This window comes from Ostrinia furnacalis, unplaced genomic scaffold, assembly GCF_004193835.3.
Source record: "Ostrinia furnacalis isolate ACB-3 unplaced genomic scaffold, ASM419383v2 OfSCF0058, whole genome shotgun sequence".
Taxonomy (NCBI): domain Eukaryota; kingdom Metazoa; phylum Arthropoda; class Insecta; order Lepidoptera; family Crambidae; genus Ostrinia; species Ostrinia furnacalis.
In genome coordinates, this window is record NW_021130297.1 from 952,212 (window position 1) to 1,014,245 (window position 62,034).

General features: G+C 37.8%; 4 protein-coding genes across 4 annotated transcripts in view; 2 read left to right on the forward strand and 2 right to left on the reverse strand.

Annotated features, from left to right (window-relative positions):
- Positions 1 to 226, forward strand: part of LOC114358663 (uncharacterized) — a 4,089-nt gene extending 3,863 nt beyond the window's left edge. The window contains exon 2 of the mRNA XM_028312715.1: positions 1 to 226. This exon is cut by the window's left edge and continues 61 nt beyond it. Within this exon, the coding sequence (XP_028168516.1) occupies positions 1 to 226 (226 nt within the window).
- Positions 227 to 2,487: 2,261 nt separating this feature from the next.
- On the reverse strand, positions 2,488 to 9,713 carry LOC114358748 (uncharacterized). The gene is made up of 7 exons (XM_028312824.1): positions 9,503 to 9,713; positions 8,784 to 9,107; positions 8,269 to 8,521; positions 7,523 to 7,644; positions 6,323 to 6,516; positions 5,024 to 5,118; positions 2,488 to 2,587 (listed from the first exon to the last, which is right to left on the reverse strand). The coding sequence occupies exons 1-7, from the start codon at positions 9,696 to 9,698 to the stop codon at positions 2,488 to 2,490; spliced, it is 1,284 nt and encodes a 427-aa protein (XP_028168625.1). The 5' UTR covers positions 9,699 to 9,713.
- Positions 9,714 to 24,345: 14,632 nt separating this feature from the next.
- Positions 24,346 to 28,782, forward strand: LOC114357672 (uncharacterized). Its single transcript, XM_028311441.1, has 2 exons — positions 24,346 to 24,592; positions 28,264 to 28,782. The coding sequence occupies exons 1-2, from the start codon at positions 24,481 to 24,483 to the stop codon at positions 28,695 to 28,697; spliced, it is 546 nt and encodes a 181-aa protein (XP_028167242.1). The 5' UTR covers positions 24,346 to 24,480; the 3' UTR covers positions 28,698 to 28,782.
- A 10,498-nt stretch (positions 28,783 to 39,280) lies between these two features.
- Positions 39,281 to 40,302, reverse strand: LOC114357532 (alpha-crystallin B chain). Its single transcript, XM_028311220.1, has one exon. The coding sequence runs from the start codon at positions 40,210 to 40,212 to the stop codon at positions 39,427 to 39,429; it is 786 nt and encodes a 261-aa protein (XP_028167021.1). The 5' UTR covers positions 40,213 to 40,302; the 3' UTR covers positions 39,281 to 39,426.
- Positions 40,303 to 62,034: the final 21,732 nt, after the last annotated feature.

Sequence of the window (62,034 nt, forward strand, 5' to 3'; positions counted from 1 at the left end):
CTTCTACGGGCTGTTCCAAAAACTCTTCTACGTCATGGGCCTGGTCCTCAAGTACTTCCTGAACCGGGCGAAGACCCCCAACCCGGTCTACGGAGCCCCCCAGGAGTACAACACTGTGGGGTACAGCTACGGACCTCCTGAACAAGAAACCTTTAACGATCATGAGAATCTGCCCAGCATAACTGAGCTGGGAGGATCTCTCAAGTGGCTGTTTGATAAGAATTAGTTAGGTTAAGTTATTTATTTATTAAATTATTTATTTATTTATATTCGTCAACTCTTTTTAACTTTTTCACCCTGGTGTTCTATGATTAAGTTGAGACATGCTTAGTTTTATAATAATGATCAAAGTGTAGTATTAAGTGATAGAAGAAAAACATATTTTCCATAATGCATTCCTGAGAAAAAAGGGTGTTACATAATATTTTCACGCACTTTTTTAATTGGCAATAGTCTGGTTTGCATTCAAGAGATATCGATTCCAAAGTCAAGGTCCTAGGGGAATGCCACAGGGAGTTTCGCTTTTTCATTGGATCAGAGACTCAATCTTTCCTGGATTACTCTCCTGGCCATTAAGGAGTAGCAATGCAAGAAAATTTTAGGATAACTGTGATAAATCACATTCTTACCAAGTATTTAAAATGTTCTACGGTCCTTGCTATAGTAAATAGAGCAATACTACACTCTCTACGAGCGTGTATGTCATTTGAATGTAATCCGCGTTCAGCGAACGGCTCGATTAGCCGCAACAATGCCGGCTAAAAGCTTGCTCGCGGCTAACGAGTGCTGCTGCCAGCTCTGTTGGAAAGGGCGGGACATTTTGTCAATTTGCTATCATCATCATCATCATCATTTCAGCCACAGGACGTCCACTGCTGAACATATGCCTCCCCCAATGACTTCCACATCGCACGGTCGGCCTGTGAGGCAAGTTTGCTATGGAAAACATTAACTTCGAACTTCTCATAATGTTCTTCTGATTAATTTCGTTGCGGGTCCGATGACAGCTTAACTTTCCTCCTCAAAGACCTTAACTGGTTGGGTTTTTATTGGCGGTCAAGCTGTAGATCCTGGCTACACTGGAGTTTCAGCGGTGGGAACGAGAGGTGGGAATAGTCCCGTATAGAAAATATACTGACAGCAGGATAATTCGAAGTGAAAATGATGCTGTAGGTAGTTAGTAATTTATTTTCTGCAACTAAGCTTCTATTAAATGTTTTGAAGCGCGTCCCAGTGTTTCTTTATCTCTACCACTGCTTCGAGACAACAGTTAGAGTAGTGCTGAGAAGAAGAAGCGCAAGAAACTTCGTCATATTTTCAACCGACTTCAAAAAAGGAGGAGGTTCTCAATTCGACCCGTATGTTTTTTTTTTTTTTTTTTTCTATGTTTGTTACGCGATAACTCCGCCAATTATGAACCGATTTGAACAAATCTTTTTTCGGCGTATAGGTAATACCTCAAGGGTGGTCCCATTTAAATTTAATAATAGAAAAAACAACCCCCAAGGGTGGAAAATTGGGGATGAACTTTTTTATACGCAATATCTCCGCCGATTATAAATCAATTTGAACGATTATTTTTTTGTTGAATAGGTATTATCAAAAGGGTGGTTTCATGCGAATTTGAAGAAAATATTTCACCCCCAAGGGTGGAAAATTAAGGATGAACTTTTTTATACGCAATACTTTTAATTTTTAGTTTTTTTGTGTTCACGCATTTGAAGTCGGTTTTATTTTTTTAAAAAGTTAATTATCATTACTGACTGATAATTCCAAAATTAAAAACGGCATCTGATTTTAATTTCAACTTCTCACACACGCTGCACTTATATTATTAGTTAATGAGAACCAAAATTGTGCATTGTGGAAAACCTTGGAGGAGGCCTTTGTCCAGCAGTGGACGTCATTTGGCTGAAACGAACGAACGAACGAACGAGAACCAAAATGCTACCAGGCGCTGTGACAAAATCGGATAATATGACCGCAAGCGCTGCACAGCGACCGACGAACCGTGCTGTCACTTTGTGGAAAACGCAGTTGGCTGGGCACTGCCCAGTGGGCAGCAAGCCGGCGAATTTTCATGCAATTTTATTGGATGACGACGCGACGACCCCTTTAACTGTGGTATTTTTTTCTTTATGGTTTTCTTTTGAACTTGAATATTTAGATGCTAAGTAAGGGCTTGTTCCCACGGAGACACGTTTTTTGCGGGAACTGTTTTTGCAAGATCCCGTGAACATCCCGTTTGAAGTGTCCTTTTTTGTAATTCAAATTTCAAACTGTGTACTTACTACGTGTGTTTATACGACAGTCTAGTTTTGCTGGATTCGGCATGACTGGAACCCACAAAACTGTATTGCCGTGGGAACGAGCCCTAAAAGGAGTTGGTCCATAATGTATGTTCCCAAAACTACCAAATATCAAATCAGAAATGGTCACTGCTAGATATTTGGTCACCCTACAACCCATCGGAAGCGGTGACAGCCGTCAGATTAGACCCAAATTGCCCGGGTCATAGTCACTCGTTTGTTGTCCGTCCCATTGACGCGGCGTTCCGGGCCATTCTGTAACGCTAAAGGACGCTGGCCTGTAATAACAAAGTGCAATATGGTTATTGTTGATGAAGGGAGCTGTCTGATCCGGAATCCGGTCGAAGGGACGGTTTAGGGAGCGCTTTGAAGATCAAAACAATAGTCCTGTACTGACTGACCTGTGTCATACTTAAATATTTGATGGCTGACGTCATTATAAGGGCATTTCTACGGGGACGACCGATCGACCTACTGGGGCGAAAAAAGTACCTTTAAAATTTAAGTACGGACTTGAAAAAAATCACACGTATTTATAGGACTCTTGACTTGATGGAGAGCATATTTAGAAGACCGCCAGGTTTTACATCCCGCCTTGAAAAAATCAGAAAGTTCAAAAACGGGCGAAATTTGGCCTAAAATGGAATGTCCGGTTTCCAGAATTTACTCGTTTTTGCTTCATAACTTTTGAAATAATAACTTCCCCATTATGAAACCCACATTNTCTGTTTTACGAAAATACACGCCTGCTTTATGTATAAGCATGGAACAGGTAATATTGAAAGCTTTTCGAATAAAGGTTTACATGATTCAAGAAAATGCGCTTTGCAAATAGCCCTTATACACTTTTTTTGTGCAATGAATACCCTAATAATAACAGCGTGCCGTAGCTAAGCAGCGACGATACACAGGGCCGGATCGTGAATTTGTGGGGCCCTGGGCTGAAACTTCTTATGACGTTGTCACGTAAAAATATCGTCCGTAAACCGACTTTACAGACAACTATTTTTTTTTTTTTTTCAAATTATGGCCTACTTTTTGCGGGATCTGGGGGCCCCTTGTAACCCCGGGGCCCTGGGCTGCAGCCCAATCAGCCCATAGGTAGATCCGGCCCTGACGATACATAGCCATGATACGCGGCTAAAGCGGTTTCAATGGATGAAATGTTACTAAGGCGTCTTAAAGCATATACAAATCTATCAATGTTCATACACATCGCCTATATGTGTGTTTTCCAATTACAATGATTGTCCAAAGTGAAGCCTAAGAATTTTACAGTATCTACTATCTCGACAGTACTACCATTATATGTGACTACCACATCCACTGGTTTGGCCTTGTGAGTAGAAAATTGCACAGCCTTAGTCTTCTGTACATTAACTTTAAGGTTATTTCTATCTAGCCACTTTATAACATTTTCTAGCGTTTTGTTGATTTCGTCGTTAAATCCGTTTCGGTCATAACATTTAATCACTACTGTGGTATCGTCGGCAAACATAAAACACCTGTGTTGCGTTACACATGGAAGGTCGTTAATGAACAATAAAAATAGAAGTGGGCCTAGAATGCTGCCTTGTGGTACTCCACAAGAATTAACACGATATTTCGACCAAAAGATACATCTTTTGGCTTCAATGACTTTGGCTATTTCAGTACATTGTTGTCTATTTGACAAATAGCTTTTTAGCCAAGTATATGCATTTCCTCTTATTCCGTATCTTTCTAATTTGTCTAGTAGTCTTTTATGCGGTACACAATCAAAGGCTTTACTCATATCAAGAAATAGTGTAACGAGTGGTATTTTATCATTAATACTTGACGATATTAATCGTATCAAATTATAACAAGCCATTGTAATAATAATAATAATAAATAATAATAAATAAATTTATTCAGTTAAACATTTGGATCTAACAAGGGGTGAACCCTGACACCGAAACTAGTAAAAAATACTGTATTTTCAGTGTCAGTNATATTAACAGAAAAATACGTATGAAATTAATAACGTTCATAATGCCTTACTGTTAAAAACCCCAAGGCTAAGAATTTCATAGGGGAAGTTAAACGCATTGGGCCCGCAATTTAATAAATGAGACGAAAATAGATACACTCAAGGTTCAGTCAGACAGTTGAAGTCTAGCAATGAGGGTTTTCGCGAATGAAAGATCCGCTAGATGGCGGGACGTGGATGTGGGGTCTGACTGGTGAATTTTGACATATCTGTAATGTCAAAAAATAATCATGCAGCATTTGGACCTCGCGTCTCCGTATTGCCATCTGGCGGATTTTTCATTCGCGAAAACCCTCATTAAGTATAATAAACGTTGTCCCGAAGTTATGGCAAGCTAAATTGAAACGTGTTGAAGTTCAAAGCTGCTAAATTAATGTAATCCCAAAGTAATGGCAGGCTATTTCGGATCTTGTAAATGAGCTTTGTAAAGGAAATAGCACATAGCTCGTAGAGACGATGGCCGTACGGGCAGAAAAGTTCTCGAGTGGCGACCACGGGCTGGAAGACGTAGCGTGGGCAGGCCTCCTACTAGGTGGACCGACGATCTGGTAAAGGTCGCGGGAAGAGCCTGGATGCGGGCAGCGCAGGACCGTGCATTGTGGAAAACCTTGGAGGAGGCCTTTGTCCAGCAGTGGACGTCATTTGGCTGAAACGAACGAACGAACGAAAGGAAAGGGCATACTAATGAAGAATTTGAACTTACGTTTCCTGTTGGGGCGCAGGAGCGGGCTCGGGCGCGGGCGCAGCGGGCGCAAGCGGCAGCGACTGCGGTCGTTTCAGGAATGACACGCGTTCCTCCTGTCGAGAAACACCTCGTTAGCGTCTTTTTTGAGTCATTTGGGGTGCTATTTTGAGCCTTATTACCTCGTCTTACGGACAAAAGAGTGATTGTCAATGCGCATCCTTTCTGTGTCATTTTCTCACATATATTTTCTATGGTTTACTTTATAGCTCAATTTGTAGTTGGTCTGTTTCAACCAAAACACGTCATTTGCTGGACGAAGAACTTTCACAAGGATTTGCGTTTCACTAGTGAACGATCCTAGTGGGAAGCCTGCTTACACCAAAACTTCTGGTTAGTGATCGCTATTCGTGTACCTAAACGTGAACGAACTAAAGTCGCTGACATAGCCCGACGGATTAGCAAGATTAAAGTGGCAATGGGCAGGGCACATAGTACGCAGAACTGACGGCCGATGGGGCAGCAAGGTTCTGGAGTGGAGGCCGCGTACCGGAAAACGCAGCGTGGGACGTCCACTCATAAGGTGGACCGACGACATCATAAAGGTAGCAGGAAGGCGCTGGACGCAGGCCGCTACCAACCGGGCAGCATGGAAAGCATTGGGGGAGGCCTATGTTCAGCAAAAGACTATTCCCACCTCTCGTTCCCACCACTGCAACTCCTGTGTAGCCAGGATCTACAGCTTGACCGCCACAAAAACCCAACCAATGAAGGTCAAGTTTGTCCCGGGGGAAAGTTAAACTGTCATTGGACCCGCAACGAAATTAATCAGAAGAACATAGGAGGAGTTCGAAATTAAGGTTCGACTTCCCTCCATTGCAAAGCGGATGACAGGTGACAAACAAAGGTTTAAAACCTTTAAGAAAAAGATTATGCACCACGGACAATAAATTAAATTAAGGGGGCCTATNGGCCTATCTTATGAGCAATGGACAATTTGACAACATTCTCCAATAATTCGAAATCACAACTTTTCTAAAAAGACACTTCATTCTGGTCTTAAAAACTTAATTAATTTTAAATTACCTGTTATTTACGATTATTGGTCGCATTGTAATTGAAAAAAGTAGTATAATTGAGTTGACAAAATAGTGACGTCACTTGCTTGTAGTGCCATAATTATAAAATCTATGGGAGAGTTTCGTTTTGACAGTTTTAAAAAGTACGTCAATTGATTGGTGGTGTCAACATGTCTATTAGCAACTAGGCCAATGTTCAGCAGTGGACGTCCTATGGCCTCGATGATGATGAGGCGTGTACCTGCGGCGTGCACACGCACGTGACGTCGGTCTGCGTGGCAGCGGGCGCGCGCGCGCAGGCCACGCAGCGCAGGATGTCCTGCATGCACGTCTGCAGCGACGCCACCTGCGACTGCAGCCGGCTGCACGTCTCCGTCAACTGCCGCACCGCTTCGGTGCTGTCGTCTGAGTCGCACGACCGGACTTTTTGGGTGTCTGCAGTCAATTAAAGTGAGCAATTGGACTTTATCTACTATATAAAAATAAGTCGGGTTTTCCTCCCTGACGCTATAACTTCAGTACGCACGAACCGATTTCCACGGTTTTGCATTCGTTGGAAAGGTCTCGGGCTCCGTGAGGTTTATAGCAAAGAAAATTCGGAAAAAGGGGGTAAAACGGGATCCACGCGTACGAAGTCGCGGGCGGCCGCTAGTTCATTTATAAAAACAAGTGACTTCACTTTTCACTAAAACATAATATAAGCGCCTCTTTTTTCCGTCCTCTATTTTATCCCCTTTGATATTAATTTTACCACAAAAGATAGACTGTATCCTTCTCCTATCCCTATACCAAACTGTATCAAAATCAGGCCCCTCTTTCCCACTGGGCACTTTGGTCACGTGCACAGGGCCCCGCGATCGAGAGGGCCCCCGCCTACTCAAAAGATTTTTTTCCAGATAATAAGGGCCCCCCTTGATCCTTAAGTGCCCAGGGCCCCTAGTAGGTTAAAGACGGCCCTGATCAAAATTAGTTCGGTAGTTAAAGCTATTACGAAACAAGAGGATACGTGTAATTATTAACAAGTTATAGACTAAAGCCTGGTCCGTGAGCACGTAGAATCCCGTCCAATGACCCCAAGCTACCCATCCTTATCGCTCGCGCGTAATTATATTGCTGTCGCGTCGCGTAAATATAGTGAGTGTGCGAGCGCGACAGCAACATAATTACGTGCGAGCGACAAGGATGGGCAGCTTGGAGTCATTGGACGGGATTCTACGTGCTCACGGACCAGGCTTTATATAACTTTCAAATTTCTATATTTGTTTGGGTCACATCTAACCTATCAATATGCGGTAACAGCTCTATGTGGTATGATATCATCGTACGATTACTACGACGAATTAGTCGCAGACTTGAGGGCAAAAATGAATCGAACGATTAAAACACGCACGTATGTGATACATACATACAAATAGAATGGCATGGTTAAAACAAAACGTACCTGCCGCTTGCAACGTTGAAACTTTCTTCCACAGCGCGTTGATGGCTTGCATCTGTAGCTGCTGAATCTTGCGCTCGCTTTCGAGGGCTGCCTTAGTTGCCTCCATGTCGCACGTTAACCTTCTACAGGAGAAAATAATGCATATTATTAACTCAAGTTAAACTCGCTAAAAAAATTGATAATAGATCTAGAAGTATGGTATATCCTCGTATACCTATAAACCCCCCTACTAATAGCGTGTCTGTATTGAGAATCCTGCTGCGGTATCTTCTAGAATTCTAGATGATGACGGCAGCTATTCACTCTGCGCTCATCTTCATTTTAAATCTTATGCTAAAGGAAATAAGTGTCTATATCTCTAATGACGTGTACTCACTGTATATGCTGCCTCGCTCTCGCAGCCTCGATAGCATGCAGGATCCTCAGCGTATCCTTATTAAGGTTCTTGCTGCGGTATCCGCGCCACATCTTCTGAATGGTGACAGCGGCCATGCATTCCGGGCTCATGTTCATTTTTAACCTTATGCTGAAGGGAACAAGTGTCTTTGTACTCACTGTATATGCTGTCTCGCTCTAGCAGCCTGGATGGCATGCAGGATCCTCAGCGTATCCTTGTTAAGGTTCCCGCTGCGGTATCCGCGCCACATCTTCTAGATGGTAACGGCGGCCATGCATTTTGCACTCATCTTCATTTTAAACCTTATGCTAAAGGGAACAAGTCTCTGTCTCCAATGATGTGTACTCACTGTATATGCTGTCTCGCTCTAGCAGCCTGGATGGCATGCAGGATCCTCAGTGTATCCTTGTTAAGGTTCCTGCTGCGGTATCCACGCCACATCTTCTGGATGGTGACAGCGGCCATGCATTCTGCGCTCATCTTCTTCTGTCGTCTCTGGTTGGACGCTAGTTTGATGATTTCCAACTTGTCTGGGTCTATCTGGTCCCCGCTCTCTTGTTTCGTCATGCCGTTCAGCTTTTTCTCTTCGGTTTTTATGTCACCTACAAACAAATGAGAACATTAAAAATAATGTTAGATGCTCGAATAATATTCTTTTCTGTTTAAATTAGTACTACTAGACATACGAGGTGCATCATGTCAGCTAGTAATATTGACATGTCACACGCACGTCAATCTTTTGACGGTTTGATATTTTCTACGATTTTGTTGTAGAAATGACGTCAACATTTTCCGTAATAATGATTGTGATAAGTATTATTATCATCATTCTATGTGCAAATCAAGTCAAGATCAGAATCTTACCTTTAGACAAACTCCCCTTCCGCTCGATTTTGGACTTTAACTTCGGGCTGGAAGTCGCACTTTTGGGCAGCTTCGGGGATCCTTTTATGTTCTTATTCGGCTGAACAATCTGTCTGTGCGGTTTCTCTTCTTGAATACTACTGTTGCTGGATTGAGACGATGTGTTAGAGATGCTATTGACTGAGTGGTTGGTCGGCTTTGGTATGGATCTTTGGATGTCGTAGATTGGGTCCTGATAGTCCGGACTCATGAGCGATTCCGGAACGGGAACCATCTTGGATGCTGCTTCTAGGGAATGATTCACTGGTTTTGCTGGCTGTAGTTCTGTAGTGAGAGAAATAACATATAATAATATAATTGTTACTAATTTTAGTCATCAGTAAAGAAATAGCGTATTTTTTTATTATGGTAAGGCAGCATCGCTAAGGTTTTTGTATCCGATTTTCGTCTGTATTTATTACTCACTGTAGTGACAAATACTTTACATGCTACTGCAAAGCCTACCATGGTAGGGCAAGCAATATTTGGGACTTGTATAAGTGTCCTGGAAAGGGCCTATGTACTGAATAAACTATTTGAATTTGAACTACATATTATTGCTGCTAGTGGGCGGGGCACATAGCTCGTAGAACTGATGACCTTAGGGGCAGAAAGCCTCGGGCTTAGGCTTTAATTTAGTAGTGGAAGTGTTTTGCTTTAAACCAACGACTTTGACTTACCTGGTGCCTTCTCCTTCTCTTTGCCATTGTCCCTCTTCTCTCCCCCATACATCAAGCCAGGCGAGTCGAAGCTCTGGCTCATAGCTGATGGTATAGGGATGTCTCCGGAGTATGAAGCTGACATCAGCTGCGGCGAAGCTGACTTGGGCAACGCGGCGTGGAAACTCGACGTCAGCCGATCCGGTGAACGGCCCATGTGCCGGGAGGATATACGGGCTGCAAAAAGGGTCCACTCTTCAGTTTAGGTACAGGTACAGATGATGGCACTTCAAGCTAACACTGGAATCTTATATCTAATGGATATAGGGGCGATTTTGCAATAAAATGTATATTTTGAGGTGCTGTCAGTCGAATGAATTGTCACGTTGTAAAAAATTACCACCCTGCCACTAAAAAAGAAGTTTTTTTTCGACTATAGAAAAAGTCGGCATTTAATATTAGAGCTGTAGGTTCTTGGCACTGAGCTAACTGAATGAGGGCTATCGTTTTAGCGCTCACCAGTTAGCGCCACTGTAGAGTAAGGTCCTGTCACTTGCTAGTAGCGAAGACAGTGGCACCAACTGGTGAGCGCTAAAGTGGTAGGAGGACTATCGCATTTGCACTCATCAAGATGGCGCCACTGTAGAGTAAGGTCCTGTCAATCGCCAGGGGTGCCAACTGTTAAGTATAAAAACGATAGCCCTCATTCCGCTTAATGGCGTGAGAATCACTATAATGTCTAGTGTCCGACCGAAACTAGTTTTACGACCGAAACCGAAACCGAAAACGAATTTCGGCAACGGTGTCTATTTCGGCCGAAACCGAAACCGAAACCGTCAATTCTAAGTTTGGGGAGCGATTTTTATATTTGGAGATTCATTTCTCAATTCCGTGATTCATTTTCTCAATTCGGTGCTCTCTCAATTCGATGCTTAACATTTCTCATAAACCACTTAACAATATTTAGTGACAATGCTATTTTTACATTCAGAATGGAGTAATATTTATTTTTTTGTATTGAAACTACTTAAAAAACTAAATATAAATTTTAGCACCGAATTGAGAAAAAATACACCGTACCACCGTAGAAATGCCCATAAGTTGCAGATTTTTTTAAATAATACAAAATCTTGTAAATTTTTGACATAAGGTGACGAAAAAGATTAGAAAAAGAGATGAGTAAATTTTCTTCCCTTGACAAAAGGTGATTTTTAGTTTCTACTTTTGAATGTTTTTAGCCACAAGGGATTAAGCTCTTGGCCTGCATCTCACTTGATGGAAAGTGATGATCAGGCCGAAGTTGGAAGCGAATTCACCCGGAATCCCCAACAACAACCTGGTTATCTTATTCATATCCATTTCAAGTGTAGGTAACTACGCCAAAAACGTATATTACCCAGTATTTCGTTTTTCAAAAAGCTGCATACAAAAGCGCGAGGCCTGATTGTCCGTAGGCTTCTAGTTTTCTCATTTCCTCAAAACCTCGTAACGTTGAGCTCAAAGATGCGATGTTGCTCAACTAACCGCGCTGATATTACCATTTGTAAACCACAGATGTTGCAATGCAAGAAAGATGCAGTAAGTCAAGTATATTTTTTTTTATAAAGCCTGAGTGAATTGAAATCACAGTGTAAGCCTAACTCGGTGGACCTATCCTGGTAAAGATCGCAGGAAGCACCTATATACGGGGAGTGGAGCAGGACCGATTTTCGTGTAAATCCTTGGGTGTTGCCTTGGTCCAGCAGTATCCAACATTAAGTTGAATCAAGAGAATTGGTGTGTGTTCCCGTGTTTATGGATCGGAAAAGTCAAAACGGTTATGCCTGCTGCCTTGATTACACAACTTGCTCATAATCTTGTAACGTTTTTGAAAAAGAGATTGAATGAGTTTATTGCGCTGTTTCTTTTTAGCACTGGCCTACTGCATTGTTATTCTGAAATAGTAATAGGCCGTAGAGTCGATGCAAAAATTTAATACGGTGCTGAGCTGATAAGAGTAATTTCAAGTAAGAATCTTATGCTTTTGTTGAGATGTCGGCCGTTTGGTGTAGTGGTTAAGAACGGACTACTATGCCGAGAGGTCCCGGGTTCGATTCCCGGTCGGGCAAAAATTGAAATGATGAATTTTAATTTCTGTGACGGGTCTGGGTGTTTCTATGTATAATATGTATGTATTTACAAAAAAAAAAAGTATTTAAGTATGTTTATATCCGTTGTCTAGTACCCATAGTACAAGCTTTGCTTAGTTTGGGACTAGCGGCGCAGTGTAAAAATATCCAAGGATATAAAAAAAAAAAAGATAGATAGAAGTAAGATAGAAGAAAGTTTGTTACTACATTGTTTGTACTGTGGTGCTCCTAATTACGCAAACAGCAAGGTGTTCGCGGCGAGCTCATCTGCATGCTAACGAGTGCTTGTTTATTTAACTAACAGCCAGCGAGACACTGATATTCGCAAGGAAAACCTCAGAGTACACTAAACTATGTTTTGCTAGGTAGAACTAGCTTTAGTACCTATTAGTTTGGACTAAAGCTTTCGCGTTGGTCGCGAAAAGAGCCTGGATGTGGGCAGCGCAGGACCGTGCATTGTGGAAAACCTTGTGGGAGGCCTTTGTCCAGCAGTGGACGTCGTTTGGCTGAAACGATCGAACGAACGATCACAAAAGTGATAGCATAATATAGTTGTGGGCCGTTTCACATCACCTTGAAAGTAATATGTCTTGGGTTTAGGTTTGATTTCCATTCGGTTGATAAGAACCAAGTGAAAAGTGGAAATATGTATTATACATAGGTTCTGAAGGGTTCTGGAATGATGGCCACGTATATTATAGCTGAAATGACGATGAAGGGAAATATACTTAGACAAGTACCTCTTATTACCTACTTCATAAATTTCTTTAACGGAAAATTGGTTCTAAAAACTTGTGACTGAAAATTATATTACAAATTTTTGAAGAAGTGGATAACCTTCTGAGGATTTATCAGTACCTAGGATTTTACAAGAATTCAAATTAACATCTTCATTAATTACGTATTTAATATCATCTAAGGTATAACAATGTTGTTATTACCGTCTTATATGAGTAATAATATAATCACGAACCAGACTGAACAGTGAACATTATTGGATTTCCAATTAGACGACGTAGCATAATATGTGCTTAGGAAGGAACATCTGGAAGGGCACCTCATGATACGCGACGAAGGCGCGACAAGTAGGTACTGCATAAGCGACGAACGCGCGACGAGTACTGCTTTGTGATTGTCACTTGTCTCAAACTCAGAGGTCCTTGGTTTGGTACCCAGTGGGAACAAAAATTCTGCTCAGTTAGGTAGTAGGGTTTCTACGGAGTCCACCTGGCTAGCTACCATCTTCCCTAAGGCAGTCGCCATAACATTAATTGCAGCATTGTTGTACTGTCGGCAGTAGGAGGTAAGATAGAGTTCCCATATGATTGAAGATACCTGATGAAGCTTGCTTCTACCTTCTATCATCACACCAGCGAGAAGCAGGCCAAGCGCTTCTTCGTTGTGGATGAAAACCAACTGGGATGTGAAAGTTTGCGCTAGCCGAATTGAATGGAGACATTCACCTACACTGCACTGTAGCGGCCATTTGCAAGGCACGGCATTGAAATTCATGCAGGATGCAATTCCGAAGCTTTTCATATAAGGAAATACTAGTTTACGTGAAAAAGACTATCGTAGGAAGAATTTTCCTGTGCCAATTTGTACCATAAGGGCCAGTTTGGGTAGGTTGTTCCAATAGACGTCGGCATTGTTCAAATTACTCAAACTGAGATGAAAGAGTAAAAATCTGATTTAGTAAAGAGTACCCTAAGGTAAGAATGCCGTGTAAGGGAGTAGCGTAGGTTACAGAGTAGAGTTTTTGTTGATTAGTACGTAAAAATCAACAAAAACTCAACTTTGTGTTAGGTATGAATGGTCTGTCTGTACCATCACAGTGACTTACAATACCACTTCATTTTTACCTATTCGGGACTATTCCCACCTCTCGTTCCCACCGCTGCAACTCCTGTGTAGCCAGGATCTACAGCTTGACTGCCATAAAAACCCAACCAATTATGGATTTTTTACCTATTAAGAACTTGCGTAATTTTACTGAATACGAGTACCCTCATAATGATTTAAACTTGTCAGATGTTTCTTGTAAAGACGCAAATTAATCATGTTCATTAGTTGCAAGGTTTCTTGATGGTAAAAAGGAAAATTTTCTCATTTTCAACCGACTTAAAAAAAGGAGGAGGTTATCAATTCGACCCGTATGTTTTTTTTTTCTATGTTTGTTACGCGATAACTCCGCCAATTATGAACCGATTTAAACAAATCTTTTTTCGGCGTATAGGTAATACCTAAAGGGTGGTCCCATTTAAATTTAATAATAGAAAAAACAACCCCCAAGGGTGGAAAATTGGGGATGAACTTTTTTATACGCAATATCTCCGCCGATTATAAATCAATTTGAACGATTATTTTTTTGTTGAATAGGTATTATCAAAAGGGTGGTTTCATGCGAATTTGAAGAAAATATTTCACCCCCAAAGGTGGAAAATTGGGGTTGAACTTTTTTATACGCAATATTTTTAATTTTTAGTTTTTTTTTGTGTTCACGCATTTGAAGTCGGTTTTATTTTTTTTAAAAGTTAATTAGTCATAGAACACTTCCAATAAACTTAAGCACTTAAACGAAAAATAAGCAAGTCTCGGTAGGGTATTATTAATAAGTTAAACTCGATCACTTACCGGCGCTGAGGCTAGATTACCTGGAGCGGGAAACAAAACTACTTGAAAGTGGAAACATACGGTGTTGTATTTGGTACGTGAACGCCGAGTTGTAAGTCACTCACGCTGTAGTAGATTGGTATATCTTTTATTTTCCCTTTTTATGCAGAACAATAGTCAGGTATTTGACTGCAATCTACAGCACCTGATGTTAAGTGAGATGGAGTCTAGTATGGCACGTAATTGCCCTGTAAGTGCTTATTCACTCTCGCCTTGAAAAGGCTCGGATTATAGTGTTGTAAGTACTTGAGATATTTATTGTACCGCGAGTGATATAGGTAAGTAGCGTTGTTAGAGATTCAATCTATAAGAACAATATACTAGATAAATTAATGACGGTTTCGATTTTATAAAGTTCATGATAGCAAGATTGTTAATTACTTAAACCTACTCAAATATCAAAAACGTAACAGTTTACAACACAACCTGAGTCCGTATTTTTCATTCACACTTATTGTTTAGCTCACATTATACTTTAACTTCTCATTTGCTTTGTTCTTAAGTTGGAATTAACTTAGTAATTGAGTTCGCAAGTGCTAAGTTTTGAATCGAACTTCACAATCCAATATAGTACGCGTTTAAACTTCTTAAAGTATGAACTGAGTTTTAAGCTTTCGGAGATTTTGTACGCCTGCGGGGATTTTGATTATCTTGATATTTTTTATGGTCAAATGATGAAATTGTGGTGAAGTCTCTGAGTGTCAAGGGACATGAAATGATAAAGTTTTGGTTAAAAATCGACAAGATTGGGCAGAGTTCAACAACCTCCTGAAATTATGAAGCAAATAGAAAAGTAATACTGTTATTTCTTAATTATTTTTAATTTTGTTTTATTTAAAATAGGTTAACGTAGAGTTTTATGAAATGAAATAGTTTATTCAGTACATAGGCCCTTTCCAGGGAACTTATACACGTCCCAAATATACCTTTAAAGTAGAGTAACTCATTTTATTTAGGTTTGAAATCCATGGTGTTTCCACTCACATATTAGCACCAAAGAAGGACATAAACTAACAGGTTATCAGAAATCAGTGGCAAATATAAACAACTGCCCATTTTTCAACATCTCTCATATTATGAAAATTCTTATTTTTCACGAATAATCTATAATATAAAAATGAATCGCAAAATGTGTTGGTAAGCGCATAACTCAACAACGCCTGGACCAATTTTACCAATTCTTTTTTTTAAATGTTTGTTGAAGTCCAAGGATGGTTTTTACGGCGATAAAAGTTCGAATAATTACCGGGAAACCTCTAAAAAATCTCAAAACTTCACCCCTAAGGGGGTAAAACGGGGTTCACGCGAACGAAGTCGCGGGCGGCCGCTAGTTGAAAATAAAATGAAAACCTAAGGTCCTGAGTGATTGTACCTCGGTTTCTCACACTCAGTTTCGGTTAGAATAGTCCCGAGATAATAGAACGAATTGCTTTACGCAATTACTCTGCCCATAAACAATTCTAGCTTTTACGCTTTTACGCCACTTATCATGGTTTGTGATAAGACAGCCTAAGGGCGCGGGTACACTGTATAAATATCCATACACTGAATAGCCACGATAGCCCAACGGTAAAGTGGTCGGGCTGGCCGACTCGAGATCCAAGGAACGCGGGTTCGAATCCCACCGCCGCACGACTATTGTGCAATGAAGTAAAATTTTACAAAGATTTTAATAATGTTTTCTGCAGAATTAAAGGGACTTTTCATTCTGAAAATCAATATCGGTATTCGGTTGATTTATTACAGTATAATGAATGTAATCTTTTATTGTGTAGTATCACGTGTATAACTCGCGCGTGTAATCTAAGTTTAAGCTGATTTTAATTGTAAGGGTTTTATGTATTTTTAGACACAAAGAGGTATCTTTTACACCTTTTGTGTAAGTTAATTGTTCTTTAGCGGAAACATTACGAAAGTAATTGGGAGATTATATGGGTTAGCTGAAATATATTTTATGTTAATACTAGCGGCCGCCCGCGACTTTATACGCGTGGACCCCGTTTTACCCCCTTAGGGGGGGAGTTTCGTAAAATCCTTTCTTAGCGGATCATGATATGAGGCATCTCAACTATGACCAAGCATATACAATACATATTAGTGTTGTACTGCTGCCACTTCTTTTTGTAGCTTTATTAATAATCGTGAATTCCTCTTCTACTCGTATAGCAAGTTATAGAGGTTAAAAATACAGAGCAAAGCACCAAGTTCGTCCGATCTAGACAAAAATAGAATTACCATGAGAAAGCGGCTGAAAATAATTGAGTCCTTAATAATCGGCATGACAGGTCCACCTCATCGATAATTTCCAGTCACGTCACAGCACAACAAAGCGTCTTATTGTCCTGTCATACCGAATGCTCCGAAGGGCTTCCAAATAGAATCAAATAATCTTTTCAGCTCAAAGAATTCGCTTAAAATAAACAAATATTAAAATAGGTTGGATATCTACTCATTATCAGAAAAGTTATTATATGATTTGTACAATGGAGTTCGATTTAACTTATAGTTGCAAAGTTAAAAGCAAGCTGAAAAAAATAGGTAGAGAGCTGAAACGATGAGTGATGGAAGGCACCTTTACTTAGATTATCTGCTAGATTAATTATAATGTTAAATGTATCCAACATTGTTTGAGATGCTTTATTATTTTCTTAAAATGATTGAGTTGTTTGTATGTAATCTAATAGATTCGCTCAAGATTAATTTTCTAATACACAGTTTGTTCCATGAATTCTATCAAAAGTAACAACATGTGTTTATTTGTTAAAGATAAAAAGAAACATTTATAATTCAGTACCTGACTTATGCAACTGATTTTAACTGAAAACAACAAATTAATAAAAGCTTGTTAGCATATTACGTGTGTGATAATGAAACGCTAAGAAAATTGACATAACAAAACAAAAAAAAAACATTTTACAAATAGAGGCAAAAAAGGTTCCCCTCTGAAAATATTTCAGAGTTTACTCATGCGCCCCTATTAGCGACATTATGATAATGTGACCGTATCTTAGCAAGATGTATGCATATTACCATGTAAATAATTGGATTCGTTTCATAAAAACGCAGGCGATACGCGCTACGCCTTGGGCGTGACAGCCACGCTTTGCAAAAATACAACCGTTGCAGCAAAGTTGTCAAATAAGACATTAGTGCAAAAGTCTAGAACCCTAAACAAGAGACAGTCTTAACTGCCAAATCACTTGAAAAAGATGCTAACAAAGGTGACCTACGTTTCTTCCGCCACTTCTTCTCAGCACCAGCCCATTTATAGTCCCGAAGTGGTGGTAGAACAAGCTATTTGGGACGTGTATAAGCGCTCTGGAAAGGACCTAAGTACTAAATAAAAAGTATTAACTTCATGGAGCAAAGTAACATACAAAAAAAAAACACCGGAGCGAATACATTTTAAGTTTTGACATTACACCTGTAACGTTTTGTAAGGGGGCAGAGCTGGAAGACTTGGTAGCTGACTCTACCACCAATCATGATAATTATCTTTTGTGAGCTGTGATTGGTCAACATCATTAAATTCAACAAATTAAGTTCTTAATATTAGTTAGTATCAATGGAAAGCAACAGCAAATCAGTGCATTAAAATTTTAATGGAATTTGGTAACTAAGTAATTCATGAAATGAAATGAATTTCAAAGTCACTCAGTGCAGTAATTTCGCATTTTCCCGAATTCAAAACTTACTTGACGCTCAAAGGAAGACGTTTCCAATATTGCCTCACGCACGACTAAGCTTTACATGCGATTTTCCTCGTCTTAAAGTCGCTCGTTTTATGTTCCCAGATTTAAGCATCTACAGATATGTATTGAGATAGACTCCTTTTGGTGCGGGAATATACTTAATCATATTCATGGCTTTTATGAGTGAGCAGTGTTGAGGAAAACGTACTTAAAAAATATAAAATGATTGAACGATGCGAGTATAAAGTACGTATACAGAATTAGGTATATGACATCAGTTAATTCCCCGAAGCGCACCCAATTTGAGGCGCATCTATACCTTCGCAGACAACGCGCATTTTGTAATTTTAAATACCTACAGAAGATCCTGTAATGACCAAATGGTTCCTTATTATTTTATTTTAATGATTAGGTAGATATTATTTTAAGTAATTAATATTTTGTTATTGTAATAATTGTAATTTTGAATACCTACATACCTAGTTACATAAAAATGTATAATGAAAGTGATTATTTTTTAATAAAGTTTTCGTGTCAAAATAGTAAACATTATTACATTGCTTCCTTTTCCATTTCCTTCTACATTTTTAGCCAAGGGCCTGCGGTTCGTCGAAAATAAACTTAAGTTTAGCCGGCTAATCTTAAGTTTATGTTCACACCTATCTTTAGCCGTAACATATATAACTTGAAGGTGACTGACTGACTGACTGACATAGTGATCTATCAACGCACAGCTCAAATCACTGGACGGATCGGGCCGAAAGGCATGCAGGTAGATGTTATGACGTAGGCACTAGGTAGACTGGGTGATGCCCAGTTGAATTAGGTTAAGTAGGATAAACCTTTGAAAAGTAATTAAAATAGTGGTAAAAATAGGTATGGGGTAGTCGCCAGTGCCTTGGACAAATCATTTTTTCTACGCCACAGTGTCTTTTTTTCTGTCCAGTGCATTACATCAGATGTGGGTCTCTCGGTTTTGCACAATGAGTGGCTTACGCCCTTATTCAAAAACGATGCATGCTTATGTGAAGCAGCAAATCGAACGCACAGCGTTGAATAGAGCTTTGTAATTGGTTCGTGTGTCACGCTGTGCATCCGCTCTTTGAGACCTCATAGCAATATTTGTGAATACGAGCGTTGTATTCAAAGCTATAGAAAGTAAATCCTTTGATCTTAATATCCTTCCTTTCCACTTTTTGTTTGCACTCACACCTAAACACACCCTGTATGAAGGTCTTCCCGTGACGTCACCGCGGCTCGATATTCCGCGTGGCCGGTCCTGAGTCCTGACATTCCAATCACTATGATAAATATCCCGGACTCCGGCCCTTGCAAAGAATAATCTGAACATCCATCTTATTCAACGTAATTTGAATTTGGTTGATTTGTTTAGATAACTTTCTTGTTGGAGTACTTAAAAATATTGGGTGACGACAGTAAACACTGTTCAGTGATTTTTTGTTGCCTTTTAGTTGATTTTGGTTAGATTTTCTACGAATGTAAAGTAACGTTATGATACCTCTACATATTAATTTATTATGTACCTTCTATGTAGTTCAGTAAAATGGTTGCCTATTCAGACATTACATAAGATTCTCTTGTAGTAGATTTCAAGACGTCCACCGCAAGTTGTTTAAGCGAAAAATAATATAGATTCTTACTGAAGTCTTAAAATTGAACATGTTTTTCTCAAATTTCCTTTTTTTATACCTGAGATTGCAAATAAGTAAATAATACTAAGTACTAGTTAGTATACAATCACCTCAAACAGGTAGGCATAGTACCTACCAACGAGTACCTTATACACATTAACAAGTCCATCACCCGAATGCCTTACCCGTCCCCAAAGTAGTCAAAACGGAGGAAATTAAACTTCCTCGCACTAAAGTAAGGTAAGCTGCCAAGTGCCAAGTAAGTCCTTGCCTAAAATTGCTAAAGTTTCAGTGCAACTAGCTAATATTACAATGTATCGCAACGAACATGCTCTTATGAGGATTACTGTACGTTGTTGTTGAATAGAGAAAACTTGTGAATTTTTAATTACAACAATTTATTGAATAATTCAGGCTGGGTTGCACCATTTTACTTTAACTTTAACAAACGTCAAAAATCTGTCAAACTCCATACAAAAAATGATTATAATACTGTTGCTAGAATTAAATTCATGTACTTCTTATATGTACAGTTAATGTAGAGATATAAATAAGTAGGAAAGTATCATAACCTGGTAAGTATCTGTAAACGATATCACATGAAAAATAACATATTAACTATCCGACAGTGGAATAAGAAGTCTAATTATTATTTTAGTCTTTTAATAGCAATTAGTACCCAAAGTAAGTTGCCTTGACTAACTCCCTATGCTGAGGTTAACAAAATTGCCAAATATTATTTTAGGCACAGGCTTACACGTGTCCCAAAAAATATTAAGCAAAACCGTCATCTCAGCGTTCCGGGAAATATACATAGGAGATGTTCTGTCACCGTGAGCATTCGCGGCGAACACAAAAACGCAAATGCTCCCATCACCCGCAACATTCATGTAAGTGACACCTGAGTTTCCCGCCCAATAACTGAATATATATTCCTTTGTAGACCCTGGAATGTTTCCAAGAAAGAGAAAATCAACTATTCAAAGGCATGACGCATGACAGAAACTCTAGCTTGTGTTATTTCGTTACGGTAGGGAAATACGGAGTTTGATTCTGAACGAGTGAAGAGCTTCCGCGCTTCTTTATTTACCTTGCTTTGTACAATTTCTGCTTTGACCAATTTCAGGGGCACGCGGTTGCGCGACGAAAACTAAATGTAGCTTGTTTTGAACACTTTCTTTATTTATTTATATTTTCCAGAGCCTTCATCCTCGTGACTTTCGGATTGTCACAAAGGCCTTCCGCTTCGACCCGGCGCGAGCGGTGCACCAGCTCAGGTGGGAGGTCAACAAAGTCACAGGGACAACGTGTCCACGTGTTCCCATTTTAAAAACTGGGATAAAGCTATTGTATGTTTTTTTCTGGGTCTCAAACTATCTCTTTACCCATTTATATATATTCCTAGTTTAAGCATGAAAGGTAACAGACAGACATCGTTACTTTTATATTTATAACTAGCTTTCCGCCCGCCCGTGGCTTCGCCCGCGTGGTATTTTGTCTGTCACAGAAAACTTTATCGCGCGCGTCCCTGTTTCAGGTAAAAACTCATATTTCCTTTCCCAGGACTCAACTGTCTCTATGCCAAATTTCATCAAAATCGGTTCAGTGGTTTAGGCATGAAAGCAAGACAGACAGAGTTACTTTCGCATTTATAATATTAGTAGATATCAGAACTCGGTCGGACCTAAGACATTACATTTGCTATCTCTAAATTATCCGCTGTTTGATTCATTACACTCAGAAACTGAGGCTTACCTCACAATAATGAAAGATTTAAGGTCATTGCCAGAGCTAGTACTTGAGCGTTTAAACCAGGCAATATTGGATTAAGAGTATTATTAGAACGGCGGGATTAATTTCCTTAATCACAGCCATCGGATCAGTTCATCAGCCATCAAAATGGAACAGACATTATGGCTCTTACGAACATCACACGTGTAGTGAGGAGACATATACGTTGTAACTTAGATATCGATGAAGTAAACCATTTTAAAATAATTTCAGTATTTATCTTTTAACATCATTGGATAAGTAAAATACTTTATTGAACAGATCAGATGTTGTGAGCGTTGTGATTCGTCAGAAAAACTTTAACTGACCAGTAACTTGGTTCCCTGGTTTATTGATTAGTGTGTAATATTCAAACTAACAAAATAAATTGGAAAATAAAAGGTCTTATTCGAATATTATTTAGTTCGTTCGTTTCAGCCAAAAGACGTCCACTGCTGGACAAAGGCCTCCTCCAAGGTTTTTCACAATGCACGGTCCTGCACTGCCCGCATCCAGGCTCTTCCCGCGACCTTTACCAGATCGTCGGTCCACCTAGTAGGAGGCCTGCCCACGCTACGTCTTCCAGCCCGTGGTCGCCACTCGAGAACTTTTCTGCCCCAACGGCCATCGTCTCTACGAGCTATGTGCCCCGCCCATTGCCACTTGATTTTAGCAATCCTGCGAGCTATGTCGGTCACTTTGGTTCTCCTGCGGATCTTCGCATTTCTGATTCAGGGAAACTCCAAGCATGGCCCGCTCTATCGCCCTTTGGGTGACCTTGAGCTTTCTTATGAGGCCCATAGTAAGCGACCACGTTTCAGATCCATATACCATCACTGGCAACACACACTGCTCGAAGACTTTTGTCTTGAGACACTGCGGTATTTCGGACGTGAGTATATTGCGTAGCTTCCCGAACGCTGCAATTGCGCTGAAATTGGAAAATAAAAGGTCTTATTAGAATATTATATAGTTCGCAAGTGAAATATTTGATTTTAACTCCAATTGATTGATTGCTTTCCCGTTTTCATTTAAGTGTAAAACTTTCAGACGATCTAACCACGCCCATTTTATCGACAATCATTAATCTCATCACTAGTACAGCCATATCGTGCGACTCGTAAACGCGAACTGCTCATTATTTCCAAATTTAACGATGATTGCCCACACGTCGGCGCAATTCCGCGATATTAGGCTGACTAAACGACGGCGAATTCAAAAATACCTCGGAGACACGTGTCTGTGTGCACGTGAAGGTAATACCAAACTACCCTCTTAGTTTGTGGTAATGGTAACGTGGGGTAGCATTTGACCGATGGGAAGAAAACTATCTCGAATACTCCAGCTGCTTTGGAAAAAGTAAAATTCGTGAAAGATTTATGCCCGTATTCACAAACGATGCTTGCTTAACTGAAGCAGCAAATCGAACGCACAGCGTTGAATAGAGCTCTGTGATTGGTTCGTCTGTCACCTTGTGCGTCCACGCGCACTGTGAGACCTCACATGTTTGTGAATACGGGCGTTAGTCTGGGTTTCATTATCTTACTTTATCTTTAACAAACGTAAAAGTCTGTCAAACTCCACACAACAACGGTTATCGTTAAAGTTACAGTCAAAGTAAGATGGTCCAACTCAGCCTTAATTTAACGGAAAGAAGCTATTTTAATCATCTGTTACTGCCTTTGCATCGGAGGGAGTTAATATCATATTTCAAACATCTAGTATTCTTATGATGATTTTTTTTGCGGGTTCCAAGACAAAAGTTGTTCTCCTGGACTACTCAACCTTTACTGATTATGTTTCATTGAACTTACAGGACTTATATTGGTGGGATTATTTATAGTCCCGAGGAAGTCTACAGAACTTACTCGGGTAATGTGTCAACTGGACCATCGAGAACAGCCAATATAGAGCTAACTTTTAAAGTTAGTACCTACTTTAAGTAGTTACATGAGAATATGAGCTCAAACACAGCATCATTTTCATATTTATGGTGTTCATTCGTTTCAGCCGAGAGACGTCCACTGCTGGAAAGGCCTCCCCCAAGGATTTCCACAATGACCGGTCCTGCGCCGCTTGCCGTCGCGGGAAGAGTCTGGATGCGAGCAGCGTAGGACCGTTCATTGTGGAAAGCTTTGGAGGAGACCTTTGTCCAGCAGTGGACGTCATTTGGCTGAAACGAACCAACGAATAAATGTTCTATCGAACCATTATGTACCTAAAGACAAAATAACTAACGTAGATAATATTGTAATGCGTGCATTAATTGTGCTAATTAATGCACTAATATTAGTTTTTTTTTACATTAGCACCAGATGGGATCTGAACCCGCAATTACACGTAACTCCTATTTTGTGACGTGATGTTATACAGGGATCAGGTATTCTGAGCCAAAGACTATCAAAATAACATTAAAAACAAGTCAGTATGAGTTTAGGAATATTCACGATAAAAATAAACACTTCCATGAATTTGTTATTCCAGACTTCCAGAGCCATTATTTGAAACCCAAATTATGTTTTTAGAAGTAAATATACTAAGAGCGAGAACATCAATCATAATTACTTTTAAAATAGCCGCGATCGAAATATCTATACTTTTAGGTGAAACCAAGCAGAAAGAAAACATGAATATCTTAGCATCTTAAACACAGTATTAGTAATGATACAATGTAAAAAATAAATAAAGAAATCATGCAATATGTAGTTTTAGCTCTCTACGGTTGGATTGCGTGAAAATCGACGTAACAATTCAAACTCACTGAACACTTTCACGAGTATTTATCACTTAATTATCACTTCAGGACTTCGTGTGCTAACTGTCGCCGGAAAATCATTCCGCGTTCGACTACTGTGTGACACTGGCCGGTTACAAGTAGATTAAACAATAATCTGGCAAAAAAGATTAAAACCTGTTCGGAATTTTAAGTGTCAAAGTGTCATTTTTAAATCAGAGAAAAAAAAAACACACTGGCCACAAACTCTTTGCTGAAAAGAGGCAACGATTTATTTTTAAAACGTCGAGAATACTTTTTAATCCCGCAACGTCGAAGCAAAGGAATCGAGCACGAGGGAAATAAGAGGATGAACGTTTTAATTTTATTCCTGGTTGCATTATCTGTGTCCTGTGTGAGATGTGGGGAGTTAGCCGCGTCGGGAGACGAGGCCAGGGGGAAAGGGAAATATGCGTTGCTCAGTGAGTATTTTATCAACTTTATCTATAGGTACTTATAGACTGGGTTGCACCATCTTACTTTAACATTTTTAGTGGGACCCTGTCCTTTTCAGGACGGAGCATCAGGGCGCCGGGAGACCAACACACCACCCTGTCCCCCGGCAGTGGTGAAGATGCGCAGAGCATTTCCTCCGCGACAAAAAAAAACTTACTTCAACATTAACAAACGTCAAAAATCTGTAAAACTCCATACAAAAAACACCGGTTATCGTTAGTTACGATTAAAGTTAGACGGTGCAACTCAGCTTAAATCTTTGTTTGTTTGCTTGAACGCGCTAATCTCAGGAATAATTTTTCCGATTTGAAAAGTTTTTTTTTTGTGTTGAATAGCCCATTTATTGAGAAATACTCAAGGCTATAAGTATTTAACATCACCCTACAGCCAATAGGGGCGGAGCAGTAAAGAAAAATGTTGCAAAATTGGAAAATATTATTCAAACTAAGTATTTTCACGCGTACGAAGTCGCGAGCACAGCTAGTAAAAGATGAAATAGATAGCAAATAAATACTACTTTGATACAAAACGAGTAATTAAATACAAAGACCTTTGGAACAAGTCTTTTGCAAAAGTTGCCTTTACAAATATTGTTTTGTTTATTTCAACTTGGCAATATTATCGGCTTTTAACTATTTTACATAATTTTGAATTATAAAGGCTTGAAATTTGAAAACTTTTTCAATTAGTTATTTGGTTAAATAATAACTTTTTAATCCGTTACATTCGGATAGTTAGACCGAGTCGTATGTAATTACAGTGGTGACTGAGTTTGTTGCGGCGCTTCTTCTCAGCACTTGCCAAATGTTGGTCTCGAAGCGCTGGTAGGGTAAAAAGATTATGAGATATGTAGAGGCTCCTTAAGAGCATATGACGATTTGTAAGAACTACTTATTAGTCTAAACAAATAAAGAAATTTTGACTTTGACTTTGACTTTGATTAAAGAGTTCAACTTAATTTAAAAAATACCTTCCACAATTATAATTCTCTGTTTCGTATCGTATCGTTTCAGCCAAATGACGTCCACTGCTGGACAAAGGCCTCCCCCAAGGTTTTCCACAATGAATTCTCTGTTTAGTTAAACATTAATATGATGCCTTCCAGTGTAGTTATCTTATTAAATTATAATGACATTTTACAAATAACATTTGTATGTTGATTTGCCAATTATTTATCTCTGTATCTGTACTTCTGTAGTCCAGTCATTTGGTAGTTTCGTTCCAGGTAACCACGTTAATTTGTACCAAATGACTGGACTACTGAATCCAACTGGATAATTATTTTCAGTGTGGTATTAGTACGCAAAAGTGTGTCCCAATAACAAGATTTTCATTTAAAACTGTTCTAGTAGGTAAAAACTCTTTCATTATTATAAACCTGGAAAGACAGGATTAAATTGCAAAAGTAACTAGGTACCTTATCCTCCACCGAGCCAGTGTTAAATTACACGTAATGGAAAGAAAATAGGAAAATAGTTAATAGTTAAATATAAGTTCCCGGCGACCAGTGTCGCCGTGTCGCGTTCAGCTTGGAACACTAAAGGACGTAGCACACTAGCACACTTTTTTAACGGGACTATTCTCACCTCTCGTTCCCACCACTGCATCTCCTGTGTAGCCAGGATCTACAGCTGAACCCAACCAATGAAGGTCAAGTTTGTCCTGGGGGAAAGTTAAACTGTCATAGGGAGAGACTATGCCATTGTCGTACAGAACAACGTGTGTTCGAATCACACGTTCCACTGCTGGATTATTTTGAACCCACTTGTAACACAAAAGCATATTTAGCTAAATAAGTATGGATTGATGGGAATTATAATTATTTGTTAATCAAGATTCTAAGTAGGTACATCCCAGATGTTTTAAATAAATGACATATTTATTTTACACTTCAATTTCAGCCGCAAACTCTACATTTTCAAAATAAAGATATATGCAACTACTAGTATTTTAATTCATCGTTCGTTCGTTCGTTCGTTTCAGCCGAAAGACGTCCACTGCTGGACAAAGGCCTCCCCCAAGGATTATTTAGGATAGGATTTTAATTCATATCTTGTTTTAAAATGACTCCACGATCTTATAAAAAGCCGGTAGTAAGAGTCCACCCTTATGATTGGCCTGGGGAGATTTAAATCTGAATAGTTTCAATTTTAAAATTCCATTGGCTGATTTTATTAGAGCTGCATTTTGTAGGTGTCATTTGCACGCGAAAATTACTTTCGAATTGATAGGATAGAGAAAAAGTTTCTTTTGGATTTAAAATTAGCTACCATATTGAATTTAGTGTTTTATTAACGAGGTGCTATTATTAATGTGTGATGATAAAAGATTGAATGTTAAGGAGTTTTTGCCGTGCACTACCTTTGTAAGAATGTGACTAAAAACTGGGTGGGTGACTGACAAAACCTAAAAAAAATTTGCTCTTTGGAGATCCCTAGATGTCCATCACTATCGTTTTTAAAGTCTCAACAAAATATTGTCATTCATCAATATTGTGTAATAGTCAGTAGTAGTAATATTGTTACTTAATGTTAATTTGATAAGGGAGAGCGACTCCTTCTGGTACAGGTGCCATTGCACTTACAAGAAATAGTCCACCTCAAATCCTATTAATTGTTGTTGTTAACGAAATAAACATTTTTCATTTTTCATTTTCAATATTAATAGGGATTCGTCTAGCACATGTTAAGCCACAAAATTGATACACATCTTTCAAGAAAAATAAAATGCCCTTTCTGTTTTGTTACAGCCAACTTGGGCATAGCCCTGGCGGTAAAAGTTGGGCTGTACAAAATATTTCTGGGCATCGCGCTTATTATCGCCAGCATGAAAATAATCCTCGTGCTGGCGTGGGCCTTAGCCATTTCCAAGTACGTCCCAGAGGCGTGGACAAGTTATAAAGATGCGGGTCACGCGCATTCCCACTACGAGAAGTTTGTTGGGATGTTGGAACGGAATCCGTATAGTTCTGTGCCCCAATCCAGCTGGCTTGATTTATTTAGGCGAGGATAATAAATAGGTAGGATATAATTAATAACACGTTGATTCTATTTACGTTTTGATCTAAACCCATAAACAAAGCAATAATTTAATAAAACAATTATTATTGAACTCGAAATCTCTCTCTTTGTCTCTATCGTTCATCGTTAATTTATTTAATTAAGTAAATAATGTAAATGCTAATTAAAAATCAAAATCAAAATTATCTTTATTTGTTTAGTACTAATTTTATAACCACGATAGCCGAACGGTGAAGGGGTCGGTGTGGCCGACTCGAGATACGAGGAACGCGGGTTCGAATCCCACCGCCGCTCGACTATTGTGGTGAGCCCACTCGTAACACAAGCTTATTTAGCTTACCACGAGGGGCTAATGGGACTATTAGTAATTTGGGCAATACAAATTGGTAATAATCTTTTATAAAAAAAAAAAAAAAAAAAAAATTAAATTAGTACTTGCAAATCGTCAAATGCTCTTAAGGAGCCTATACATGTCTCATTCTATTTTTGCCCTACCAGCGCTTCGAGACAAACATTTGGCAAGTGCTGAGATGAAGCGCCGCAACAAACTCAGTCACCACTGTCTGCTGGTTTAAAAATGTATTAAAATACTAAACTGCTTTTTCTCTTGTCCACAGTTCACTTCTTCTACGTAGTAGCGACGAAGCTGTTCATCCTGAAAATCGTCTACGGCATCATATTCTACATTCTCCTAACTAAAGGATGGCACTTCGTTCTATGGTTTATTCACTACCTTAAACAGAACAAACACGAAGAATACATAGAACACGAGCCAATTTATCACGATCACGGCCATGAGATCTATCACGGCTACGGCGCGCCGTATCACGGTGGCGGCGGCCCGTATCACGGTGGCGATGGCCCGTATCACGGTGGCGGGGGCCCGTATCACGGAGACAGTGGCCCGTATCACGGTTACGAGAGTTATGATTACGACAAGAATGGATATGAAACGAATAACTACGTCACCAAAAAGAAAATTTACGACTCAGATGGATCATATTCGGTAAACAAACCTGTGGTTGCAGGGAACAGATATTCAAAATTTTAGTTTCTTGATCTTAAAGATGATAGTGCTATCAACTGTACTTTACTTATTCAGTCATTAGTTATGTGTCTATTTTTTAATATTTTGTGCCAGGCTTTTCTAGTTTTTAAGAAATATGGCAAGAACAAGTGATTTGTATTATATTCGATGAAATATTGTTTGATATGTGTTGGAAAATTACACTCATTAATGATAGTGGGTATGTAACCCAAATTGGAATTTATTGTTTATTCGTTAATTATCTTGGTAGCAATTAACAGACAACCTAATACTACTAACTGTGCTAGTCTGTTGTATTAAATATTTATTTGAATATTTAAGACCTGCTTTTTAACTTTAGTCAACATGTTTTCCGTTTTAATTTATTTCATTAAATATTATTAATTATCGTCAGTAAGAATAAATTCTTTAATTTATTAATCCAGTGTGTTAAGTCAATTAAATAACATAAATAAATAAATAAAGTACATAATTAAATTCAATATAATATACAATAATAATAAACATAATGTTTGTAATAGAAAATAATTTTACAAATTGTACGTACACCACATTAGTTAAGTTCAAAAGGTTACCAATAGATGGCGCTGAGCTTCTTTAGATCGCGCAAGCGTTGTATTTTTTCCGAACTACTTATACCTTTCTTACAAACATTAAATCGCCTCCGTTCTGAGATTGGAGTTTTATTTGAATTTCAACTCAAGGATTTTGGGATCCTGTACCGATATCGTACAAGTTCCTACGAGCCGAAGGACGGTTTTTGAGTGAACGCACAAGTCCTCCCTTGGAAATTGTATGCAAAGTATTAAGTGCCTAGCTGCCGTCTATAAGCTAAAAGGCCGCTAAATGACAAAATCTAATTTTGAGCTAGAGCAGAAAAAAGCGGCAAAATTTTCAAACCGATGCTGCTCAGTATCTATAAACATTTTGTCATGTTGTCATATACCAAAAAAAAAGGTATTTTTTTCAACATTCACATGAAGTAAGTTGATTTTGTAAAATGTTAATAATTAATTCAATAAATACACATTTTCCTTTCTAACCTTGTAAAATTTTAAGGCTTGCTTCAAGTGTGCAGAACTAAATGGCGGCTAAAGAATCATAACTGCTTTTAAGTTATGGATTTATTAATAACTACCAGAAAAGACAGGAAGNACGTAATCAGTGATAAGTAAAGTGCAAGTGAAACCGTGAGTACATTTACGTGTTGCAAAGTGTTAAGTAAAGTAAATTTGACTTAGAATAAATCAGTAGATCTTGGACTTAGAATAATTCGCTTAAAAGTGACGAGACGGGGAATCCACGCCGGTTTTCATAGCGATTGCAAGCTTCAAAAGACTTAGAAAATTTATGCAAAAAGTGGACCGGANATATAATATACAATAATAATAAACATAATGTTTGTAATAGAAAATAATTTTACAAATTGTACGTACACCACATTAGTTAAGTTCAAAAGGTTACCAATAGATGGCGCTGAGCTTCTTTAGATCGCGCAAGCGTTGTATTTTTTCCGAACTACTTATACCTTTCTTACAAACATTAAATCGCCTCCGTTCTGAGATTGGAGTTTTATTTGAATTTCAACTCAAGGATTTTGGGATCCTGTACCGATATCGTACACAGTGTTAATTATTTATTATTTATGTTGAAGTGTAAAATTACTTCAATTAAATTGACAACGGATCAGAAAACGTAGTGTAGGCAGGCCTCACCTCGGTGGATCGACGTGGTGAAGGTCACGGGAACTGGATGTGGGCAGCACAGGACCGGTCGTTGTGGACATCCGTGTCAGGCCTTTGTTCAGCAGTGGACAGAATTCGGTTGAAACTAACGAACGAACAAAATTACTTACAAAGTCTAGAGTAAATTGCAACTAGACGTAGCGTGGGCAGGCCTCCCACTAGGTGGACCGACGATCTGGTGAAGGTCGCGGGAAGTACCTGGATGCAAGCGGCGCAGGACCGGTCTTTGTGGAAATCCTTGGGGGAGGCCTTTGTCCAGCAGTGGACGTCTTTCGGCTGAAACGAACGAAATTTCAACTAACACTCAGTACCAATCACCTAACCATTAAAATGATATAACCTTGGAGGGGGCCGACCCCAATAGGGATACTACGTCGTTTCATGTGCAATCAATCCATTAAGTAAGTGATCCAGTCGTTGCGAGAGGGATATGGGATTAGTTCCGGTGTCTAACGAACTTCAGGATTTCTGGTTGTATAGACAAAATTTCGTTCGCTTGTCTTCGGTCTTGACTGAAAACCGCAGTGTGGTAGGCTGAGACACTAGGCGTTATTAGAGTCAACAGCTATTGGCATCTTGTCTTTACTAAGATCAATTGTTTGGTTTTTTGAGCTACATTTTTTATACAGATACATTTAGTAACCCAATGTAGTAATTACATTGGGTTACTAAATGTTTGTGCCTAGTAGGAGAATTTTGTCAACGTCTTTCTAACCTTGTTCAAGACTCTTTATTAGATAATATAAGCCACTAGAATTCTAAAACTTAATTAGCTTAACACATAGATCAGATCGCCTTACTTGTTTGTGTTTAGCATAAGATTTCAGCAGATGTATACCGCTTACATAATAAATCTTATAATAAAGCCAATATCTTGCCGTGTGGTGATAAGCAACATAACATCGCCCCACCTCAAAGGACAATACGCTTTAGCACTCGACGGGACCAAACCTGCGTCCCGGAGATAAGAGCCCGAAGATACGGCAGTAATCCCGCGGGAACCTGAATTATTTCACGGGCTTGGTTTGACTTGTGACGACAATGGACATAGATAAAGCAAACTCACTACTTTAGTTTTGTATTTAAAACATTTTAAGATGCTTATTTAAATAAGCAGTAGAAGTCTGGGTTTTCTATGTAGCTTAAAGTAGGTATTTGACTGCAATAGCGCCTTATTAGGTGAGATGCAGATTTTTTATGAACTAACCTAGATCTGTTTCTAAATGATATCGTTTTAACACAGATTTCATATATCTACTCGTACACCTTTTAGTAAAGGGTTAATACCTACTTAATAAATATATTTCAAATACAATATAAAACAATAAAATTTAGAAATTTGTTAGTAAAAAGAGCAATGAATCGAAATCCACAAAATAATAACCTAAATTGTCGCGTTGCATGATTATTACAAGTAAAAATTCAGTCAAATTGCCTGTCGAATAAAAAGTAATTTACCGGTCACGCTAATTCCTGTTTTTTTATTACACATTTAGCATTATAACTAGGTAAAATTCGAGCGTAATTTGTGAAGGAAGTTCAAAAGTACACTGGTGTTTAGTTCCCCCAATGACTTCCACATCGCACGGTTGGTAGCGGCCTGCATCCAGCGCCTTCTTGCTACCTTTATCAGGTCGTCGGTCCACGTTGTGGGTGGACATCCCTCATCATTATCGTTATTACCAGCATATTCATTGTTTCATTTAGGTACTCCTAGAAATATAAGTATAGTATATGAGCTTAAGACGCATCTAACAAGTATATCAAGTCCATTTTAAAAATACTTATGAGTCATATTTCAAAATTCATCAAACTTTTCTATGGACATGAATAAATAAAATTGGTCATATCTTAAAACTTATGAAACTTTTCCATGGACATATTAAGCTTGTTCGAAGCGTCTCAGATTCAGCTACCTCCAGTGTCAGTGTGACGTGCTAATTTTGGGACACCCTGTATGTATTATAGTTTAAGGGATATAGTGTTCCCCAGTCGATGAAGCACCTGATGTCGTGCCGTGCCCAAGCAACTGCACTCAGGAGGATTTGATGAGTGCTACTGACAACGCCACTCTTGTGGCGGAGTTTTGGGCTGACACTTTGTAGGTTTGTTGTCGACACGAAAAGAAGAAGAAGGGATAATATTCTATCGGTGCTGCTCTAAATCACCTCTATTGTGCTAACAAAGACCGCACTGACCAACTTTCCAGCTTATGGATTTTAAGAATGAGATTACCAAGAAACTGTTTTAATACATTTTTATTGATTCAGCCTACTGAGTGTTTTGCTGATGGAGTCAAATTAAATTTGAAGTGAATTAAAGTCGTTATTCTGTGGCATTAGCTGATCTTTGCAGATCAGTACCTCTGACAGCCTTTTTGGAAATTAACCTGACATTGCAATGCTTTTATGAGCGCGTTGATGGCCATTTATTTTGTTTTCGTATAGATTTATTCAGTACATACTACATTAATGAAAACAGAAGATTGAAGTTGATTGAAACCACGATAGCCGAACTGTGAAGGGGTCGGGCTGACTGACTCGATATCCGAGGAACGCGGGTTCGAACTCTGTCTGCCACCGCTCGACTATTGTGGTGAGCCCACATTTAGCTTTATAGGTACGAGGGGCTAATGGGACTATTAGTAATTTGTGCAAAATGACTAATAATTTAACAAAAATCCCTTGCTGACTCACTTAAAATTGGGTCAAGCTGTTTGTTCTATGTGCTATTTATGTAGCTATCGTTTATTTCCAGCCGTAGGCAAGCCTAATAGCATTACGATCGGTTTAGACAAGGCGCGGCGTATAGCCCAGGCTTCAAGTAAGCAGATTACGCTGCGTCTGAAATGTGCCACATTATTGGTTCTGAGCAGGATGTGTCGGTTCAAAATCTAGGTTAGACCGAGTAGATTGGTGGAAATGAGAATATACTAAGGCTAGGTCGCACCATCTTACAACTTTAACAAAAGTGAAAAGTTAGTCTAATGCCCGTTTTCACCATCAATCTTTAATTTTTAGTGACCCCTATGTTACCAACACATAACAGGAATTTTGTTTTCATAGGGGTCACTTGTAAAATGTTCTGTGATCGTTTTTCTCTTTAGTAGGTACAATCTTTTATCTTGCAACCGTGTTTAGGGTTTCGAATAAGTTTTATTTTACATTTGTATGGTCAAGGTCATGGTGAGTGTAGGCCGAATTTGCCATATTTTGTCTAGTGAATCCGAAGTGTTCGTACGTGCTCTTGCAGTACTTAGTTAAATGACCTGACGATGATGTTGATACTAATTATTTTTGATCACTGTGTTTGTCACTAAACTGCTTAGGGAAAGATCTTGTCCTAATATTTTTGGACCCTCATTTTATCAAACTGATCAGCATAAGTTCCTAAGACTTTATTCTTTATTACAGCAATGTAAACCTCAGTATTACGAGTCATAAAACATTTCCCGTTTACTTTCCCGGTATTCCCCCTCGAAGGGAATCTAATCGGATTAGGCACAAACTTGCTGCCTATTGGTGTTTTCTGGGGATTTCTTACAAAGGAGATGTTATACAACATAATAGGCTTTTGGTTTTGTTATTGAAATTATACAGGGCTTGGTTAATTAAGCCATCTTCTTTAATTGGGTTTGGACGTTAGAAACATTTTTATGTTACACAATGAAACAATAACATAGGACATTTTTCAGCAATATGAGGCGCCTACTTGAAGGAAATTGCAAACAGTCTTATTTGCAACTTGTATACTTAATTGCGCATACAATTTTGCAGTCCACAGCGTATTAGATGTACCTACCAATGTGTATTGGTCTAATCTACTAGAAATAAAAAGTATTTCTTTTCTCTAAAGCATGCAGGAAAAATAACTTAAGATCCACTTATTACAACTTAAACCTTCATCCGACTACAGAACATAATGAATCCATTTAAGTCCTTTTGTACCAACTCTGTAACCTTTGTGAGAGAAAATAAACATTTTTTTTATTATTTTTATGTCAAGACTTATCTGCCAAACTAAATTGAACAACCTTTTAGTGTAACGCGTACACTATGGGCGTAAAGGGAAAATTAATTTCCACATTGCTCTAACGTATAGACCCGTACCTCAAGTCGGAAACAAACAAACCAAATCTCATATTTCTCATTAGCAGAGTTAATAGTAGCATTTGTTTCATAGTGCGATAAAATTACAATGTTTACACGCGTTTTTGGTTTATTACTGACGATTATGGCAGTCATTATGGCGTACCACTCAAGTTTATATTTTTAGTCTATTAATAGGTTTCTACGTTTTATTACTTAGGGCATATGATAATAGATAGGTAGAGACCACTTCCAGAAGTTCTATGTTGATTGTCACTGAACATTTGTGATATTAAAGGTTCAGCCAAACGCGTGCACGCGATGGTTTGCAAGAGCACAATGTCCTTTTACTCACCAGAGGCAAACTTTAATGCCAAAATAAATTTGTACATATGGCGAACTTAATGCACTAAAACATTCCCCTCGATGGCCAGACGAGTTGGCTAGGCCAGACTGCCTGAGGGTTCTCGTGGCTTACACGACAATATTATTATCATTAAAACCGCCGACTACAGTTAATGGTTTATCATCAAAATCAAAAATAAAAAATATTTATTCAGTTTAGACCACAAGTGGCAGTGGCACTTATGAATCTTTATCACTTATTTATCTTTATGCATCTTTTCATAACTATCTCTACTTACACCTAACTTCATTAAGTTTTATTCATCTTATCTTGTTTTTGTGTGTATAGTTCCAATTCCGGCACTTCTGAATACATTGATAAGATATTAATGCTGTTTCCTATCTTCACAGTAGCAAATAGTGCATGAATATTGCTGCCAGTTTTATAGTCTATCCAAAGTTATGATCGACTGACAACTTGGCGGCGACACTGTATGTTTACGACGACGCGTGATTCGACACACGGCGCTCGCACGGCAGGACCCGTAGCTACAAACGAGTCCTTTGGAAAGACTTCCTGCGACTTGACCCACTTTTAGCTTGGTCCGCAGTCCAAGCCGCCGGATTGAAATTTTTAATATTTTTCCCTCCGGCAACTGTAGTCAAGTCAGTTGGTAGTTTTACCTGGGAAGTTTCCTGGAGTTAAACCACGTTAATTTGTACCAAATGACTGGACTACTGGGCCCACCATCTATGTGCTATTCAAAGATCTATTGATAATAAATCATTTTAAGTGATTTTTTCTGAATGTGTTTCCAAGGCAAGTCGCTGTAAAACTCCCTTTGGATGTGAGGTTTTATGCAACAAACATTTAAATTATTATTTTGCTAGGATAATAGTGAGAAACATAAATTTATTTAATATAATCCATTGTAATATTGAAAAAAACCTGAGCTGCTGTCTCACGGATTTCATTAGTATATTTTCAACTTTACCTAGTACCTACGCTACATAGAATATCATTTTCCCAGCGATTTTCCATAAACTATTATTTGAGCTGCAATGGACTCTACTTTCGATCAGTAGATTAGTCAATAGAATCGATTCAGCAGAGATAGTCGACGAAAACATACAAAACACTGAAGCTCCCACAAAATATAAGGTTTATTACGAAGGCATTGGTGTTAAATAAATGTTTACGTTTTACGGGATTACCCTCATATCACTGTTTATTTTGCCCCGACGCGACACCCTTGCCACATCTCCGTCAGTTGGTTCGAAACAAAAAGTTTTTACGGTCACTGAATAAATAAATGCTATTTCCATGACATTCTCGTACGTTATCCTTATTACTTCAAACATAGCTACTATTATTTATGAACAAAATTATTTAAAAAACATCAGTAAATCAAACTGAATATTGTATTTTTTTTTCTATGCAATTAAGTACCTAAGTACAAAAAAATTTACTCTACTTTGGTTACTGTTTTTTTTTACTTTTGAATTTTAACTTTTCATGCAATGTGACAAAACAATTTAAATGAAACATTCTAAAAATATTTTGTTTCTGAATGTTGTGCAAATTGTTACAGAGTAAAATAATTAAGTACGTGGTTAAGATGTCTAATTTTGGGATCTGTTTATGAATGCGTGAGTGTAACATACTTGTGCATTTTACTGCAGCGTTTTGTCAGCTCAGCTCGATTTGAGCTGTTAAAGCTGTTCTACTGTTACTCCACTTGAAATCTAGGTTATAATGTTGCCTGTAACTAGAGCATTCATTTCACGTTTAAGCTAGATTCGCAAGTTTTGCATTAATAATCTTTATCTATAAAAGCGAAAGGTCACTGACTCACTCATCACGAAATCTCAGAAACTACAAGTGCTAGGCGTCTCAAATTTTGTATGGGGGTTCCTTTTAGAACGTAGGTGCTCACTAAGATGGGATTTTGCATAATTCAACCCCATAAGGGGGTAAAACGGGATCCACGCGTACGAAGTCGCGGGCGGCTGCTAGTAAAGTAGGTAAATAAAATTAATCATCACATCACTACATTATCCTATAAAGCTATAAATAAAATTTTATTCCTTATACTTTCTATAAATAATGTCGAAATCTTAAAACATAATTACTGGAACGTAATTACGTTTTCCCGTTTAATTGTAATACCAGGAAATGCCGACGTTTTAAAAGCCTTTAATTAAACACACGTTTATAATCAACTAGCTTTCCGCCCGCGGCTTCGCCCGCGTGGAATTTTGTCTGAAATCAGTTGCGAGGTTTAAGCGGGAAAGCGTAACAGACAGACAGACAGACAGACAGACAGACAGACAGACAGACAGACAGACAGACAGAGTTACTTTCGCATTTATAATATTAGTTGGGATGGGATAGTTGGGATTAAAATAAGAAATTCCCAAAACGCTTGGCGGCAGTATAAGACCGACTTGTTGCGATGAAAATTTCCTGCAAACTTTATTGCTGCCTTAGCGCTCCTGCACACGACGCCGCCGCCGGCCGCAAACATTATATTCCAAATAATTTGTTTGGTCAAATTGACACTTCACATACCTACTTACCCACCGTTATCCACAAATCAAAGCATGGTCATAAGCACATGATCATGGTTTTCATAAGAATTTTATGTAAAACAAAGAGATTGCAGAAAATAGTATGGTTGCAGAAAGTAGGTATTGCAGAAAATAGTGGGTTAGGTTAGGTTAGAACAGTGACCATTAACGCGCGAAGGCCGTTGCCGCGGCAGCGGCTGCCGAGCGCTAGAATCACCTCTATTGTTAATGAATCATTTGGAAATTTCAATAAAAAGAATGAAATATGAAAATTAATTTAGAACAAAATATTAACTACCCTAAACAAAATAATAACCACAAGCTATTTTGTATTCCATTCTATGCACCAATCATCATTTGTTATTTTGTAAATTTTTTATCGTGAAATATTTTGGGAAACGTAAGTTTTGCATTTGGCAAAACATACTTTGCCAAACAATAATTTGGTAAACAATAATATGCCAAAAACGACATTTGCGAATAAAAAATTTGAAATAAGTTGTTTTGCCAAATAAAAATTTGCCAAATGAATATTTGCGAAACGTTGTTTGCGATGTGATAATTTGGGAAACGTTTTTTGGCCAAACATTAGTAATCCGCGACATTATGCTTTGATGGCGCAGTGGCGGCGCGGCGGCGGCGCGGTGGCGGCGTCGTGTGCAGGAGCGCTTACAGAATGTTGATAGAGTCGCTTTCATGTGCGTCACTTTATTTACTTTATGACGTTTAGAAACGACTGCTAAAGTGCTTGAAATGAGTCACCTTTGTTATGCTTTTCGTTCTTAGAATGGTTTTATATATCTTTTTAGTCATCCTCGTCATGTTTTGCATTGGGGAAAGTCGATATTATATCAAATAATCGTTGTTGGTTCTGACGCCCGTATTCACAAACATTACTATGAGGTCTCACAGAGCTCTATTCAACGCTGTGCGTTTGATTTGCTCCTTCATTTAAGCAGGCATCGTTTGTTAATACGGGCGTAAGATAGTTATTCGTAGGAAGTCCCGAGACTACGAAAAGTAACAAGAGATAGGAATTATTAGAGCTTCCTAATTATAGAGTTTATTTACTTAGTACATAGTAGAATTTGCTAGTGGCGATGCTGGCAAAGATTTACGAAGTTTTTGCATTAACCAAATAGTCTTTACTTGTTGAGATTAAAATAGAACTGGGATCAATTTTGAAATTTACTTACGAAAACGTTGATACTGTAGTTTTACTCAGAATTTTCTAATTATCTTCCGTATATTTTCACGAATAATAGGCCTTTTACCCAATGTAAACACAACGCTGAGTAACTCAATTATTTCTCACGGCTGTGGGAAACACATCTATCATAACATTTGTAATTTATTTTAATTTATTCCATTATGAGTGTAACATATTCCCACGTGTGAATTTTGCAACGTTACGAATGTAGTAATGTGCCACTAATTGCTGTGTTAGCATTACTGTCACACTTGTTTACATTGTGATTTAGAGTTTTTTAGGGACAAAAAGATAGAATTTGTGTTAGTTGTAAGTAAAACAAAACCACAATAAGCTTATTCTAGCGGAACTTAATTTGATGGTACAAGAAAGCTCTCCAAGAAATCTGTTTTTGTCGTATATCCAAATTACTTGTCACACTAAACGTCCACAGTTAAATTTATGCTAATTTCCCCATACGGCCTAAAAGCTCCGGCCATAAATGGAAGCTTATAAAGATAAAACAAGCGTCATACATCAGCTTACGCTGAGACCTAAGCAAGCCATCATCGTAAAAATTATAGTGCCATAAAAGGAAATATTACCAGACATTACTCTTTCACCGTATTGCGAAATGAAACGAATAAATACGACTTACAATAAATAACATCTTTATTCCTAAAACAAAAATAATGTTAATAATAAATCTCACATTGCTTAGCGCCAGCGCTCACATGGCGGCCGACGCCTTAAAGCTTCACTCAGTCTTGTACACCATATCACAACCGCGGCATTCACTCCTCAGACTCTATCAACATGTAGTCCAGTCCGTTGCCTTCCCCGCCCTTCGTCACTTCGTTGTCTTTCGTCGTCTTTGGAGTGGTCTTCAGTTCCTTCTTCCTAATCTTGCCAACGTGTGTCGTGGCTTCAACCAAATCCAACTGCTCCAAAGGCGTCGCCGTCGATGTCACCACAGGTGAAACCTCCTTCTTTTCTGTTGTCGTTTCTTCTTTCACTGGAGTTTCAGTTTTCACTGGACTTTCAGTTTTCTCTGGAACTTCTGTTTTTTCTGGAAGCCTGACCTCGATTGGCACTTCGCGTTCGGGCGGCGGCGGCGGCAACTCATGCTTCGGCGCCGTGATACTTAAGATACCGTTCTCCTTCAAAATCGCTGTCACTTCCTCTTGCTTACTTCCAAGTGGGAGCACAAATCGCTGCACGAAGTGATTCGCCATGAATTTCTGCCTGTTGTCATTGTTCTCCTTGTGGTGTCCCTCAACTAAGATGTAGCGGTTCTTCACTTTCACTCTGAGTTCGTCCGGCTTGAATCGCTTGACGTTCATGTTAATTTCGAATTTCTTGTCATCGGACAGGATTTTGGGTTCCTCTAGATGTTCTTCGGCGTCGATTGCGGCGGCCGCTTTGATGAGCTGGTCCCATGGCCACAGGTAGTGGTAGGCGAGCGTGTGCGTGATGTGCCTGTCGAGGGCCGCGAAGGGGTCTTCTATCCTGTGGCGCCTCGCTTCGTCGCAGGTGGCGGCGCTGACGAGCGCGAGAATGCAGATCGCTGATTTGAGCATCGTGTGTTCGCTTCGTGTGTCTATCGCTTTCGTAATACGTATGTCTGGCCGCGCTCGGAGCCGGTCTTATATAGCGTCGGTCGGCGGGACGAGCGTTCGAGAATGTACTCCGGTTTCATTGACGATAAGTGCAGCGGTAACCGGCAGGTGTGATCAACTGTTGGAAAGTACCGTGTTTGTTTGGTAAACACGAGTCATTGGCCGAAACAGTGTTTTGGTTTTAGCCGACGGTTTACATAATGTTAATGATGCATGCTGTGGGAATTGGAAAATCTGTCGGAGTGGGCTTTTCTGTCTCAAAGTTACAAACAACTTTCTTGCGCGGCAGGTTTATTCTTGGAATTACTTATAAAAGCTTTCTAACTTGGACGCCGATAATCCGATTGGTGGAAAATCTGGTTTTAGATAAAGATTTTGTTCGTCGTCTTATTTATTTAATAGTTCGATCAAAGATTTATACGTATTTAGACTACGTTAAAAACGCAGACAGCACAGATGAGCTTTTTAAAGAGATTTCTTTTAGTAAAATTTAGTCAGCTTCATTTTACTTATAAATTAGTTTATTTATTCGTTAGGATAAGCAGTTTTTAGTTAAATCTTAGACTCATTTATAAAAAGTGTAATGTACTAGCCAATTGAAGGTCGAAAGGTTGTTGAACTGATGGAAAAACAAGTTATGTAAACATAGTCAAACTGAACAAACTGCCAAGTGACAAGAAGTGTTTTCAATACATAATATTTTATGCGTACAGCTAAGGAGTAGAATAACACAACTTACAATAATTATAGAATAGATACTAACCCCCTTATTAATAAAAGTTACACCCTAGTTGAACTCTGGCTTAAATTGTCATTTAGTATGGAAATGTCATTTTTATCCAGAGTTCATCCTAGGTGTAACTTTTTATTAATAAGGGGGTAAGGGTCTAACGCCTTCATGGCTGTATGCTTTACGTAAGTATATTACATTGAACATCTTTAGCGGTGTATGTAGTTTAATAGGTTATAATATTAATTTTACCAAATTAAAAACCGTATCAGAAACAGTTAGGTGCACTATGTGCGAGGTCAACGGCCTGGTGACAATGCTGACCCAGTTCCATGATTTTCCTTAAACTTTTCATGATGTAACTTGATTTAAATGTTGACGACTCCTGCGCGTGCGTCGGGCAACGACCGCGCCTGTGTGTGTGTACCGTTAGCAACACACTTGTTCGTTAAATAAAACTCTTGCTTTTGTTGCACCGAACAAATGAAATGGAAGGTTTGATACTTTTTTACAGATGAAGGCGCCAGTGCCTTGTCCGTTTGACGTGTAACATACTTTTTCAGTGTCCATTTTTATTTATGGTTATTTTTAGGTATTTTGTTCGATTAAAAATAGATTGATATCTTTTTTTGTCTTGGCACTTTTAGGATTGTCGTTTTATCGTAAAAAAAAATGTCTGCTCGCAGTTTGTTGAACTTAGGCGAAAAAATTATCAAAAGCGTGCATATGCACGGTTTTGATAATTTTAATTTGATATCAAAGGCCCTGTAAAAGATCGGTGGTGGAGTATAAAACTTTTAGATAAAACACGTCATTTTTGTGGGAGATTAAGGCTGGATTGCACAAAAGTCTGTCAAACTCCATACAAAAACACCTATTATCGTTATAGTTACGATCAAAGTTAGGTGGTGCAACTGAGCTTAAGATCTATTTAATATTCTTTTCGTTATAATTTTAGGCCATTCTTTTTCCTCAAATAATTTCATAAACCAAGCGCAGGAACAGTTTTTAGAGTTAGTAGGTTAGCAATCTATAATTAATAAACGTTTATAACTGTGCATTTTCTTGCTAACTCTACATTTAACTACATACAAGACGTAATGATTTCATAATGACTCATATTCATCGACTCTATTCATGCAAAATAGGACTTATGTCCTCAGTTATAGAAACCAATCTCCTTTATTTACAAAACATGACTTACCATACATTTCTAGAACAATGCACATGTGTAGTGTCGGTACAGCGTATCCAGTCAAGAGCTTTCAACCTAAACTAACTTCTGTCTATATTACTTTAAAGTTGAAGGTTGTATGTTAATGTGCAGGTACGTAATGCATTTTCCAGAAGTTTCCACGTGTTTCGAAGCCGGTCGGTAAACAAACGCGTACGCAACAGGTAGCCGTGGATAGGGGGCGCTAATTGTAGAGAGAGCAGGGGCAATACAGCCTGGATTGAGTCCTTTAACGTTGCATGAAATGTAACATTGGTTAATGAAGAGATTCATATTAATTTGGATTTATTTCACGTAATTGTTTTAGGCCAATACTTTTCAGCACATCAGCATGATGTAAATTATGATCATAGAGGGATTTACGCAAGTTAATAAAATGGAGTAAATAGAAAAATGCTTAAATAAGAAGCCACGTGATCAAAGTGACTATTTGGTGTCCTTTAATCACCCTTGGATAAATGATGCTGTGTCATCAAAGTAGACTCCAGTTTAATTATTATTCTAGTTTCCTTTGTTCACTTATAAATAAATCACACCTCTTCTAAATATTTGTAGATTTCTATGGTATTAGTTCTTTTAGGTATTTTCATGTAACTGTAGTCCCCTTCTTCCCCATTAGGGGAGAGTAAATGGGAAAGGAATTGAATGATTGCCGTTTGCATTAACTGCACGTGTAGTACATACGAGTATTATGTATATTTGTCTCCAACTGGGGTGGCAAGATCCAGGAAGTGCCTATCAGAATCGAGTCCTGGTCACAAGTGATTTAAAACCTAACGGTCTCATCTGTCGCCCTATGTAGTGAAAATTGTAAGCAATTGCAATAGGTTTAAAGAACATTAATTTATTTCTCATTAAAAACCTTACGGTCACTTACATGAGAAATTAACAAATATGTAGTTAGGTAATTCACAAGATTTCCAATAGCCAGAACAAGCAGATGTACTTCTGCGGGAACCGTCCTAACAAACACATAGTACTACGTAAACTTTGTTGTACATATTACGTATAAATTGCATTTATTTATAATCAGCCTGTAAATAATTTAGAGTGAATTCGACCAAACAAGAGTAATTAATCTCAGAATAAATCGTCAGTTTTGACATATTTCCCATACTGAAACTGTCAATGTGCCAGTTATACCAGGAGTTATTCTCGGATAAAAGTTTGGTCGAATATTATTTATAGAAGATCTAAGATAATATAATATTTTCGGAAACAAAAAACATAACGTAACTGTTTGGCAAATTATAATTTCATACTTATTTAGGTTCCAGTTTCATAGCATAAATATGTAAATCAAGTATGTAAGTTTGTTTTGTAATTAATCATTGAACCAAATTACTTCATGAAATTGTCAAAAGCTGTGATATGTCAGGGACATTATTAACATTGTTTAGCCTCAGATTTTTAATTAAAAAAGGCTGACTAATGATGAAAATTATGTTTTAAAAGAGGAGTAAGTGTACCCAAAATTTAAGGACTAGTGGCCGCCCGCCACTTCGTACGCGTGGATCCCGTTTTACCTCCATAGGGGTGGAGTTTCGTAAAATCCTTTCTTAACGGATGCCTCCGTCATAACATCTACATGCATGCCGAATTTCAGCCCGATCCGTCCAGTGGTTTGGGCTGTGCGTGTGCGTTGATAGATCACTAGATGTCAGTCAGTCAGTCAGTCAGTCACCTTTGAGTTGATATTTAGAAGATAGATAGGTAAATACGGATACCAACTAGGAATTTATATTTTGACGGACAAAATATCGGATCTCTTAAAATGGTTTTGCGGAGTAGAGTCGCAATCTTGCGCTGACGACCGGACACTTTCAACTTTAATAGTTATCGCGAAAAAGGAAACAAAGAGATATTATTGTACAGTCAGCGACATAATTTTTACAGCATTCTTAAAGCGAGAGAAAATGATAACTAAAGCTGGGTTACACCATCTTATTGTTTGCCATTTATTGTCCGAAGCAATGGTAGGGTTAATATTAGGACGTGTAAAATAAATGACCTAGGGTAAACCAGAGAGTGATTGCCCACTGGTAGTGATTGCCCGCTTTAAGAATAATATTGTCAGGTGCTGACTTTGAATCACTCTAGTTAGATTTGAATTTACTAAGTAGATGGCTCCGATATCAATGTACAGTAGATTTAAAATTTACAATAGGAAACACTAAAAAAAAAACAGTTATGGCGGATTTTGTCAAGACGGGTGAAAATGTTACTCAAACAGGTAAAGACTTTAACAATTTTACTAAGGAATTATTTGCTTAGAGGTTAATTTTTTTTGCAAGTTATTTAATATTCAACTAATGGTGTATAGTCATGATGAAATTATAAGTGTTTTCTCCATTATCAATGAAAATAACTGATACAATTTGATTTCTAACGGTCATTTTAACGGTGGGTAATCACTGCACGTAAATCTGTATATTTTTAGTTATTGCCCACCATCATTTCAGTTATTGCCATATGTTAATGTATAGTTATTGCCCAGGGAAATTATTATTAGAATGTTGCCACCATGCAGTAGCAGTGTTTAAGTTGCTCATTGCTAGACTTGTTTTGCAATTTACAGGCATAAATATTGAAATGGCTTTTAATGTTTCATTTTCAGTATGCCAAAGACTCCAAAAGTTCAATATAGCATAGAAAATTTGCATAAAGCGATCGAAGCTGTACAAGATGTATCCAACAATTTATCTACAAGATAAATTGGTGAAAAATATGGTTTGGCTTGAAAAAATTGATAAAAATTCAAACGCAAATACAAAAAATGAAAATCCTACGTTACATCTACCAGTGAAAATGTTAATTGTAAGGAAATAGATACAACTTTAGGGAAGAATAACCAACAGCTAATTGAACATTCTGAGCAACCACTTGAACTGATATCAAAGAAGATACTAAAATAAATACATATAAAATTTACATATAAAATTCAAATTGTTAAGTCATCTATGTTTTGAAGTAGATGATTCTGTCTCTACCGATTCTGACTCATCAATATCAGCTCAAGAAACATTTAATAATATGTTAATAAGGCCAAACGCAATTTATTTTGAAATTTTGAAGACTGTACTACTAGAATTTAAGTTTAATGTTTTGTTTTGTTTATTTAAAGCCTATTTTGTCGTTTTAAAATTGATTATTTTGTTTTAAGATACTGGGCAATTACTGTGCTTTCATGTGGGCAATTAGTGTAAGTAATGGGCAATGACTGTACTTTTTGGAGGATTTTAAATTTATTTCAATATTTTCTAAGTTACGTAAGTTTTAACTAAAAACTGTTAATATTCTGTTTAACAGTTTATTGAGTTATAAGAAAAAAGTTATAAATGGTCGATAATTAAAATACTTTCTTTAATTTTTCATCTCAATGTGTTTGAAATCTTTAAGTGGGCAATAGCTATACGGTTTACCCTACTTGCAAAAATAAATGAGTTTCATGAGAGTTTTTATGAGTTTTACAAACATCAAAAATCTATCAAATTACATACCCTAGAAAAAACACCGGTTATAGTTAGAGTCACGATTAAAATAAGGTGGTGCAACTCAGCCTTAATGTCTTACTTACAGCACAGTCTAATAGAGCCCGGCGGTTTGGTGTCGGCGGTTTTATTTCTAAAGAAACATGTCGACGACTTGTACTTTCTACGACTTTTGATAACATGTCAAAAGTCGACGACTTATGTCAGTGGGTGTCACCGTAACATTGTGAATTCCGACGTAGTTAGATTTCAATCTAACCTAACCTAACCCACTGTTAGTTTACAATCTCACGCGTTATACTATAAATTGACGGAGTTCACAATTTCGCGTTGACATGTATAATGCTCAACGTAGAGCTAATGCAAATATGAGTCAATAATTTATTATGTATTCATTAAAAACTATTCCATAACTAATGTTGTTAGTCGCAATCTGTAGTGACACAATCTCCTCAGTAAATATTTATTAAGCCTTGCCTTGATTCTAGTCTAGGAATTTCTCAGGATAAAAAGGAAAGGAGCCTACGTTCTTATCCAGGACGTGTTTATTTGCTAAATTGAAACTAAAACGTGTAGCCGTTGCTGTGTGGGCGATGTGTCTTATATGCTGGGATTTGGAGGCTTCCGGCGACTGGGACCGCAATTAACTGGGACCGCGGTCGCAGTCGCCGGATGCGTAAAAATTATATAATTTTCTTCCGGCGACTGGGACCACTCATGGATTTTAGTACTGTACCAATTTTGGATTGAATAATATTTTCTTTTAAGTTATCTATGAGTGGTCCCAGTCGCCGGAAGAAAATTATTATTTTTTCATGGATCCGGCGACTGGGACCGCGGTCCCAGTTAATTGCGGTCCCAGTTGACGGAATCCTCGGATTTGTTTATGAGCTATAATAACGGGATAAGATCGTCGGCTACCTAAGAATGTCTAGATATTTCTTTGTTGTACAATTAGGTGTTTACAAAGAAATATCTAGATTCTAGACAATAAATGAATATGTATATGAATGGACGTACCTGCTTTCTGTATCTATTTAAACTGAATGATCCTTTTGTACTGATGGAGTGAGTCTAGTGCAGCCTAGAAGTGGTGGTAGGGCAAGCTATATTTGGGACGTGTATAAGTTTCCTGCTTGAAAAGGGCCCATATACTCGTCGGCCGTTTGGTGTAGTGGTTCAGAACGTGCTACTTTGCCAAGAGGTCCCGGGTTCGATTCCCGGCCGGGCAGAAATTGAAATGATGAATTTTAATTTCTGTGACGGGTCTGGGTGTTATTATGTAGGTATAATATGCATGCATTTAAAAAAAAAGTATATTGTATATCCGTTAAGCTAGCACCCATAACACAAGCATTAAGTTGCTTACTTTGGGGCTAGCTGGCGATGTGTGAAATTGTCTAAAGATTTATTATACTATTTTTTTTTTATATTTTCGCTCTTTCATTAATTAAATAGCAATAGGCCACTTTTGCAGTCATCAAGAAAGTCTTGAAGTGTTTTTGTAGCCGACTGTCCCCGGCGTCATTTGCTCGGGCGCCGGAGAAAGTAAATATTGTGAATGCCATCGTCCCAAGTTTGATTCTCGGTAGCGGTCGAGGAAAATAAGACGAGTTCCGCTTTATTGCTGAAATGAGAGAGCTAGAGACGAAGAAAGTAATAGCCTATTACAGACTTATGAGAGCTCTAGGTCTATTTTTTGTTTGTTTAGAGTAGGCGCACACCGTTGATTTTTCGTCGGCCGATAGTTTAGTCGGGCAGTTGATCAGTATGGGCATGTATTATGGGAGTGCGCACACTACGCCGATTCGATTTGGCCGATTCTTCATACAAATTAAAATCGGGCACAACTATCGGCCAACTAAAAATCAACGGTGTGCACCTACTATGCTATATGTTTGCAAGAGAATAAACTTAGAACGTTTTTCTGTCTGTCTGTCTGTGACCACGGCTGCAGCATCGCAGCCGAAACGTCAAGTCGTGAGTACATAATGTACTCGTAACTCATTAAACGTCGCGTTAAGACCCGTGTCTTGCTATTTTAATAAACTTAGAACTTCTGGATCAGATTTTGAATTGTTTTTTTCATTATAAATAAACAACTTGGGAATCGATGTCATTTATACAGTGTCTAAGTAGCTCAAATGTAAGAGCAGTCGCCCGGCAAGCGAAAGGTCGGGAAAGGACTGAGAAGCAACTCTAGGTAATCGCTAATTTATTTTTTCATTCAACCAAAAGACATCCACCACTATGACTTCTACAATTTCCACATCCAGCTATTTCGTGCGATCTTCGCTAGATCGTCGGTCCAACGAGTGGGCCTGCCTAACTGCTTTACTGGTATGGGTATGCCTATATTATGTTTGCGGTTTAACAAAAAACATTCTGACGTGTCAAAAAAGGTTATCAATAAAACAATGCCATAAAATTTTACAGTTTAATTGCTCAGGTACTTGTGACTTTTCCGATAACCTTATCGGTATGTTGCATTAATTGCTACGAGATCGATTAATTGAATTGTTAACGACTTGAATGTTCTATGCGTAGTTTGCGTAGTCACCAGTCTTTTAAATAAGAATTTTCGTTCAAACTTTTAATACGTTTAAAACCAAAATAAGCGATATAGAGCATATTGTAGAAAAAAAACCTGACTAATCCAAAAGGGGTCATTCTAGTGCTCCAAAGACAACATCTATTGTACATATGTATTGAACATATGTATGGGACTGGAAAGAAGACTATTTCTGTTATCATAAGACGAAACCTTACATGACAACAAATATTTGAAGGGCCTATCAGTTTAGTTACACTTGCTCAAGTGGGTACTTATTCTACTCTACATATAACCGGGTCTTTTGACGCAATATTGTTTTTTTTTTAATCTTTTCAGACGATGTACTTCTAGTTAAGGCGCCACCTTATAATGCATAAAACTTATATCAGCTAAAAGGTTTTTCTCCACAATTTCCACAAGGAAAATGCACATAATAAGCGCATGTCAATTCCACAGCCAATGATGATTAATTCGCGTGTGTGCGCCGGCCATATTTTATTCTGGCCCGAGCCTATAACAGTGATGTACTCGTACATACATCGTACAACGATATCGATAATATTACTTAAATATTAATAAATGACAGTGTTCAATGGTAATCTAACATAATTTTGTGTTTTTGTTTATTTTCATGTCTTGTACGGTGTAAAATAAAATTTGCTCTATCTATCCTACAAGTCAGAATAACATGGATATAATAACTATGTCCAAAGAAAATAAACAAACTTTTGAAAAATAATTTGGAGATTGTTGGTCGTTAAGATACAGATTTTAATGTCTAATACAAGCAAATTAATTTGTTTAATATAATATTCCAAAAACGAGACACATTCGTTTTCAAAATTTGACACCTAGGACTATGCAAAGTCTGTATTCAAAGGTCATTGAAAGCTGTCGCAATGGATCCATCGCAATCCATCCTTCGATGTTACACAATAAAAATTCTGCTGTCAAACATTTTATCGCTGAACCCCTATTATTATTATTAAAAGCTTTACTGCACACACAAAAAAGAATGACAGTACAAAAGGCAAACTTAATGCCTTATGGCATTCTCCCTACAAATCCCTATAAATTTTGATCAAACTTCAGTTTAGTTTTATATCGATAATATCGACAGCACTACTACATAGTACAAATACAATATCCCTCGCAAGAATGAGACATTTGTATTGATTTATTCGGGAAAACATCTAGATAAGAGGATAAGCAATATAAAGTCAAATCATAATTATCAAGGATTTTCATTCAAAAGCATCTTTTTATTTTAACTATTGGACTGTTTTGTCACTTTCTATCAAATGATGACAGCGCCAAGTAGGAAAGAGATAAAACAGTGTAATAGTTTAATAAGCTGTTTGCATTATTATGAATAAGGGTATTAGGATATAAAGGTCATATTATGTATAATATCGTTGTAACACGTTACTATCACACAAACACCACGTTATGTTTTGATCATTGAACTAAAGTTCATCGTTTGTTTATTGCTTCCAGTACTAATTCTTGTTCAAAAAGGTAGTTTAATGCTTGGTTATAGTCCGTAGTTAATCCAGCTATCGGTGGCCAACAGACTAATCGGCTATTCAATGAGATTTCTACGTTTGACTGTAATTAACTTAGGTACTTACTTAATTACTTTATCGCTCACTGTACGAGTATTAGGCTGGGTTGCACCATCTTAGTTTAACTTTGACAAACGTCAAAAATCTGTCCATACAAAAACACCGGTTACTATAAAGTTACCTACGGTCAAAGTTAGATGGTGAACTCAGCCTTAGACTACTTTAAAATTGGTGGTGTAGCATTACTCTAAAATTGACATACTCATACTTATTGGGAGAATAATGCCCGTTTTCAACATGAATCCCTAATTTTTAAGTGACCCTTATGATAACAAAATTCCTGTTATGTGTTACCATATGGGGTCACTTAAAAGTTAGGGATTGATGGTGAAAACGGGCATAAAGCACGCTATCTACTGGTGTTGCAGCTTACATTGAGAATTTTTTGTGCATACATTTTAAAAATAAACATTTCGAAACTAGACCAACATCCAATTTGATCAAGAACCAAACGGGAATTATGAGGCATAAAATAAGAAGTTTTTAAGACAGTTATTATCCTTGGACAGTAAAACTATACTTGGGAATATTTAATTTTCATTGGCAGCAAACTTATAATACTAGCTCGATAGGAGTCAAGCGCAAAGTTAAAGACTTTAGCTAGATCTAGCAGAGCGAAGAGACAGATAAAATTAGGCCGATTTATACAAAGTTAATGTAAGATATCGTTACAAATCTTCCCGCTAGCTCAAAAAACAGGTAAGTATCAGTGCCCACAATACGTCTAAAGTTAGCCAGGGCCCCGGAGCCCCTGATGGGAATGTCAACAGAGGTATTATTTTTTATTCAGCTATTCTGGGTATCGCTGAGCTGGGCACCTCCTGCGCGCCTAACAATCGACCGTCTTCGTAATGGGGTACTGAAGATGTGGTCAATTTGGACGAGGTAAAATATTTCTTTCTTTTGAGATCGTTTTACTAAATCATTATGTAAACGCGTCTGTGGTCTAGTAGTTGTCAAAGTCAAAGTCAAAATTTCTTTATTTGTTTAGACTAATAAATAGTTCTTACAAATCGTCATTTTGATCTTAAGTTGGAAAGTTTGCCTCTCTTGATTTGGCGAACCTGGGTTTTGTTTCCAAGTATTAATATTGGAAAAGAGGCTAACAATAGTGACTAAGTTTTTTGCGCTGCTTCTTCTCAGCACTGGCCCACAATTGTCCCGAAGCAGTTTTAAGAGCTTAATTACAGAAAATAAATTAGTTTTATAAGTTTTTGAATAACTATAAGTATAATGACGTGTTATTGTTTACATATTAACTTGAGAAAAGAGGGGCGTCCCCCGGGGAGGTTTTCCTACGTCCAGTGGTGGACTGCCATAATAGGCTGAAATTTTATTCAAAACATGTTTTACTCTCCATTCAAAAACATTTCAAATGAGATGAGATTTCAGGAAAATACACAAACAAAATCTATTTTTAATGACATCAATATTAAATACTTTTTTGTATGAACTGCCTGCCTACTTTTACATGTTAGTAAATAAATGAATAATTAATAAATGTGGAACTATAAACCTGCCCTTGAAATCCTCTATCTCCAAATTCTCTAAATACCACATCCACCCTTCCTACCCCAGACGTCCGTTGCGATAACGTTGTTAGGGCTGTGGTGACCTTTGGCGGGCGTTTGCTAAATTCAGCCGGCCTCCAGCGGCTGACCTTACTAAAATATCTGTCTATAGTCTATAACTTACCCGCGGATATAGGCTCGGATTCTTTATATGCCAAGGACTGACGGTGATAAATATTTTAACAAGACAATTCGGAAGAAGAGGACACAACGGGACACTTATGTTGAACATCTTCCAGATGATTATTATTACTGACGGCATTGCTACCATGTACCTTAATTTAGAGTTTCCGATATTTCGGCACTGTTGCAAGCGCTATGGTCACGGAGTAACTGAAGAAACTTGCGGGTGAGATGTTATGGGCAGACATATCATTCAGTAATAATAATTATGATAGTGACCATGAAAGTTTAAAACAATATCTTCCAGATGATTTCCTCTATGATTTTACAAGCTTACTGTACTTTTAGGTACTGACATGTGACATGAAAATTATAAGTCTTAGACAAGACACAATACAATACCCCATTGCTGAAAATTGCATTTCTACTCTTATTGTAATAGCCCATTTTCACTACTATCTGTGATCTTAATTTACATCCATGCAGTCGACAGTGCAACAAATAATATGTTTTAGTAAAATCCCACTATTTGAATTGCGTAAAATGACACAATGTGCGATAGTTTGTCCACGACGTCATCCGCATAGATTTCGATAAAAAGTAGAATATTAATAATGATTTTTAGTAACAAACATCCATCCTCCTATTCATACCAACAAACTTTCGCATATTTAAAATACAAGTAGGTACTTATTACTTTTTGAGTTATTCCAAAAAGAATTGACCAGAATAAAATTACCAATGCAACGATACGCTAATCCCGATAACTCCCCAGTTTAATATTTTGTTTAAACGGTACAGCTAACCCATTGCAAACATCTTCAAGACGAATAATGAATTCAGAAGTACAGCAATATTGATATTAGCAATATCCAGGGTCTCTCCAAAGATCCATAATTCCCAAACAGACAGAACTCCGGAAATTATTTTCGATTGTCTATTATGTAAATGGAATTCATATTCGGCAGGCTTTATGAAATCTATTTCTTGTTCGGAATTGAATGGAATATAAAGTTAAATTGTACTGGTACTTCATTGATAATGGGACCTATTATGTCATTTCCTGATTGTTGGATGTTAATAAAGGCCTAATAGCGGAGGCCATTTTAGGAAAGTGATATTTTTTAATTGTTTTGCGTCTTAATGTGCTGCGAGATGAAATAGTAGTCAAAAATCAATTTACAATTGTTTTGGAAGCATGATGGTTGCTGTTTGCAGCTCTATTTATTTATCCATCAACTTACGCCTAGTCTCCTATTGACCAACTGGGACTCTTCCAGTATTAATAAAAGTCACCAAACCTACTTAAATAGTAAGAGATCACTTACTGATAAGACCACCTAAATTGTGCCGTCTCTTTTCTTTATTTCTTGCCTTGTGTTGTATCAATAAAGTGTGTTTTATCAACCTGTATATATCTACGAGTACTTATACCGGGCTTTTCATTTTGTGTACCACTTGCCTCTATTATTTCCACTCATGATTTTTATACTAGACGAAACTTTTAAACGGTGATCATCTCGATCAAGAACACTTAAAGCCTAAATGCTACTTCAGAACTGAACCGCTCCTGAAATATTGATTCACGAGCAGAACTCCTGCTATTACGGAACTGTCGTGAATTTGAAACGTCATAAATACAGGAAGCACCGGAAACACTTCCCGAATTGCACCCGAGAGTTGGCTTTTGCTCTGTGAATCTTATATCATGCATCAAAGTTTGAAATGGGGTTCACCTGTTAAAGCGCGGTACGAATATATCTTACGGAGAAAACTAGGAATTATATAAAAGTTGTTAAAATTAACATAATACTTACCGACTTAGCAGACCATTGAAAATCTTGATCTTTGGATTTCACCTGTAACAAAAAACAGAGGATTATTGTAAAACAATATCAAATCAATCAGTCTCTGAAACAGTATATTCGATCCTAAAAAATAATCTCAAGAGACTACAGGTTTTCCAAAAGCTGAATTAAAATCATCATCATTTCAGCCAGGACTTCCACTGCTGAACAGAGCCCTGAAAATCTCTGTTGAAAATAATAGTTTTAGATTATTTGGGTAAGTAATGAAGAATTTGATGCATTTTAACTAACTTCAAAAAGGAAGAGCTATGTTCGACTGTATGTATTTTGGACTATAAACTTCGAACAAGCGTAAACAGCCAGATGACCCAGGACTGAGCCGCCTGAAGACGCATGATACGGAGGGCCGACCCCAAATAAAATAGGAATGGGCCAGGCAAAGAAGAAGTTTAAAGTTTGACCAAGCAAGATATTATTTAGGCGTGCTTTACACCTACCTACAGCGCAGGCCCTGAAGCAAAATAGTATAGAGGCGGTAGACCAGGAAACAAGCGTCTAAGCACAGCTCAGCCGCTGCAATTCCAGCCAAGCCGCAGGTGATTCGCGCTATTGAAGTAGCCCCTGAAGGGCTCTTGCTCCAAAGGCTCTTCAAACGAGTTAGAGCGGTGTTTGAACTTTCTTTTAGTGCTATAAAGGTTGCTTTACCTGAACACTGAATTCCAAGAATTGTGATCCTCGTATTCCAGAATTCTCATACAAAAGCACAACAAGATAAGCACAGTGACATCTTTTACAGTTTGTATTAGGTACTATTTTACAGAGAAAATGTTTAGATCAATTTGCTTGTGACTGTACATTTTTCCGCTTGAAAAATGTTGTGCTGTATATTGGACGTACAGCATATTTCATATCTGTAATGTTTGAATTAAATTCCCCAGTTGTGTGGGGAAAAATTGATAACTCATATTTTGACATGCAATAGTTATACTGCCACTCAATGGTATGTTGACTCTACTGGGAATATAATTCCGCACGATAACAAATGTAGATACCAGAATAATACAAAATAATTTATGAATTCTTGATATTATTGTGTTCTTTCAGACGAATAATTCCTTACTTCTTCAGTCCGATATATCTCAGAATTACTTTTCCGTAGTCGAATAATATTTCCTATTTTCAGTCTAGAAGCAAGAATGGCTAGAATACTATACTTCTAACGATCCCTGCTAAGTCTACCACATCAAGATTTGTTGTACCTAACCCGATCGGATCAATACAGCATACTCCGTCATTTAAACAGTATACTACTATAATTATTTAAAAAGAAATATCCTTAAAGGCCGTTGGGGCAGGAAAGTTCTCGAGTGGCGACCACAGGCTGGAAGACGTAGCGTGGGCAGGCCTCCTACTAGGTGGACCGACGATCTGGTAAAGGTCGCGGGAAGAGCCTGGATGTGGGCAGCGCAGGACCGTTCATTGTGGAAAACCTTGGGGGAGGCCTTTGTCCAGCAGTGGACGTCATTTGGCTGAGACGACGATCCTTAAAAAGCAAAAAAAAGACTGGCGCGCCGCCTATCGGGCCTACCCGTCAATGCCAAGTAGATCGCCGGCCAGCATGATCTGGCATTAATGGTTGTATTATGCCAAAAATGCCGCCCCATAATAAGATTGCTCGTTGCCAAGTAACGGATAAAGAAGTCCTGCAAAACAAATCCTCTCAACTCTCGCAATTTTTTTCTATATACCGGTTTTTCTCGGTTTTATATCGGGATCCGGTATTGGCCACAGTTGACGAGTTAACGATGGATTTTGTGTTATAAAGATCGAAATTTAAAATTTATGCAGTTCCTAAAATACATTTAAATAAGTACCAAAGTAGATAAGTATTGCTGCAACGGACATTTTTAAATTATTAACACGTTACGTTCACCGGCAATGTAATCCAGGTGTGGTGACAACTATAAATTATATTTTACCGAAATTCACGCGAATTTAATTCCGAAAATTTATACATTTTAAACCTTTTAGTTCTCCGCCGTATTCACAGAGAGATTATGTAACATCGTCCACCAAGCCAGGAGTCTGCCATCTGAAATGTTTTTTAAACTTTAGTAAAATAAATAATAATATGAAACTATCGCGTTCAATTTTGGTACAAGAAAAAGGATTTTCGGCGCCCTGATACGTTATGAATTTTAACCATACAAAACCAAGGTGTGTATGAGGGCAATTTCGAGGGATAATATTTTTGTCTAGCACCCGAGGCGGCTTGGCGACCCCGTTAAGATGTAATAAGCTTATCCTATTTCGTATTTTTCAGGCAGTTGCCTAAGATGATCAAGTTTCTTATTTGGGAAGGGAAAATCCGGTAACAGGTAATCTGTGCTTGAATATTATATTTAGGCACACAACCGCTGGTGCTAAGCAACCCTTTGTGTTGCCTACATTTATTACTAGACGCTACGCGCTACTTAGTTTGCATTGAATTATTAATAAGACTTGTTAACAGTCATGATCATCTTAGGCAACTTTTTGTCTATTTATTTTTTTACCTCCTAAAGATTAATATACATACGTTGACGTAACTCCTGTAAGTATACGTTATATTTACGTGTTAGCCAAAGATAGAAAACCGAATAAACAAAAACACAGACGGAAATAATATCATAATTAGTTTATTCATGAAATCGAAATGAGTAACCAATCTACAAAATTGGCTCAGAATTGGGCCCAAACATGGTCTATAGAAATGAATTACCTGTAGTAAGAAGGGTTTCCATTAGTGCCTATTTATTTCTACATACATGGCGGCTGTATCGTTCCTATAGTTACAGTAAATAACTTCACGGGATTCGATTACTTGGGGCCACAAAACAAGAGGTTAACCCTGAATAACTTTTACCTGCTCTCATGCACGACTCACTAGACAAGTTAAAGATTCAATTTTGAAAGATTAGATTCTCTACATTGCTTAGGCTGAGTTGCACCCTCTTACTTTAACTTTGAAAAACGTCAAAAATCTGTCAAACTCCATACAAAAAGCACCGGTTATTGTTATGATTACGGTTAAAATAAGATGGTACAACCAGCCTCAAAATACAAAATTGTCAATTACAAGAAAACCCAAAATGTCTAAATCAGAAAAAATATGTTTCTTTTCATCTATGTAATATGACTTTTGCGCCATAGGCTCATGGGACATGTTACTCCAATCTTGACCTGTGCTTAAATACGAAACCTTCTTCTATGGAGCTGGTGTATGAATTTGCTAGCTGCTGTAGGTATGTAACAATGCAAGTGTTTTCGCGGCTAACTTTGTGTCAAAGAGTGGCTAACTTGTGGCTATCTTTCAGTCAATATTTGCCTTTCTCCCGCTGGCCTCATGGCCCAACACAGGAGATATCCCGCCTAATCGTTCTAACGTCGAGCGTTTTACGGCTTTCCGTAGCGGACCCTTTAGCGAGCTACTGAACCCACGTTAATATACAGTTATTTGTTGGATTATCGACATGTAAATAACAATATACTTTAGTCGAAGCTTTGAGGGAAAAATACAGTTACTTCAGTATTTCATGACGAATCCAATTCAGAACACGAGTTTTCAAAGAAAGTATTTATTTGCGCAATGAGCTTAATCTTATTGTGGCCCGTTTTGAATCTACATTTATGATGTTGAATTAAATTGAACCAATCACAGACATGAATTTTATTGTACTGGAATTAGCTATTTTTGCGTCATCTCGTGAGATACAGAGCTATCAGACTGAAATTGAAAATTCGGTTCTTATATTATTTTAAAGTTTAAAAAGAATGAGACGTTTATTTGAGAGCAATGACAGCGGTATAATTAATCAATCACCTGGATACTGTAAGATAAAGAGGCAAGGAGAAGGTTTCAGCTCTATCTATCACTTTCTCTCTTACCAGCATTCTATTATTAGCATAAAAGAAGACGGATGATAATCGAAATTGTTTTTCAAAGCCTCTACAAAAGTAATGAAACAAGCACGTGGCACTTTAGCCCGATTCAACTGTTCTTGATTTACGAGAAAAGCTTTTATTCAGAACAAGATAAATGCTGCAATCGCCTGCATGCCTGAAAGTGCATTCGACGTGGAAACTCGATTCCGCATACAAAGCCGAGATTGACGCAACAAGTAAGTGCAATTGGGTGGCTGTTGATCTTTATTTAACGTATACAGCATGGAGCCGAGTAGGTACTTACCTAAATAATATAAATATTGTGTACCTACTAAACGTCTACAGATCGGCAAGACTTGGAGCGAGATCAAATGCGAAGCTCAAGACCGAACGCGATGGAGGACTGTTGTGGACGCCCTCTGCCCCATCTAGGGGACATAGGACCTTAAGTCAAGTAAGTCAAGACTACACGTCTACATATTATATTTCCGATTAAAAACGCTGGTGACATTACATCATACGGGATTCGAATCATCAACAGCTGTCATTGATCCGAGATAAAACTATCTTTTAATATCATCTTAAGAATAATGCAAATCTTGGTCATATAGCTAGGTTTATGTGGAAATATTTTTACATCCAGGCATGGATGCGAGCGGCGCAGGACCGGTCTTTGTGGAAATCCTTGGGGGAGGCCTTTGTCCAGCAGTGGACGTCTTCCGGCTGAAACGAACGAAATTTTTGCATAGAAGATTTTCGTGTTTTTTGTAAACAGTAGTATTCGTTACATTCTTTGAATTATTGTATGTTGAATAGAATTTTACAATACAAAGGTGTATCGTACATAACATTAACATTACTATGACTGAAAATTGGAAAACGTAATATTACTCTACGTAACCAGCAAAAAGCTCTACACGTGGGCTAATTACTTTATTTCAGTTTCTTATACATCCATAAACCATTCCTTTTCTGGAGGCAAAAAGACTAATGGGCTTGCTAATATATTCCGCTCCTTTCAGAAGGCTTTCAATTTGCGTACAAATCAGACGGCGTCCGAGGACTGATTGCATTGATAAGGGCCCTGCACAGTGGCCGGGAGATAATGAGCTGGGCTTTTGGGATTGACGTCTTCTCATCGTATGGTGTTTATCTGTGGTGTACATAAATTGGTTTTTGATTGACATGACGGATAGGTAGGTAGACTACATTATTTGCACATAAAATATATGACATAAAATATAGTAAATACTAGCTTTCCGCTCGCGGCTTCGCCCACGTGGAATTTTTCGGTTTTTTTATATAACTCAGCAATAATGTGGCTTTTTATTTGTGAAAGAATTTTCAAAATCGGTTCAAGTAGATCCCGAGATTATCCCTTACAATTTTACAAATATACAAACACACAAACCTCTTTATAATATTAGTATAGATTTAAAAACTTTCGTAGAATCCGAGCTTATCCATTATGGTCCGAATGTATTGACACATTATAGTGGCTCTTAAGCGATATCTAATACACATTATGATGGCAAAAAGATCAGCATAATAAAGACAACGCCGAGTTGATTCTGTATGATTAATTATTAAATGATTCATCATCATCATCATCATCATCATCATCATCATTTCAGCCACAGGACGTCCACTGCTGAACATAGGCCTCCCCCAATTAAATGATTATCTACTTGGAATTAGGAACTAGAACTAATCTTATTTAAAGTCAGGTAGGTACATGAGATTTGAATATCCTTGCACTATCAACTGTCCATTCATACTTTATTGTCGCGGTCTGCTCGAGCCTTTACTTGTCTTTTCCTTCAGTACATCTAAGTATTTATCGCTTTTAGAATCCTGTAGGAACCTAATCAGTCGAAACGACGTGTCGTATTTCAAAATGTTACATCTACAAATGACACAGAACTTTTGCTATTCATCAACCTGCTTTTGACTTTTAGGACTTGGAAATAAGATATGGAATGCTATGTTTTGGTAAAATTGGACGGTTTGGTAAATTTGTCAGCTTTTGTATTACGTATGCTGAAAGCCCGGGCTTGTACGGATCCCGCTAATTTGGAGATATGCCAGGAAAGGGGCAGTGTTTACGCAGGTCTCGATGTGGGAATTTTAGGCTTCTAGGATCAAGGAACAAGTTGTACCGAACGGCTGTATTGAGAACACCGATGATAGAGAAATGCGGTCTGGAATTCAGTCAGTAAGTTCTGAAAATAGTCAATTGTATTTATTTAGATAGCATGTTAACGAAAACACTCTTCATAATATTATTACTAGGTCTCTATGATATGATATTATATTGTTTTAAACTTTCATGGTCACTAACATAATTATTATTAATATCGGACACTCAAAATTAAGGTACATGGTAGCAATCCCGTCAATAATATATATTAGAATCTCTATGATAACTACTTTCTTAAATTATTTCTAGGTTGTGTAGCTAACAGGTTGTATAGCTTGCATTGATTTTTCTTTGCAAAGCTTACAGAACTATGAGCACGGAGGCTCTGCCAGTCCTGGCTGGTGTACTGCCGGTCGACTTAGAGGCACAAAAGCGTGCGGCTATGTACTTCGCATCAAGGGAAAATATAACCTCCGATTTCTTAAATAGCCGCGATCGTTCTAAAATAAGTCGATTATTTGATTTCCGAGAAGTCGTTGAAGAAGATTTACTTAATGAATGGCAAAAGAGATGGGATACGTCAGTCAAAGGACGTCACTTATATAAGGGTACTTCTCATTTGCACTCATATTTGATGGTCACACGATAATAGTTCATAAACGGTATAAGTTAGAACAATAACTTTGAAATCAGATGATAAAATATCTATTTAGCTACATACAAAATAAATTTGATCGTAATAGAAGCAAAAATAATATGAAAAAATCACATGAAACGATAAAAAACGGGGTGATTTTTCGCGTTCTCATCGTGTCACACCTTCGGTTGCAATGAAACATTTGGTTACTGCATTCACAATTTTCATTCAATTTGTGTGTAGCATATACTAAAATCATCGTAATTAAATATACTTTCCACACAATAGTCAAAAAAATATCTTCTTATAATTATTTTGAATTGAGAAAGCGAAATACGTTGGTCACACGATTTTAGGTCCTAAAATTTTGAGTAATAATACAAGATTGTCGTTAAACCGAACGTCAGCAACCAATCACAGCGTTCTATTCGGTTAACGTCAGTCGCGCTTCGACCATTGGGGAGGTGAAATAGGTCGATCGTCGCTCCGCGAAAAAAATACATAAGTTTTTGTGATTATACATTGACATACCGTCGCTTGCTTGAACAATATTTTCTACCTCTAAAATTTAAACAATTTAATTGAAACTTTGCCATCGAAAACTTAACATGTTAGTCTTATTTGTGTAGTATTCGACTTGAACCGTTACATTCAAATTTAAGGATAATTCATAAAAAACTAAAATTTTCGTCACCTTCGTGGCATCACCTTCGTGGTGTTTTATACACGAAGGTGATTTTAGGCCACGAAAGTGATTTCTTGCTTTGGTTTATTTTAAAATATAGTGACTGGTGTTTATGTTTTTACAATATTTTAATAACTAATAAATTATACGTGGTAAGTAGAGATCAGTACATCAATAAATAAATAAGGGTATTTTTGTTATCTGTCTGTATGACTGTATGTATGTCTGTATGTGACTGTGTATCTGTTTGTAAGATAAATTTAATCTGAAGTTTGAGTTAAAAGTTGTACAACAAAAATACGAGGCCCTCTGGCCTAAATAAAAAAAAAATTGTTGAGGGACTGATAATCAGTTAGAGTTCTTTTTATTGAGGTACTGATAATCCGTTTTTTGCTTCTTTAGTAGCATTTCAGAATGCCACCAGTGTCACCCTTAAAACCAATTGCGTAGAATCTTGTAACTTAGTAGGTGACGTAATCGGTAAAATTTTATCTTGTATTTTAAGTAGGTACCTATTAAATTTATTAGGGTGGTCCTTATTTTTCGACTTTTGAATTATCCCCGGGGCACTTTCTCATTCTAATATACCTCTAAATATGAAATTAGCTTTTTTTGTTTTTTTTTGGTTAAGATTTAGAGGTCGCTACCAGCTGTCAAAATATTTACAAAAAGCTTTGAAGATCTTAAATCATGGTTTCATAAATGTTTTATTTAAGTGCTTATATCACATTTTACGTGCAAATGAACATCGCATAGATAGAATAGACAATCGCTTCTTGTCCCCTTCTCCCCGCAACCCCTCTTTTGTACCGACCATGGTACCGACCCGTCGAGATACTAACAAGTCAACTCTTATATCTTAAAAATAATTGATTCAAATATGTACATTGTACATAATATCTTAGTTCATAGCAACAACCAACCTACATACCAACATAGCGATCTCCAACCCGCCTGCCAAGCGTGGGGATTATGGCAAAACCCTCCACTATAGTGGAGGAGGCTCATAGTCCAGTAGTGGACTGTAAAGGGCTGTTGATGATTGATTGATGATTGATAGCAACAACAACAATTTTGTAATATTTTGATTTTTCGGCTATAAAAATAAATGAATCTAACAAATACTGATTTTGTGTTTTTACTTAAAATTCAAACCTTGGTAGCGACCCCTAAATGTCTTTTAAAAATTTAAAAAAAATTGAAAGACTCATATTTTATGGTATATATTCAAATTACGTGGTGCCCCGCAAAATATAAGAAA

Bases quoted from the DNA above. Each gene is read 5' to 3' on its own strand.
- LOC114358748 (XM_028312824.1), bottom strand. From the start codon at position 9,698: ATGGGCCGTTCACCGGATCGGCTGACGTCGAGTTTCCACGCCGCGTTG. The intron at 9,108-9,502 runs GTAAGTCAAAGT...CTCTCACTACAG, and splicing joins AGAGAAGGAGAAGGCACCAG to AACTACAGCCAGCAAAACCA. The intron at 7,645-8,268 runs GTGAGTACACAT...TTTCTCCTGTAG, and splicing joins AGAGCGAGACAGCATATACA to AAGGTTAACGTGCGACATGG.
- LOC114357672 (XM_028311441.1), top strand. From the start codon at position 24,481: ATGAACGTTTTAATTTTATTCCTGGTTGCATTATCTGTGTCCTGTGTG. The intron at 24,593-28,263 runs GTGAGTATTTTA...TCTTGTCCACAG, and splicing joins AGGGAAATATGCGTTGCTCA to TTCACTTCTTCTACGTAGTA.
- LOC114357532 (XM_028311220.1), bottom strand. From the start codon at position 40,212: ATGCTCAAATCAGCGATCTGCATTCTCGCGCTCGTCAGCGCCGCCACC.